This window comes from Haliotis cracherodii, unplaced genomic scaffold (genome assembly GCF_022045235.1).
Source record: "Haliotis cracherodii isolate W230 unplaced genomic scaffold, xgHalCrac1.p SCAF_5, whole genome shotgun sequence".
Classification (NCBI taxonomy): Eukaryota; Metazoa; Mollusca; class Gastropoda; order Lepetellida; family Haliotidae; genus Haliotis; species Haliotis cracherodii.
In genome coordinates, this window is record NW_027266308.1 from 63,772,127 (window position 1) to 63,844,215 (window position 72,089).

The 72,089-nt window shown below is 41.3% G+C and overlaps 3 protein-coding genes across 4 annotated transcripts; 1 reads left to right on the top strand and 2 right to left on the bottom strand.

The window, feature by feature from the left end:
* Window positions 1-4,730: 4,730 nt before the first annotated feature.
* LOC139442351 (RNA-binding protein lark-like) lies at window positions 4,731-13,672 on the bottom strand. Its single transcript, XM_071223150.1, has 6 exons — window positions 13,586-13,672; window positions 12,579-12,708; window positions 10,394-10,477; window positions 9,839-9,879; window positions 8,679-9,176; window positions 4,731-8,171 (listed from the first exon to the last, which is right to left on the bottom strand). Exons 2-6 carry the CDS (start codon window positions 12,699-12,701, stop codon window positions 7,931-7,933), a joined length of 987 nt encoding a protein of 328 aa, XP_071079251.1. The 5' UTR covers window positions 12,702-12,708; window positions 13,586-13,672; the 3' UTR covers window positions 4,731-7,930.
* Window positions 13,673-13,754: 82 nt separating this feature from the next.
* On the top strand, window positions 13,755-40,676 carry LOC139443092 (U3 small nucleolar RNA-associated protein 25 homolog). The gene is made up of 21 exons (XM_071224023.1): window positions 13,755-13,890; window positions 14,629-14,683; window positions 15,242-15,341; window positions 17,274-17,771; window positions 18,009-18,100; window positions 18,916-19,011; window positions 22,049-22,124; window positions 22,696-22,748; window positions 24,366-24,451; window positions 25,347-25,409; window positions 26,542-26,656; window positions 28,703-28,784; window positions 28,982-29,138; window positions 29,770-29,866; window positions 33,944-34,029; window positions 35,282-35,364; window positions 36,247-36,323; window positions 37,358-37,429; window positions 38,530-38,654; window positions 39,396-39,494; window positions 40,158-40,676. The coding sequence occupies exons 1-21, from the start codon at window positions 13,766-13,768 to the stop codon at window positions 40,405-40,407; spliced, it is 2,487 nt and encodes an 828-aa protein (XP_071080124.1). The 5' UTR covers window positions 13,755-13,765; the 3' UTR covers window positions 40,408-40,676.
* A 5,355-nt stretch (window positions 40,677-46,031) lies between these two features.
* On the bottom strand, window positions 46,032-68,632 carry LOC139443096 (A disintegrin and metalloproteinase with thrombospondin motifs like). 2 transcript variants are annotated; one of them, XM_071224028.1, is made up of 13 exons: window positions 68,081-68,632; window positions 66,931-67,148; window positions 61,219-61,297; window positions 60,305-60,477; window positions 57,143-57,220; window positions 53,169-53,326; window positions 52,563-52,600; window positions 51,670-51,784; window positions 50,986-51,141; window positions 49,984-50,122; window positions 48,558-48,680; window positions 47,847-48,093; window positions 46,032-47,162 (listed from the first exon to the last, which is right to left on the bottom strand). In XM_071224028.1, exons 1-13 carry the CDS (start codon window positions 68,157-68,159, stop codon window positions 47,032-47,034), a joined length of 1,734 nt encoding a protein of 577 aa, XP_071080129.1. In that variant the 5' UTR covers window positions 68,160-68,632; the 3' UTR covers window positions 46,032-47,031. The 2 variants fall into 2 exon arrangements, with proteins under 2 accessions (XP_071080129.1, XP_071080128.1); XM_071224027.1 differs by having other exon boundaries at window positions 47,838-48,093.
* Between the last annotated feature and the right edge of the window lie 3,457 nt (window positions 68,633-72,089).

Genomic DNA, 72,089 nt, shown 5'->3' on the forward strand with positions numbered 1-72,089 from the left:
AAAATGTAATGCAAAGTTATGTTTTTTACCAAATCTGAAACAATTTCGGTTTGCAACAGATAAAAGACTCCTGTAAGTGTTCAAATGGTTTAATTTGCCATACTGACTTCAGAAAATGCGTGATTTCATAGAAAAACATGAACATGCCAAAATGTCAATTTACAAATTAATAGCGTGTGTATCCACATCTGGTTGCGATGCAAGCAACACATCTTCGTCTCATGGAATGGACCAGGCGTCGCACAAAGTCCTGTGAGATATCTGTCCATATCTGCTGGAGCATGTTTCGAAGTTCCTGGAGTGTCTGTGGAACATGTGGTTGACGTCAAAGGCGCCGATCCATCTCATCCCACATGTGCTCGATTGGTGAGTGATCAGGGTAGAGAGCCGACCAGGGGATGATATTCACGTTGTTTTGGTGAAGAGAATCCTAAACAAGTCGAGCAATATGAGGCCGGGCGTTGTCATGTTGAAAGGTAATGCCTGGGCCATGACGACGCAAAGACGGTAGAACAACAGGGCCGATTATCTCGTCGCGGGAGCGCTGTCCATTGAGATTTCCCTCTACCACTATCAAAAGGGTCCTCTGTCTTGCTGTAATCCCACCCCATACCATAACCCTGCTGCCCCCGAACCGATCTTCTTCCATGACACAATGATTGACGCTACGTTCGCCTCGACGTCGGTACACTCGAATCCGTCCATCGCTGTGGCTGAAGTGAAAACGAGACCCGTCAGTGAATAGAACTTGTGCCCCAGTGAATGGCCGTCCGGCGTAGACGCTGTCCGCACCACTGTAGACGTGCTTGACGGTGGTTTCCTGTCAAAATGGGACGTCTGGCGGGTCTTCTGGCGACAATCCCTGCACATCTGAGGCGACGACGTACGGTTTGTGAAGATATTCGTTGAGCAGTCACTGTTGCTGGCTGGAATCGATTTCGTAGGTGTGTTGTGTCGATTATTCGTTACGCGTGGCCTGCCACTCCATGGATGGTCTCTGACTGGATTCGTCTGTTGCCAACGTTGCCATAAACACCAAATGATGTTTCTGTGGACGTTAAACTGTCTTGTAACATCACGTTGACTCGATCCTGCTTCAAGCTACTATTGATTCGCAGACGCTCATTTTCGGACGGGCGTGGCATTTCATAATGTTGAATAATTGCGTAATTTTGTTGTTTTTCTGAGTGGTTGTTGTCAGCACGACGCTAAACAATGCATATGGAATCCAGTGAACGAACATGTTTTTATACCCATTATTGGGTAGTGAAATGCTACAATATTGAAAACCAAACTTAACTTGCTTGAAAAATACACTAAATATTGGTGTCAGATACTTTTGTTGTTGAGAATATGTTGGGTTTGTTTTTAAGTATTACTTTGTATTCATGAATCACTTGTATATATATCAACTTGTTCTCGTCGCTATACGGCTGAAATAATGCCGATGCGACGTTAAATTTTAACTCACTCACTCCTTTGATATGCCTTCGTATTGGACACGTGTCCTATGTTCTGTTAGCAACTTGTCATCAATAATGGTCCACCAAATGCGTGCTAATGCATGTCTTTGAGGAGTACACATTTAACTGACCAAACAATTTCGCGCAATAGCTTTTTGAGCACCTTGTTTATTACTTTAAAATACTCAAACCATAAACATCTTAGATTTTCCCTCCTAATGCGTACCCAGAGCGTGAAATCAGCGTGGAATTCCTGACTCAATTCCCCCAAACTTATTTGACTACTGTTTTTGCACAAATACAGTGCCTCTGTTTTTGTTAGAATCACGATTACAATCTCAAAAACAGGATAAACGTTTTATGTTTTCTTATTGTCAAGGTGTCTTCTTGCAAACCACATTCATTTTTCCGAGTTTATGTTATAAAAGTTTCAATGCAAACGCGCGTACGACCAGTCATTGTAAAATATACAGTGTATTTACTAAGCAATGCATCAGGAACTGATTGAAGTGTGTACCTCAAGATGTTCTTGTTTTGTTCTTAACTAAATACTAGATTCTTTATCACCCATGTACAACCTGCACCATACCATATATTCATGAAGTTGGGCTTCTCATTGGACACATTGAGAGAGGTTTCATTAACTTATGGTTTATCACATTGAATAATCTCAGTAACAGTCTTAATAAGCCATCCCTTCCCAGCTGTGAAATGAAACGACATAGTTTCACTTCCGAATGAGTGAGTGAGTGAGTTGGGTCAAACGCCGCTTTTAACATTATTCCAGTTATATCACGGCGTGTCAGCTTAATGTGGGAGGAAAGCACGAAGTAATGCAGGTCTCGGACGTTTACCACTTCGGTGAAACTCACGAGAACGGGTATAATGCTCTGGTTTGTTGTGGTTTGTTGTTTAACGCGGCACTCAGCGATATTCCAGCTATATGACGGCGGTCTGTACATAATCGAGTCTGGACCAGACAATCCAGTGATTAAAATCATGAGCATCGATCCACGCAATTGGGATCGATGACATGCATCAGCCAAGTCAGCGAGCCTGACCACCCGATCCCGTTAGTCGCCTTTTACGACAAGCATAGTCGCCTTTTACAGCAAGCATGGGTTGCTGAAGACATATTCTACCCTCGAAACATAATCGGGGCGAAACGGGATTCGAACCCACAATCATAGGTTTCTGGCGTGCCCAAGGCACGCAACTATGCGCTGCGAATCTCTGCGACACTTGTGGCCCCCTTTTCACTTCCGAAATAGAATTAATTTATGATATATGCTACTCAAAGTTTGCTACATCTGCAGCTTGTTTCTATCGTGTTCGATAGGGTTGAGGTCTGGTGAGCGGGCTGGCCACTCCATGCGGACAATTGTCTCCTGCATCAACGACCCTGGCACGATGAGGTCGTGTTTTATCGTCAATGAGGATGAAGTCCGGTCCGATTGCACAAGCATACGGTCTCACGAACACATCTAGAATGCCATCCCTGTAGCGCACACCTGTCATCGTGACCCGCTAAAGGACATTGAGATCGGTTCTTACTGATCCCACCCCAGTCGTGGCAGTCATGTTCGGCTACTTTGGGCCCTGGTCCGACGATCTATGAAGTCTAGACAGTATCTCGATTCATCAGTGACAAGAACTTGAACCCAGAGTTGGTCTGTCCAATTTACATGATCTTCAGCCCGATCCAAATGTGCCTGCCTGTGATGTCGGGTCAGTGGGATACGAACGCATACTCTCTGTGACTGGAGACCAGTCTTATAGAGTAGAAACGTTAATGCCTTTGGCGTTACGCAGGTCATTTCTGAGTGTGGTGGCAGTCACGAAGTCTTGCTGCGATCAGTAGGAACCTGCCTTCCCACTGTGTGGTGGAACGCTGTCGACCACCTGCATGTCGATGATCCAAACGTCTGGTATCGACTCTTTGATCTACTTATCACACTTTTGCTGGCACCAAAGACGTTTGCAATGAGACGTTGTGTTGATCCTGTTTCAAGCATGCCTTTGGATCTGCCTAATTCTGGGGCCTTCAAACAGTGTCTTTGACGATGAGGGGGGATAAGTGCATTCGGTTGTTGCAATCCTCAGTAGCAAATGCCATAGTGCTCTCTGATAATGATGTGCAACGACTCTGTCACGATATATACCCAACAACAAAAGTTCCTGTGACACCCCTTTCCAAACGGTTGTAAACAAGAAAAACCTTTCTGGTGTTCAAATCGGATATGAAAACATGTAGCACAAACGCAAACTCAGCAGAAAATCAGTATCTGATGGCAAAAAGTGTCTTTCATGCAGCATGATAAAATTGAAATGGATAAATGCCATGTTTGAACACTACCCAATGTGGTGTTGATTCCGGGTTCCTAACATATCATAATCAGAGACATAATATTAATATTATCCCCGCACGAGGGCATACTCCAAGCATTATTATTGCCACAGTTATGGATCAGTGTGCACTCTAAGCTCCCTTGGGAGTAGTAGATTAATAGTCCCATTACCTTCTAATCCTACCATATACCCATCCACTGGTGGGTGAACAGAGGCATATTTCAGACAAAGGCACCAATGTGCTCCAGTGCAGGGTAGGGCCAAAGCCCAAGAAACTTTCTGGAGTCAAGCTGCCCAACATGGTTACCCATTTAAATATCATACGCGAACCATGCTGCTCAACTTCACCCGATTTGTGACCTGTGCGCTGTTCACAGTACCAGGTGCCAATACCATATATATTGTTGACATCCATTCAGGAAGCGTTTATGTTGTGGTGTGAAACTTAATGACAGTAACTGATATAAGCAGGTGTCAGTGGTCTGGAGGAATACAGCAATACCATATACAGTCAAACGCTGTTATCTCCAACCTTGCGGGACCAGGGTGTAACTTCGAGATACAAGGCATGAACAAATATAAAGTAAGGTGATCAGGACCGGAAAACAGGTTCAAGATATCTGTACATTCAAGATGAGGTTTGACTGTATCTATACCACCTGACCACCTAGGACCACCTGATTATTAGAGTTAATCTGTCATGGCAAGACAGATTAAAATGAATCGGGTGGTCCTTAACTTCTTTTGAGTAGTATATATTAATCAGTAAGCAGCTCCCAGGCATGATGTAGTGCCCTGTGAACCATGATGCCCACAACTGGTGGATCCAAGGATCAGCAGAGACATGAACATTGCATCCAACATGTGTCCCTTCACAAGAACGAAGCGAAATGTCATATCATATTTCTAGCCATTAAAAAAAACCATACTGACAGACAATTTGGTTTATTTGCTGTTGAATACATGAACTTAAAAACTGTACAACAGTATGAGATATCTTGGTACACAAGCTGTGGAGGCTTGGCGATGCCCATGTTCACCTCAATGAACACACACTGTGCAAAGATGGCATTGGTATGATCCTTCAGTGATAGTCAACAGTTTTCTAAAATTGATAATATTTACCAGCTATCATATTTGAAAAATGCCCCAAGACTTGAGTTGCCTTGTTTAAAGAATCTTCCTATGTCCTGCCGAGATGGGATAGGGCCTCTAATGTTCACATTCTGCTCTTTGTACACGATGTGGTATATAGTCTTATAGCAAGATCAACCTACAACACAAACACCTACCAAGCAAAGTGAAACACATCATTACAAACACATGGTATGATCATCTGACATTCAATGGACACGATTTAACGACCTATGTGAAATAACATGAGGTGCGAGAAGTACAAAATTGAGAACATGACTACCTGTATTTACTTCATGAATTACATACAATTTACTTCAAACTCAACACTGTGTGACCTAAGAACTTTTTCTAACAATCGCATTAAAAATCCACTGAAACTGAGATTCCTTACAACTGTACTAAACACAACTTTAAAAAGAAACGAATGCTCAAATAAATCGTTACATCTACAAATACAACAATACAGATTAGCAATTAAACCGAACAGTCTTTACTAAAGTCTTCGTTTTTTCATAATTGACAAAGTGATTGACCTGGTACAAATCCTGCTATGTTCACTGACAATTGAAAGGTAACCATGGTAACATGATTTAGAATAGCTGCCATGATTGTTGAGGCCAGCAGATATGACATCACCGGACAGTCAGTGTGCGCATGGGTTTAACCCTATCCCCACCATACACACCGGACAGTCAGTGTGCACATGGGTTTAACCCTATCCCCATCATACACACTGGAGAGTCAGTGTGTACATGGGTTTAACCCTATCCCCACCATACACACCGGACAGTCAGTGTGCACATGGGTTTAACCCTATCCCCACCATACACACCGGACAGTCAGTGTGCACATGGGTTTAACCCTATCCCCACCATACACACCGGACAGTCAGTGTGCACATGGGTTTAACCCTATCCCCATCATACACACCGGACAGTCAGTGTGCACATGGGTTTAACCCTATCCCCACCATACACACCGAACAGTCAGTGTGTACATGGGTTTAACCCTATCCCCACCATACACACCGGACAGTCAGTGTGCACATGGGTTTAACCCTATCCCCACCATACACACCGGACAGACAGTGTGCACATGGGTTTAACCCTATCCCCACCATACACACCGGACAGTCAGTGTGCACATGGGTTTAACCCTATCCCCACCATACACACCGGACAGCCAGTGTGCACATGGGTTTAACCCTATCCCCACCATACACACCGGACAGTCAGTGTGCACATGGGTTTAACCCTATCCCCACCATACACACCGGACAGTCAGTGTGCACATGGGTTTAACCCTATCCCCACCATACACACCGGACAGTCAGTGTGCACATGGGTTTAACCCTATCCCCACCATACACACCGGACAGTCAGTGTGCGCATGGGTTAAACCCTATCCCCACCATACACACTGCTATGGTAGACAAAGCGTCAAACATGAAGATGTGAACTGCTTACATTTCTAATCTAATCACAATCGTAATAGAAAAAAAGATTATGTACATTCAACCATAAGCCCTACTTGTCGGTAAAGGCACACATTTTGATAACTAGTTACGAGTATCTGAAGAAAAATGTGGTCAACAAGTGACAAGTTAATGCTTGTGAATGAATTTCATGTCTAACACCCACCACAAAAAAGGAAGCACTATGAACGCTAGTTGATTAAGTACATGTGTTGGGGGATGAATTTGTGTGCTGCATTTGAATACAAAAACAGTGGCAGTTGAACGATGTTCATGGAAATGGTCATGAAAAAATATTCTTGTTTAACATTTACGCACCTGGGAGTACCATTCATCTCTATCACACCATTCAACATGTGGATGCGATGGGTCAGATCAAGTGTAATCAGAGATAAACTGAGTATTCCAATAATGAAGAACGTGCCTAGGTCATGTTAGGATCACTAAATCACCTACAAGATCACCCCTGGGACAAGATGAACACTCAAATGAGGTAATAATTAAATGGCGGATGTTTACAAAGTTTCACATAAGCTAGAACACATTTTCTTTTAACAAGGTAAGATGCTAACAGAACATTTAAGCAAGAGAGACAATATTGTATGGTAGAATGCATATTTCAAACTGATAAGGTATATATATACACAGATGAAAAAGTAACAATTCATAAAGACTTCATGAGGTACCTAACAAACTCAATTCGAGAACACTTGTCAGAGAACATAGACAGGGAAACTACCACGAGCTGAAAACCGAACTTGACATTGCATAACCAATAGTTGGCGGGCCCATTAAAACTCGGATCACCTATACTTGTTCTTAACATTTGTTCATACAATGCCACAAGGATGGCGGCTAAGCAGTGCAACATTCAATCTTACAAAGTTAATCTTGTAAAAACTTTTGTCTGACATGTCATGAAAATAGTGGATGATATGAACAAAACAATGACAATGGGAACATGAAATCTCTCGACACAATGCATCCTCTCAGGTACAATGTATATTACTGATCAGGACAGGTGATACACGAGCTGCATAGTCCAGCCCTCATGGAGGAACTATGCAGCTAGTCCACTTACAAAATACTGAGAAAAAAGTCATTTCGAAGGAACTGAACACCAAATGGGTGAGTGAGGTTTCATGCCGCTTTAAGCAATATTCCAGCAATATCACGGGATGGGCACAAGAAATGGGCTTCACCTAGTGTACCCATTTGGGAATCGACCCGAGCCTTTGGCATGAAGAGTGAATGCTTAACCACTCGGCTACCCAACCGCCCCAGAAAACCCAATGGAGCTGAAGAATATTCTTATCAGTACAACTGATTTACGAGATATTTAATTACAAACACCATGTCATCATGATAATATTTCTAAGACTGGTTTAGAAACCATCACGGACGTCATGGTAATTACGACTGAATGAGGTGGGAGAATGTGTGTGTGTAACCATATCAACAGTCCTGATCATGTGCTACTCAAAAGTTTACTATATCATAACATATCTTAAAAGAATATTGGTCCTGTTTGTAACAGTGACTGGCTATCGTAAGGATTCTTCTGTGCAGAGGTGCTCCCTGCCCCTGACATCCTGGGCTGCTGGTACTGGGGAGCGGAGTGACTGCTCACGACCGGTCTCTCCAGGTCTCGATAGTCAGGTCGCTTGCTGTAATAGTCATAACCATTAGGGTACCCTTGGCCATTTTCCTGAGCTGGGCGTCGTGCAGGAGGGGGATAGTCTGCCAATCTGTAACACATTCCAAATGATCTAACAGTGGAACAGACACTGCCTTGTCTGACTCAATCACTAGCCCTAACGATAATTTATAATATACTACTCAAAAGAAGTTAAAGAACACTAGAGTTAATCTGTTATGGCTGGTGGATATTGCAACAGTCTTCCAATTGTGGGTATTCTTTAACTTGTTTTGAATAGTATATATGGAAACACCATTCTCCTCCTAGTCCTATGGATACCAAACAACCGACAATGTTCATTCTGACTAATTGACTAGTACCTGTGTCTTATGCTGCTATCAGTTCTTGACAAAGAATGTTAAAGCCATGATGTACTCATTACTCTGACATGACACAGTATCAGGTCCATTCACATGTTATGTGAAAAATAAAGTTACTTCAACTTACTGAAATATTTGTGGAAGGGAAACACTTTAATCCCAAACAATGAAACAAGTGCACACATAACTTAGTTGTTTTTCATCATGCTGTGCAAATTAAGAAAAGACTTACTTACGGTCGTTCATAGTATTCTGGGGGTGGTCTCGCCACTGGGCTACGTTCTCTATAATAGGGGTCTGAAGGTACATCCAGAGGCCGAGCTCTCTCATAGGGACTTCGTTCATATGGACTTCTTTCCTCTGGATACCCATATCTATCTCTAGGGGGTGGTAGCATTCGATCCCGAGGATCAGGATATGCTGCTCGTCTGTCTGGTGGAGGTAGTGGCCTTTCCCCTGCAGGCAATCTATCTCTTGGAGGATAACGATCACCTGGGGGTGGGGGTGGGGGCATCCTTGGGGGGTACCTGTCACTGGGAGGAGGGGGTCTGTAGTAAGGATCCCGCTCTGGGTAAGGATATCTGTAATAGGGATCATATCTATCGTACGGATGGGGTGGAGGATACCGGCTTCCGTAAGAATCTCTGATTCCTCCGCCACCTCCTCGGGGAGACCCCCTGCCGGAACCCCTGCCTATACCTCCTCTTCCCCTGCCCCTGCCACCACCTCGAGCTCTGGAGACAAAGAGAAATGCACTGTTACTACTTAGAGGAAACATCGTCATTCTGAAGTCGAGTATCATACAAAGTAATGACAAACATAATTCAAAAGGGTTATTATTTGTTTATTTTTTTGGGTGTTTAATGCCGCATTCAGCAATATTCAAGTATGTAAATAATCGAGCCTGGACCAGACAATCCAGTGATTGACATCATAAGCATTGATCCACACAACTTGGATAAGAGGCGATGCATCAATCAAGTCAGCGAGCATGACCACCCGATCCCGTTAGAGGCCTCTTACAACAAGCATAGTCGATTCTTACAACAAGCATAGTCGCCGGTTATTATTTGCTTAAGCCTGTTTGGCTGCTTTGCATAATTCATATTCAGAATCATACACAAGGGCTTAAACATGTTGAATTGTAAACACAGGACTAGCCTGGACTAGAAATCAAATAATAATGGCATCAGATGAATATTATGAAATTGTTTAAACAACAAATAACACAATGGTTCATTATTCACTTGGAAGACATATTTTCGGGCGATATACATGATATAAACCATGTATTATAACACATTGATAGACCTCACAGATTTGAATCAATATCATGTAAAGCCAATGAAACTGCAGGAAGTCTTTAACTTGAGTCATGACCAATATGTCAACATACCTGTCTTTTCCACCGCCTTCACCTCTCTTCCCTGTGGATCGCTAAAAAGGAGACAAAACAATGAGACCACAATTGATAAGACCACAATGTGTTTTAGACAAGCTCAGGATAATATTCAGTAGACTTTAATACAAAAATTAACCGAGCTAACTACATTCAGAAGACATGTACTAGACATGATCTGAACTTGTCGTTTCAGATGAATGTGATTAATAAAATTACTAAACTTCCATTTCAAGGTCCTATGCTATAAGAGCTAATATACAGCTCTTGATGTGAGTGAGTGAGTGAGTGAGTGAGTGAGTGAGTATGGATCCTTTGCAATACAGGCTTTAGTGTAACACACTTACAGTTTGTCTCCTGACAAGCAGATCAAACATTGTTCCAAACCATCAAAATATCAATTTTATTTCTCCCTGAATACTAACTATTTTCATTGATGAAAATTAAATCAGTGTATGAGTAGAAGAGAAGTAAGCCTTATCTATGTTATCAACCTGAAGTGTACCAGTACTGGCCCAACAGGATGTGGTAGAATTTGGTCAAATATAATACCTCAACTCTCATTCTGTGTCCATGGATGGAATATCCATCAAGTTCTGTTATAGCAACCTGTGCTTCATTGTCGTCACTCATGTGCTGAAAAACATAGCAGATACATCTGGTGTTACAGAGGAAAAGTAGCATGTACATGTATCATTAGGTTAGAAATATACTCTTGGTTCTGAAGCAATCAAACATGAGATTTTTTATCAACAATCCCACAAAACATCTTCAAATGGCCCAGGAAGCATGTCATGCATAAGCATGTGTGTTGTTAATGCCGCACTCTGATCCCGTTATCCGATCTACATAATTTAAGATTTAAATCACATTAAGTAGAAATAAAACAAGTTTGCAAATTTATGCTTTAGTTGAGCCACAAAGTTCATTACAGACATGGAGATAATTACATGCTTAAATTTTGTCCAGGTACTTTTGTACTGATCTTTAGATGTGCAAATGGAGATGTTGCTGATAAGTATGTCAATCCATAAATACAACTCACACTAATCAGAACTTACGGACAACACAAACTGAGATACTGATGAATATCTTGAGTAACCATGGCAATGGGGGTCTAAAATCAGCATATTTTCAAAATTAATTAGGAATCATGTACAGGGATGCCAAACCTTATTGAAGCTTTGGGGTCATCAGTAAGGTAAAAAAGCGTAATTTCATGTGAAAAAGAGTAACGTTAAGAGTACCATGCCATGATGCTGGTTTTCACTTTGACATTTGTATTAGGCCTTTATGTACGTGAAGCAAGGGTACACATGCATTGACGCTAGTAATGAAGTTGCACATTATTTTAAAAACAGGGTGATAAAGCTCAAAATAAGCAGAAAATGACTGCTTGCGCTTGTATGGTTAAATATGACCAAACCTCAAAATTGATTAGCAATCCATAAACATAAAAAAATGGACATCAACATTGAAAAGATCTCTCGAAAACAGAAGTTCCATAACCATGATAACGACATGTGACAACCTCATCAATGACATACATCGGGGGCACATTTCAAATAAACATGTCATATTTTGAATAACTTGGTAATTATAGATGATAAATCACTAACAAAAGCATTTTTTGTTTTGTTTGTTGTTTAACGCTGCACTCAGCAATATTCCAGCTATATGATGGCGGTCTGGACCAGACAATCCAGTGATTAATATCATGAGCATCGATCCACGCAATTGGGATCGATGACATGCATCAACCAAGTCAGCGAGCCTGACCACCTGATCCCGTTAGTCGCCTCTTATGACAAGCATAGTTACCTTTTGCAGCAAGCATGGGTTGCTGAAGACCTATTCTACCCCAGATTTTCAAGGGTCATAAAAGCATTTAATTCAAGCTGTTGTGCAGAATGTTCATGGATGAACTTAATGCTTTCATAAATGTTATTTTCGGACATGTTATTTTTACAAAACAAGACAGGATTTTCTGCAAGGCACAAATGTGAGTCCAGTATGCACACATGTTGAGATTGGACGCAGAAAAACAAATACTGCGTCCCCGGGGATACACAATAATATTCACTGTACCAACAGTGAATCAAGAGCAGTTATGGGTATTTGTCATTTCATCCATTAACCTTGACCACTGTCAACATGACAATTGATTCATTCCAGGCCCTACAGTAATTATGAAAACATACACCTTTTCATTACTTTACAGGACCCTCATATTGCCTGCAAGGACCCTTAAAATTAATTAATTATGTCCATTGCTTATTACCAATCAGTGCTTATTTAACTACTGGCTTACTTTTGTCCATTGCTAATTAACTGTTGGCTTCCCTTGTTAAGTTTCCACTTTTGATATTTTATCACTTTTGTTGTTTTAACATCTACATAGATATGCTCTCTGCATCCTTGCATTCATTTATCTGATGAATGAGTAGGCATAATGGCATATACTCTGAAACGTTGTGTTCCTCATAATAAGAAGTTGACATATACAGAAATGGTGGTCAGGTGCTCTAGTGTTATTTTGGGGACGAACAAAGCAATTTAAGACTTTTGAAATTAGCAAGAGGTCAAATCTAAACTCTTAAGCACCATTGTGCCTAGTAGAGATCCAAAGGGACCAGTAGATTTTGGACCACTAACAAATTTTGGTCAAGGGTCAAGCACTGACTGCACCAGTCACGGCTTCAAGCAAAATGAACTCACTCAAAATGAAAGCACTCACCACAAAGCCATAGTTCCTGAGTACATCACATTCTGAGACATGTCCATACTTTTCGAACAATGGACGCAAATCCTGTGCTTGTGTATCTGGTCCCAAATTTCCAATAAATATTTTTGTTGGCATATTGGCACTACAAGAGAAAAGATGATTGTTAAGAATTGACAAAACCAACATGTCAATGCATGGTATGCTAAGCCAGTATTAAGAGGCTACAAAAATCAAGTTACACAGAAATTAAATATGATGATTTTCGATTAAAATGGATGAAACTAGGGCATATACATGATATAGATCTACTTGAACTAAAATTAGAATTTTGGAATAATTCTATTTTTCACCTGCACATCATAACACCACTAAATGACAATTTTCACACAATATCAAATTACCGTGTTCTGATAAGGCTTCTATGATAATGATAATTAGCATTTGACACAAATGTTATTCCAAACTAGTCACTGATGAAACCCATGCTTCTTATCCCTCATGGTGATATCCTTTTGTTTAAGCAATTTGTGTTATGTTTGGTTAATTGAACTCTTTTCTAACAGCATTGATATTCCTTGATATTCATACGGGCAAGTCATTGGTTCTTTGACATGCACTGAAATAATTACCTATGCATTACGAGTTGAAATGAACAAAGTGAAAATTGGGGGCCGAAAATTGAGTTCATCATTCCGAACTTGACCACACGAAAATAGGGTACTTAATGGTGAATACACAGGACACCGCATCAATGTGGGGAACGCAGTATATATTTATATTTTTTGCGTATTGCAAAACATTCATTCGTGAGTGATAATGTTTCTAAAAATACACAATGTTTTGATTCTTACGATGGAGAGATGAGACCTTAAATTTGACACATTCCACAAAGAAAACCGGCATTTCGCATATCTCATTTTAACAAATAACATACTCGTAGCAGGTTCAATACTACCCGCATAAATCCACTTAAACATATAACAACATATTATTTAACTCATAGTAGACAGCATACTTACATTTGCCTTCAATTACTACTAAAATGCATTAAAACGACTAAAAGCCAACAAGCATGCTCCAGTGTAATGGCGGCAGGTCCAGGAGACTCAAACTCTAAGGTACGCGATCTTTCATTGGCTGTAGACGAACATTCGTCCAATCACTGAAGTTGTTACTTCGGAAACGCTTCAGCGAAAAGCATGGCTCACAAGCGGCATGGCCGAGGAGGCCATCGAAAGAAACGCAACAAATCGGCACCAAGGCTAACCGATGGTCAAAAACACTTTCTAAAAGAAACAGGAGAACTCCATCCTTCAGAGTTAAAGTAAATAGTTAGCTACTTTGTTTTTTTCCGTTAAGATCATATTATTATGTTTGTTGAGGAAAACACTCCTTCATTTTGTGATAGCAAAAGTAATCTCCCTTGAAGTGTTTACAAACACAACAGCATTAATGATATTGTTCAAGCAAGTATGGTGACAATATTATATATATATATGTTATTGATCAATTGGAACTGATTTGGATTTGATTGAAACAAGCTAGTGAGATTTATTTACGTTTCCAGTAAGTAAATTGCATTTTTTGCAACCAAATGTTGTTATTGCCAAAGCCAACATGTTATGACCTACATATAGATCTTCAGAGACCATATACCGGTATATGGTCTCTGATATCTTTAAGAATATATTATTGTTCCCCACTTTCAACCACCCTAGCTGTGAAGTCATGTCCTTTTCGTAAATCTGTTTGCATGTATGTAAATATTGCCAAAATTCTAAGATATGGCAAACATGTTAGATTGATTTAGTCTTATACTTAAATTGAAAATTTCATTTTAATGATGCACATTTGCAAGGTAGAATTTGAGAAGGTGTGTCTCATCCTTTCAATAGAGGTATACACCGGTTATCGGCTATTGTTTACAAGCAACGCTTCAGAACGGTGAATGTCCTGTCCCTTTGAGCTCCTGTAGATTTGATTACTGGTATTTACCTGGAAACTGGACTTGACATTTTCATATTTAGGTTTTGTTATATTCAACCTTTGTCTTTTCTGCTAGAGACAGTGTCAGGCAGTATACCAAAGTCAAAGATGAACCCATTAGTAAAAAGCAGGTGAGTATATGCACATAGTCTATTTATCATGCGGATATAAATTCCCTTCCGATAAACACCAACATAATTAGGGCAATACGCATTATTCTCTTTTATGTAAACCATGTTTCGTGTTTTAGCTCACCTGACAAGAAGCCAAGTGAGCGTATGTCGTCGCCTGCTAGTTTGGGAAATGTTCATTTTTATTGACATTTGCTGCAGATTTGTGGCCGAATATCGGCCTTTAAACAGGTCTATATAAATTCCTGCATGGCACTTTTTTCTAGCCTTTCTCTCTTTTTGAACACACCCTGTACGCTACTCTGCTTATTTTAACATTGTAACTTTAAGTAGAAAAAAATTCTCTTTTGTAGTAATTTTGTTATATTCATGAAACATGAGATATTCATAGAAATATAAAAGCTTTTTCCATAGAAAACTGTGTGAATTTCAAAATCTTTTTAAAACTTTAATACGACAGTAGACACATCAATCTGGTAATTTTCAGGTCTTGTATTATTGAACACTGTGTAACACCATGGTTACATGACGATAAAGAAGTATGTTGTTGTCCTCCAGGTACCAGTTGAGGAATCATCAGAGAGTGAGGAAGAGGAGAATGCATTTCAACAGCTGATGTCATCCATTGGCCAGGGTGCATCTGCTAATGCCTACAAGTGTGAGCATTTTAAGACTAAGTCCATCATGCAAGAAAGTCTTTTCATAGACCCAATGTTTGTTTGTTTATTTAACGCCCAACTCAGCAATATTCCAGCTATCCGGCAGTCTGTAAATAATCAAGTCTGGACCAAACAATCCAGTGATTGACATTATGAGCATCGATCTAGGAAATTGGGATACAATGACATGCATCAACCAAGTCAGCAAACCTGACCACCCGATCCTGTCAGTTGCCTTTTACGACAAGCACCGTCGCCATTTACTGCAAGCATGGGTTGCTGAGGACCTAATCTACCCCAGAACTGTCATGTTCATATTTGGCCTTAGTAGGGGTGCTTATTAAAATTTCAAGAGATTTATCTAGACCTGCTGAGAGGCCAAGAATGGACCATAAGTCTAAAAGGAGGGGCGGTGAAAAATACCCAGGTTCGATTCACCACATGGGTTCAATGTGTGAAGCCCATTTCTGGTGTCCCTCACCGTGATTATTGCTGGAACATTGCTAAATGCGGCCTCAAACCATACTCTCACTCACTCCCTATGTCTATAGCAAATTTCAGTAAAAATTCCCCATGTGAAATTACAAATTTTCCCATTTATGTAATATGGTAGTAACTAATGTCATGGCTTTGTAGAAGTGACCTATATTTCACTGACCAATCTTTCCCAAATTGGCTCCCAAGGGCACTGACCCGTGAAGATTCCGGGTTAGAATAGGTCTTCAGCAATCCATGCTTGTTGTAAGAGGCGACTAACTGGATTGGGTGGTCAGGCTCGCTGACTTAGTTGATGCATGTCATCAACCCCAATTGCGTGGATCGATGCACATGATATCAATCACTGGATTGTCTGGTCCAGACTCGATTATTTACAGCTGGAATATTGCTGAGTGCTGCGTTAAACAACAAACAAACCAACCAACCCAAGGGCAATTAGCTTGGAACTCTGGGTGGAACTCTGGATAAATCTGGAAGTTGGTAATATGTTCTGACATAATAGTGGATGAACGCCGTGATATAACTGGAATACTGTTAAAAGCGGCGTTAAACCCAACTCACTAATAGTGGATGATGATACCCAAGTTGATATCTTTACATCAACTCTGTTGGCTATGGAACACATTTCAGTAAAGAAGATGAAACATCATCGCAACTCCTAATTATGAAGGTGGTCTAGTGGTAGAGCGTCCGCCCGGAGAGCGGAAGATCCAGGGTTTGATCCCTGGCCGCTTCATACCAAAAGACGTTAAAAGATGGTACTTGTTACTCTGCCTGGCTTTAGGGGCTACAAAGACTGGTCGGCTCAGAGACAGTATACTGTGTCTAATACAAGCAGCATACACACACACACACACATGCATGCACATTGCTATATAAGTGCACTAATCTTGGACGCGTCATTTAAACCCTATGTCACCTCACCTAATCTGATTATGAAGTGTGTGTAGTAAAGTGTCGAAACATGCTATATGAGACACCCACCAAACCTTTATGTATAGTCTGCATGAGGAATATGTCCTGCCTAGTAAGATACTAAGGAGAACATGAGTGGGACAGTGGTATAATGTGCTGCAATTAGTTGTGCAGAGCTTGTCATGTCATCATCTGTGTTTGGGTGTACAAGTGCGAATATTAGCCTGATGTGGTTGTTTGTCACCACAAAACCAACGGTTCCGCCTTTCACCGGTGTGGTAAATGTCACTCCTACATGCCAGTGTGACAAATTGGGACTCCACTCAGAACTTCTATGTCATAGTTAGTCAGTACTTCATTTAGTTTTTTTTATTAAACGCTCCACCCCAGCTTAATAATGGTGGAAAAATCTACATAGAAACAACCTTATATGCAATAAACCAGACGTTAACCATAAAGTTGTATGTTTTTCTTACGTCATTTAACATGATTACATGCCATCAATGTCCAACTTGCAGCCTCTGAGGATGAGGATGAGGATGAGGAAGATAGTGATGACGCTGAGGATGATGAGGGAAGCAAAATGAATGACAAAGCTTCCGATGATGATGATGATGATGATGATGATGATGATGAAACTGAAGAGGATGGTAAAGATGAGAACGACAGTGATGACATTGAGGATGATGAGGAGAGCAAGATAGGTGATGACAGTTCTGTTGTTGATGAGGATGATGATGATGATGATGATGATGATATCAATAGCCACTGTGACATAGACATACTCAAAGATGATGCAGCTGGCACTGATGATGATGATGATGATGAGTCTTCTGACTCACAAGATATGGTTCAACAAAAGAATCATAAAAATCTCTGTGCGAAAGATAAAGAGAAGAAAGGTGTTTCTGTAGATAAACAACAGAAAGGAAAGAAACGAAAGCTTGAGACAGCACTTCCTGAAGATGAAGTAGAGCTGATTGAAGATGAAGAAGAAGACGTGAGCAGAGATTCGGGTATGTTTCAATCTGATAATGTTCCTTTCATTATTTCACCTGGTGTTTTATAACATGAACCTACTGGACTTATTAAAGAATGAGCTCATAATGATAAACTGAATGCAATGTTGTACCCCATTTCACCCCACCTCCAATTTTTGATGTAATGCCTCGAATCTGTAACTTTATTTTGCAATTTTAGAATCTGTATTGTGATGGCTACGTTTCATTGTTCTATGGTTTTGTTTCCCATAGATCCATTTGCTATCCATTTTGAGAGAGATCTGAGTGACACGGATGCAGAGACTTTGAGTCCAGACTGTGCCTGGGATAAGCGAGAACTGAAGGTGGGGTATTTCTGAATGTGGCAAAGACCCTGATATTACTAAATGTATATAAATAATAACATAGGCTTTCTACTGTGGCTTGGAGGAGATAAGCCTGACTATGTATACTGCATTCTGGAGGCAGTATAAAGTGGTACTATTTCTACCATTGTTTGGAGACAGTGTGATGGGGTTGGGAAAGTCTAAGAGTCTCAAACATGTACCATACAAAATGTCATTGAATGTTATTTGTTATATGTTTCGTCCATATAACATCAATGGAGATAAGTTTTGTTCTTATGCCACTATAGATGCAGAGATGACATTCTGCATGCATCATTAAGGGGCAAATTGTGGAGGGAGGGGGGCAGATGTTTTGATACTGCTCAGGGATAAATATTCGCAATATAAATAGACTATTGTTATTTCCACTCGGGCATCCTCAAAGCACTAGTATTATCCCAGTCATTCTCAGCTCCCCAGGGAGTATACAACACAGGTTTGAAATCCAGCATGGAGATGTAATATTTAACAGAGTTATGGCCCTTGTTTCTGTTTAAACTCTATATAATTTGATTATAATCATGCCAGGATGGTGTGGATAGGGATCACTGTGTCTTCTTGTTTTAGTTCACATTAATTCATTCACCGAAGTGGTAAATGTGGAAGACCTGCATCACTTCAGGCTTTCCTCCCACATTAATCTGGCATGCCGTGATATAACTGGAATACTGTTAAAAGCGGCATTAGACACAACACACTCACTCACTCAGATTAATTCAAATGTCTTTCTTGTCTCTTGCAGTATTAAAACAAGCAACACTTTTCTGATTCAGGTTGCAAATGTGGGTAAGGCAATCCTTCTCTCAAAGAACTGGAACCTACTTTCAAAGATGGAAACAACAAATCTCAAAGATCTTAGAAAACATAAGGTGAGAGCTTTTGTAAAAATTTGAGATATTACTGAAAAGTCAAGGATAAAGGGTACATGGTATAGATAATGTGATATAACATGGTGTAGATGATATGATATAACCTGGTATAGATAATGTTATATAACCTGGTATAGATGATGTGATATAACCTGGTATAGATGATGTGATATAACCTGGTATAGATGATGTGATATAATATGGCATAGTTAATATGATATAACATGGTATGGATGATGTGATATATAGAGAATACTACACTCATTCTCAATAGATACCATTTTTATGAAACGAGTGGACTTTCTATGGTATCCGACCGAGCGAAAGTTCACGAGTTTGATAAAAATGGTATCTAACGAAAATGTGTGTGGCCTTTTATTTATTACCCATGTTAAATATATATTTAGGTGTAAATACATAACAACAACAAACTGAAACCGGTTGCAAAATCTGGTTGCGCAGATATTGATGTATGCCCAAATATGGGCATTGATGACATTTCTGTGCATACGCATTAACAACATGTTCCTGCTGTTGTGTTTGCAAACATAACAGCACCGACGCTCAAAATACTTTTGGAAGAAAGTCTTCAACCAATGGTAATTCAAGCACCATGTTGTTAGTACGCAGAACACCCATAAGAAAATTTGAAAAGTCACATTTGTGCTGTGCTTTCAATATCGGACCAACAGTCGGTCACTCGCACTGCCATCTCCTGGCTGTGCAATCAAAATGGTTCGGTTTCCTTGATCTATCAGCTGAATTAATATCATGTCCGTACCATTTTGGAAGAGGGATATTAGAGTGTTCGCCAAAGACATCACGTTAACTGTACCACCCTATACTGAAGACGTGAAAATCAACAAACCCAAGTCTACTTGCATGTCAGTGACAGCTTCCAACGAAGGGCAAGGTCACCACCGGAATAAGAAAAGACAACCGTGATCTACTCACAGCGTTTTACGCTAGAGATGGGGAATGTTAATATTCACATTTGGGATATTTGGGGCCACATAATCAGAAGTCAGGCACACTTCTACAGAGTTTTCAAATGATTTGTATCGGAAATGTTCACTTTGAGTGATCTGGTAGTACAGTTGTGGCACAACCGGATAATCCAAAGTAAGTCTAGATATCTGTCCAGATAGTTTAAACTGACTTCATTTCACCACGCTTATTCATTTACTTTAAATCAAATTGAAAGCTGTGAAACTGGTCGGGTGCGTCACGCTCATAGGGACCCTCAAGCTATGGATCGGTAGTCGTACTTTGTAAATGGCAATAGCTCGATTATATAATGTCTGTAGAAGCTCTATGCATAACCTATATAGAGTGCAAACCGAATTTGATGCGTGTGACTTAATTGGTTTAATAAAGTGTTTGTAAATACCTCGCTCTCATGAGATTGCTTCAGTTCTGCCTTGTAGTTGCAAAATGAATGACGTCTCGCGATTTTTCATGAATGAAAAAAGTAGTCCCAGTGTGACAGAGGTCATGGTTATCCAATCAAAACAAATAAAACAAGGTCAACCTTGTACGACACACGTGTGACATATGGATTTTGTATCTTACCACCTGTATCTTCACCACGTGGGTAATAAAACATGGTATAGATGATGTAATATAACATGGTAAAGATGATGTGATATTATGATATGGTATAGATGATGTATTTTAACATGGTATAAATGATAATATAACATAGTATAGATGATGTGATATAACATGGTATAGATGATGTGATATAACATGGTATAGATGATGTGATATCACATGGTATTGATGTGATATAACATGGTATGGATGATGTGATATTACATGGTATAGATGATGTGATATGACATGGTATGAATGATGATATAACCTGGTATAGATGATGTGATATAACATGGTATAGATGATGTGATATAACACGATATAGATGTGATATTACATGGTATTTATGTGATATAACATGGTATAGATGATGTGATATAACATGGTATGGATGATGTGATATAACCTGGTATAGATGATGTGATATAACATGGTATGGATGATGTGACATTACATGGTATAGATAATGTGATATAACATGGTATTGATGATGTGATATAACACGATAGAGATGTGATATTACATGGTATTTATGTGATATAACATGGTATAGATGATGTTATATAACCTGGTATAGATGATGTGATATAACCTGGTATAGATGATGTGATATTACATGGTATGGATGATGTGACATTACATGGTATAGATGATGTGATATAACATGGTGTAGATGATGTGATATAACATGGTATAGATGATGTGATATACTTTCATCAGAACAGTTATGGTTTGGAATATTTGCAGACCCTTGAAGATCCAGGGTAGAATAGGCCTTCAGCAACCAATGCTTGCCGTAAAAGGCGACTATGCTTGTCATAAGAGGCAAAATTATGTGGATTGATGCTCATGATATCAATCATTGGAGTGTCTGGTCCAGTCTCGATTATTTTCAGAACGCCGTCTTATAGCTGAAATATTGCTGAATGCAGCGTTAAACAACAAACAAACAAAATACAAAATGGAACATCTGCATGTAAATCATTAAGGCCACAATGAAATAATTATTAACTTAATTCAATTATAGTCCAAATCTTTCAAAAGCATGAGACGGGAGGGATTTTATGTTTCATATTTCATTTTTGTTTAAATGAAACAAATCAAAGTTTCTGTGTGCAGAACCTGTTGATGGATGTGGTTAGCATGAAGCAGCATGAATATTTGGTAGGACTGTGTATATGGGAACAGATGGGAATACATATAGAGATTGTCTTTGTCTGTAGGTTCTTGGGGACAACACCTTGATGTGTAGCAGAGTTTGTGGCCGTGAGCCGCATCACGATACTTCATAGTTCATACTTTGGATGCATAGATCAGGAATTCCTGTATCATTTTTCACTGGTCAGGTTTACAGTTTCACTGTTTAAATATTAAAATTCTACAAATTTGATGAATGGTAACTTTGACATATTTTACAAAGCAAAAACCTGTTTGCTTATAGGTGAAGCAGACCCTCTGTAACCAGGTAGGGGAGACAAACCGCACCATGGTCCAGCCACCCACCCTCAAGGCTGCAGGTACACATGCTGGAGAACCAACCCTACTGTGGGAAGCAGACATAAAATCACTGTTGATGCTGTCAACACATATGACCTTCCTTTTTCATTATGTTTTAAGAGGCGATTAACAAGATTGGGTGGTCAGACTTTCTGACTTGGTTGATGCATGTCATCGTATCCCAATTGCGTTGATCGATGTTCATGATGTCAATCACTAGACTGTCTGGTCCAGATTCAATTATTTACAGACCGCCGTCATCTGGCTGGAATATTACTGAGTGAGACGTTAAGCAAAAATGCCCCAAACCTTAGGGTCTTTTTCTATTATTTTCCACTACCAGGAAGTAGGACAAGGATGTAGGTTAGGGCTCCAGCCTTCAGTCTGTCCGATTTCAGTTGGAAACTGTTATGGATACATGAATGAAACTTTGCATACTTCACCAAGGGATAATATGTACAGGGGGGCCTTACAGGCAGGGTCATTTTATAGACGGCGATATCCGGTAGATCAAGTTCGTAACCCCGCATCAAGAATTAATATTTTACAGAGTTATAGCTCTTGCCTTATATTTTTGGTTTCTGTTCTCAGAAGATCTGTCACCCCTCCAACAAGGGCTGTTCTCCCTGCTAAATGCTTACCAGGTATGTATCCATTATTGGCGTTCTAAGACCTGCGTCACATTTAGGCTTTCCTCCCACAAGATGACACGCTATGATATTGATATAACTGAAATACTGTTCAAAGTGGCAAACTGACCAACACACTCACTCAATGAGTTATTTCAGTTGACTCAAAGGTTCTGTTTTGCTTTTGCCTGTATTCCTTCCCCTCATGTTTTGAAGGGGCGGTCGGGTAGCCTAGTGGTTAAAGTGTTCGCTCTTCATGCCGGACCCGGGTTCGATTCCCGACATTTCTGGTGTCCCTTGCCATTATATTGCTGGAATATTGCTAAAAGCGGCGTAAAACCATACTCACTCACTCACTCACTCACTCACTCACTCACTCACTCACTCACTCTCACTCACTCACTCACTCACTCACTCACTCACTCACTCACTCACTCACTCACACACACACACACACACACACACACACACACACACACACACACACACACACTCACTCACTCACTCACTCACACGCTCACACTCACACTCACACTCTCACTCACTCACACACTCACTCACTCACTCACTCACTCACTCACTCACTCACTCTCACTCACTCACTCACTCACTCACTCACTCACTCACTCACTTGTCCTCTGAAGCCCTGGTCCACACTAGGTCCTTGGCTGCGTGGAGCAGGTGGTCAGACTTGGTGACTTTGTCAATGCTCAAAGCACTAGCAGTAGTATCCCGGGCTGTGGATCAGTGTGCATTCAGTTTTCATTCTCATCTCCCTGGGGAGTATACAACCCAGGTTGTCTTGAGAGGTGGTAGAAGGTCAACAGTCATTACCATCTCATCCTACTGGGAACCCATTTCTACTGCTGGGTGAACAGGCATATTTCGAGTGAAGTCACTTTGCTCCTGTTTTCAGTCACTGGTTTGTCTGTCCCAGACTTGCTGTATTACAGGCCTCATTGCCATAGCTGGAACATTGGCTACTGCTGCATGAAACAAACATTCACAAACTGATGGGGGCGGTCTGGTAGCCTAGTGGCTAAAGCTTTCCCTCGTCATGCCGAAGACCCCTGTTCGAATCCAAATATGTGAAGCCCATTTCTGGTCTGGTTGTGATCTTGCGGGAATATTGCTAAAAGCGGTGTAAAACCATATTCACTCACTCACTCACTCACTCACTCACTCACTCACTCACTCACTCACTCACTCACTCACTCACTCACTCACTCCCACTCACTCACTCACTCACTCACTGACAGACTGATGGTGTAAAATGCCTCAAGTGATGCATGTCATTGTATCCCAATTGCTAGATAGATGCTCATGATGTCAATCATTGGATTACCTGGTCCAGATTTGATTTGACTGCCGCCATATAGCTGGAATATTGCTGAGTCCAGTGTTAAACAATAAACAAATAATAATATCCAAACTGGCATTAGTTGCTGGAACTAAATCATTTTTTTTTTTAAATCAAAAACTTTTCTTGACTGATTTCCAGACTGCATAATAGACCTGGAAACCCATAGTGTTGACACAATGTAGCACCATGACAGTGGCATGTTAATCAGTGTCGTATGTAAAAAGAATTATACAAGGAAGTTAATTTAGATATGAATATTTATTCTTTAGGATGTCTCCTTCTCTGAGCGGACACACAGTAACGGAGAGGAGGTTCGTCTTGTGTACTGCCTCCATGCCCTCAACCATGCCTTGAAGTGAGTTCCATTCTGCTCATCAGGTCATCTTTGGTTAGTGGCTGTTATTAAGATGCGGTCCTTAATGTGACACTTAATGGCACCACATTGTATACAATGTTGTACTCTTTCATTGCAGACCCATAAAGATCCGGGGTAGAATAGGTCTTTAGCAACCCATGCTTGCCGTAAAAGGCAACTTTGCTTGTTGTAAGAGGCGACTAACGTGATTGGGTGGTCAGGCTTGCTGACTTGGTTGATGCATGTCATCATATCCCAATTGCGTAGATCGATGCTCATGATATCAATCACTGGATTGTCTGGTCCAGACTTGATTATTTACAGACCGCCGTCATATAGCTGGAATATTGCTGAATGCAGCGTTTAACAGCAAACAAAATCTTTCATTTCAAGCCTCAGCGAATCCTGAATACACTGGTTTCAAATTAGGATCTGTTCCAAATATACTCGTTCATCTGTGGTGCTTGTGGGTCATACCAAAGCTGTAAATATCTACGACGTGTCCTCTTGGAGGTCTCTCTAATTAAGCTGACATTCTTTGATATTACAGAAATACTGTTCAGAGTGATGCTGAAGCCAATTTACTCACTCTTATCAAATTGTTTTTGAAAAAACAAAAACAAAGTCGACAGACAGCTTTGTATGTCAGGTCCCTATTCTAAAAGACCGGATGACTAACGGATGTTTCCCCTGATGAAGAGGAGGTAAACTGGTGGTTGTGCTGAGGTTGCTGTTCAGAGAGAGTAGCATTCTTTCGTGTAACCGAAACCCAGAGAGCCATCAATGTAATGAATTTTTGTATTTTTCTTCAGTTTAATCATTTCTGTCATGACTTGTGCTATTAACCTTTAGTGTTCTCCTGAGATCATGTACAAGCAAGCGTTTTCTTTTCCAGGACTCGAACACGAGTGGTCAGTCATAATACCAAGATGAAGTCGAAACAGAAAATTGATACTGAGTAAGTACAATATTGACAGGGTGATAAATGTAAATTAGCAGATAACAAATAATAATATGGAATTCAGGGTATCTTTATATTCGACTGGTATTTTTTGTGTTTGGTTTAAACACTCTTGTGTAAAGCAATTTGAAGAAATAGAATTTTTCTGTATAACATGAACAACAACAATCACTCACACTTCACTCAAGATAGTGAACTAATGAGCCAACAATGTAATTTGAGTAGTGGTAAGATAGCCCAGTGGTTTCAGCGTTAGAAATTAGCACTAGCCCTATAGTCCTTGCCAAACTGCCAAATAGTTAGGGTATCATAAGGACTAGTAGAAATTTGCCATGTTTAAGGGTTTTGATATATGTTTTCATTATAATGACTCATGGACTAATACTGTAAGTTTCTAACGCTGTTGTTTATGCTTTCAATATTACTGTGAAGACACAGGCTCTATTCCCCAAATGGTGCATTATGGAATGTGTGTCCCCTGTTGTGATATAGCAGGAATATTGTAAGAAGATGTCTAAAACCATCCCCTTGAATAAAGAAGTCTGTGATTCATAAGAGGTGTGGTGAAATTTGGTTTAACATGGCGTTCAAGATTATTGCACTTAATAATGGTTCATGGTGTGTATGAGTGGCTGCTTGTCCTAGTCCGGACTAATGCCGGTTTATAGTGCTAGCCCACTGAGATAACATGCCGCTGTTTTAACATGAATACCCCACTCAGGCACAGTATGCTGACCAGTCCTTGTTTTATTCCCTTAATGCCGAACACCAGGCAGGGTAACAATAAGTACTATCATTTATTATCTTTTGGTATGATGTGGCCGGGTATTGAACCACCAACCTTTCAGTCACTGGGCAGCCACTCTGTCCGCTAGACTATGGGGGTGGTTGATTCATAAAAACCCTGACACTAGCATCTAAATATTGTAACTTTCTCAAAACTGCTTACATTAAACAGTACTACATTCCTGACAACTAATCACTGTCCAAATACAATGTCGTGAGCTTCTACCGAATTCAACAGAAACAATGTAATATAGTTACTATCATTGTTTAACAATAAACTACACTGTCATGTAACAATTGCTACTCCTCATTGAAACGTTCACTGCTGCTGCTCCATCTCCAGCGACTACCGCGACCAGGGTCTGACCAGGCCCAAGGTGCTGATGGTGCTCCCGTTCCGCGAGTCGGCCCTCCGAGTGGTCAACATCATGTCCAGCTTGTTGGCTCCCGCAGAACAGGTAATGTGCTGCCCGGTGGACTGGAACCATTTTACCCAGCAAAATGTAGTGTTTCAGATTTTATGGATGTTGATAATTACAGACGATTAAGAGTACTAATGTTATCTTATTGTCTTGTGTAGTAGGACAGTATTATTTTAATGGCACTGTTCCTTTTCATTTTTGAAAAATTATAGGTTGACTTATGGCTGTAATTATTAGATAAGATCTTCACTTTTACAATGAGTATCTGTTGGTGAAAAATGTTCTTCAGTCAGAGATTGGTTACAATTAGTATTCTTATTTCATACAGTTAAACTATGTCTATATCGCACTTGCTTATATCAAACTTACGGATATGACAAACTTATTTTTTTTGGCCCGTCCATTTGTGTATATATGCTGTATATATGCTTATAGCAAATTACGGTTTTAACAAACTAAAATTAGTGGTCCCTTTGAGTCTGTGATAACCATAATTTACTGTATTTCTGTCTCGTTCTTCAAATAATGGGCAGAGTTCATATCCAAAAATAACTCGTACCTTTATATATATCTTACATGACTGAATATCCCTAACAAAAGTTAAGTGGTATATTTATTTCTGCAGTTATTGAGGTGTTCGAGTTTGCGTTAGAGTGTGCATCTTGATGTCCCAGCTGGAAGCATCTCCGATATAACAGTAGTGATTGATAACTGGAATGTCTCAATAGCAGTGGGGTAGCTCAGTGGTGTTGTGTTGTTGTGTTGTGATGTGTGAGGCCAGTGTTAGCTCAGTGGGGTTGTGTTGTGATGTGTGAGGCCAGTGTTAGCTCAGTGGGGTTGTGTTGTGTTGTGTGAGGCCAGTGCTAGCTCAGTGGTGTTGTGTTGTGTTGTTGGAAGCCAGTGTTAGCTCAGTGGTGTTGTGTTGTGTGAGGCCAGTGCTAGCTCAGTGTTGTGTTGTGTTGTTGTGTTGTGTTGTGTTCTGTGAGGCCAGTGCTAGCTCAGTGGGGTTGTGTTGTGTTGTGTGAGGCCAGTGCTAGCTCAGTGGTGTTGTGTTGTGTTGTTGTGTTGTGTGAGGCCAGTGTTAGCTCAGTGGGGTTGTGTTGTGTTGTGTGAGGCCAGTGCTAGCTCAGTGGTGTTGTGTTGTTGTGTTGTGTTGTGTGAGGCCAGTGTTAGCTCAGTGGGGTTGGGTTGTGTTGTGTTAGGCCAGTGCTAGCTCAGTGGTGTTGTGTTGTGTTGTTGTGTTGTGTGAGGCCAGTGTTAGCTCAGTGGGGTTGTGTTGTTGTGTTGTGTTGTGTGAGGCCAGTGTTAGCTCAGTGGTGTTGTGTTGTGTTGTTGGAAGCCAGTGTTAGCTCAGTGGTGTTGTGTTGTGTTGTGTGAGGCCAGTGTTAGCTCAGTGGTGTTGTGTTGTGTTGTTGGAAGCCAGTGTTAGCTCAGTGGTGTTGTGTTGTGTTGTGTTATGTGAGGTCATAGTTAGCCCTGTGGTGTTGTTTTGTGTGGGGTTAATATTGGTCCAGTGGTGTTGTGTTGTGTAGGGTTGATATTGGTCCAGTGGTGTTGTGTTGAGTAGGGTTAATATTGGTCCCGTGGTGTTGTGTTGTGTAGGGTTAATATTGGTCCAGTGGTGTTGTGTTGAGTAGGGTTAATATTGGTCCAGTGGTGTTGTGTTGTGTAGGGTTGATATCAGCCCTGTGGTGTTGTGTTGTGTAGGGTTGATATCAGCCCTGTGGTTTTGTGTTATGTAGGGTTAATATTGGTCCAGTGGTGTTGTGTTGTGTAGGGTTGATATCAGCCCTGTGGTGTTGTGTTGTGTAGGGTTGATATCAGCCCTGTGGTGTTGTGTTTTGTAGGGTTAATATTAGCCCTGTGGCATTGTGTTGAGTAGGGTTAATATTGGTCCAGTGGTGTTGTGTTGTGTAGGGTTGATATCAGCCTTGTGGTGTTGTGTTGTGTAGGGTTGATATCAGCCCTGTGGTGTTGTGTTGTGTAGGGTTAATATTAGCCCTGTGGCGTTGTGTTGAGTAGGGTTAATATTGGTCCAGTGGTGTTGTGTTGTGTATCAGCCCTGTGGTGTTGTGTTGTCAGGTGATGGTGAGCAGCAAGAAGAGGTTCAAGTCTGAGTATGGGGCAGAAGATGAAGACAACTACAGAAAAGGCCTTAAACCAGGTAGGATTCCCTTCACAGGAGATAGAGACAAAGTGGTCATTGGGTCCTGGTCATGCATGAACACTCCTAGAATTACTACTCTATAAAGTGTATTGTGTGCTTTGTGAAGGCAGTAATGTAAGTGTTTTATGTTTGTCAGATAATTATTGACTTTTTCTCTGGAACAAAGTACTGTAGGTTTGTTATATTGTTTGCAGAGGACTTTGAGTCATTGTTCACTGGAAACAATGATGACCATTTTCGCCTGGGAATATCAGTGTCCAAGCGGTCCCTCAAGCTCTACGTGCCATTCTACCAGTCTGACATCATCCTGGCGTCACCCCTTGGTCTTCGGACCATCATCGGAGCAGAGGGGTAGGTATTGGTCTGACTGAAATCATCCTTGCTGCTCTCTCGGGCTACCACCCCTGCCTCAACCCTGTCCTTCCCCTGGGGCTGAGGGTGCCACCACCACTCCACCTCCCCTTGACCCCCACACATCTCATGAGCTACCCTCACCCTGTCCCGCCCCTTGACCCCCACACATCTCATGAGCTACCCTCACCCTGTCCCTCCCCTTGACCCCCACACATCTCATGAGCTACCCTCACCCTGTCCCTCCTCTTGACCCCCACACATCTCATGATCCGCCCTCACCCTGTCCCTCCCCTTGTCCCCCACAATTCTCATGAGCCGCCCTCACCCTGTCCCTCCCCTGGGGCTGAGGGGTGACACCACCATTTCCCCTGCCCTTGGCCACCACACATCTCATGAGCCGCCCTCACCCTTCCTCTCCTCTGGGGCTGAGGGGTGACTTCAACCTTGCCTCTGCATTTTGTCTTGGTGGGGATACGTACTTTACCTCATTGTCTCACCTTACCTCATTGTCTCACCGATGCCTGTTTGCTTGACCTTCGTGAGAACTGAAAGTAAAAGGATGCTCACAGTAGTTGTCAGTGTTACTCTCACTGTTCATGATAATACATGAAGGTTTTCCATCTTTCAGAGAGAAAGACCGTGACTATGACTTCTTGTCCTCCATTGAGCTACTCATCCTGGACCAGGCAGATGTCTTCCTCATGCAGAACTGGGACCATATCTTGGTAGGCTATATACAGGCTATAGAATGTCTTCCTCATGCAGAACTGGGACCATATCTTGGTAGGCTATATACAGGCTATAGAATGTCTTCCTCATGCAGAACTGGGACCATATCTTTTTTTTTATTTTAAACATTTTATTTCACCTTTTCCCCGTTACATGAGGAGGATGGCCATCCAGGGCAATGGTCACCTCACGTTCTAAAAACAATGTATGTATACATTTGGGGAAATTAAATACAAGTGTTGGAAATGGTGCCAAGGTGATTTTTAAGAAATATAACAAAACATACACACAGTCAAGCATTCAAAATATTATTCAAACACTGATCCTGGCAAGAAACAAATGTGAAAAAGAGAAACATATGTTATTGCTGCTCTGCTTCTTCAAACAATATGTGATAAAAGATCCATGATTTATAAAATGTAGCTACATTACCATTTGTAAAGGCTATATTCTTCTCAATTTTGTATCTCAGACTAACATCTTTTTGAAATATTGCGAAGCAAAGATTTGTTTTTTTGAATCTGCAAAAATATATAAAAGATTTAGCTATTAAAATAAGAAGATCAAAAACTTTGTCAGTAACAATTTTTTCTTTAACACCAAATAAAACAAGTTCAGCACTTAATTTCCTATGATGTATATGGCTACATTTATTTATCCAATCTGAGAAGGTTTTCCAAAATACTTGTACAAGTTCACATTCCCAAAAGATGTGTACAATAGTTTCATCATAACATTTGCAAAAAGAACAAAGAGTGGTATCAGAAATATTCATTTTAAACAACAAAGAATTAGTTGCAAGTATTCTATGTATGATTCGATACTGAAACCAACGCAATTTCACCTCTTGCGTTGCTTTAGAAGGCTTAATACAAATAATATTCCAATTCAATTTTCCAAACTGTAACTCCCACTTTTCCTGGCCTCTTGTTTTCATATCAACAAATACAAGAATATTATAAATATATTTAGAACCTGTCCTTTGAGAGAAGATCTTTTTAATAGCACAGCGATGTTCTTCTACAGAGTCAGTAGGGAGTTTAGTCAAATTCAAACTGGTCAAATATCTCTTAATACCACAAACAATACCATAAAAAGCCAAGAAATTTGATTTTATCTTGTACATATCCTTGAATTCTTCAAAAGATATGAATTCATGATTATGATTTACAATGTCTGCTATTTGTGTGATACCTTTATCAACCCAATCTTTCAAGAATATTGGTAATTTATTAACTTTGATGTTGCGATTGAAAAAAAAAGGTTCAGCTAAAAAACTGCTGAAAGTATCTGGTACAATCTTCTTATCAAAATCTATAAAAGCTTCATAACAGTTTTTCCAAAATAAATTATAAAACAAACACAGTTTCTTTTCTATAAAACGAGATCCAAACTCTTCGATTTCATTAACAAAAGGAAATGCAGCCTTGTGGATGTCTTTCCACTTTTTGGTATCTCCACATAATAACCGCCTTATCCAAGTAATCTTAATAGATTTTGTGTACAAAAATATATTAATCATACCTAACCCTCCCTGTTCAACAGGTTGACAGACTTTTAGTCTTTTAACTTTATCAGTCTTTCCGTTCCACAAAAACTTAAAGAGCATGTCATTTAATGTCTTAAGAAATTCTTGGGAGGGATCTGGCAATGATAACAACAAATAGGTAAGCTTCGATACAAGTAGAGATTTTATAACTACAATTCTGCCAATTGGTGTAATAACTCTTTTCATCCATTTCTGAATTATTACTTTCAATTCATACAACTTATCTTTAAAATTTAAGTCTGACATTTTTTTCAAATCAACTGAAAATTTAATACCTAAAATTCTAAATACCTCTGGGTTCCAGCTTATTGGACAATTCTCCATGTACTTATCTTTACAACCTCTTTTGGAACCAAACCAAATTGCCTGAGATTTATCATAATTAATTTTCAGACCAGAAATATTTGCAAAATAATTAAGTGTTTCAATAGTAGCTTCAAAAGAGGACTGACTACCATCTAAAAGTAATTCAGTATCATCAGCATATTGACACATCAAAAATTCTTTGTCTTCAATAAAAATACCTTTGATATTAGCATTAGAGCGAATCAAATTCGACAATATTTCTGCACATAAATTAAATATATAAGGAGACAATGGGTCACCCTGTCTGCAACCTCTCTGAATATCAAACCAAGAGGACATGTTACCATTTATAGACATAGCACTCTTAATATTAACATAAAAAGAAGAAATATATTTTCTTAAATTATCTCCAAAACCCCAAAATTTTAAACATTTGTCAATGAAAGACCAAGCAATAGAATCAAAGGCTTTTTCAAAGTCAATCAAAAGAAGTAAGCCAGGTATTTTTTTCTTTTCAGTATACGATAACATATCATATATCAAACGAATGTTATCCCCAATATAACGGCCAGACATAAAGCCAGTTTGGTCTTCATTAATAATAAATGGAAGTTTTGCTTTAATTCTATTTGCAATACATGATGAGGCTAATTTATAAGAAACATTAAGTAATGAAATACGTCTCCAATTTGTCAAAAAACGTTTTGGCTTGTCACCCTTTGGGATACAAACAACGACCCCCTGTTTTTGAGTAACTGACAATTCTCCTGTCTTTAAGCCATAATTTAGAGATCTCAATAAAAATTGTCCTATATCTTTCCAAAAGAACTTGTAGAATTCTGAAGGAAATCCATCTGAACCTGGGCTTTTTTTATTTGGCATGTTTTTTAATGCTATAGCTAATTCTTCTAAAGTAATCATATTCTCCAGATCTTTATTAGCCGATTTGTCTAAAATTGGTAAAGTATTTTTGTCAAGAATAGAGTCTAGATCAACATCATGTATGCAATCTTCTCTGCTACTATATAAATTTTCATAAAAGTTTGCAGCTTCCGTAATTATTTCAGTACTATCCGTAATAGTAGAGCCATTTTTTAGTTCCAGATTAGTCATTGATTTGCTTACAAAATTCCTTTTTTCCAAATTACAAAAATAACTACTTATTTTTTCACCTTCCATTATCCATTTAGTTCTAGATCTAATCGCTATACCCACCATTTTATGTTTCCTTATATTTTCTAACTCATTTCTTTTTTCCTCTAACAATTCATAGGTAATAGTGGGCGAGTTCTCAATAGATTCAATTTCATCTAATAAATTCTTTTCTTTTTCAATTCTTTCCTTTTTCTTGAAAGTTGAATAGGAAATTGTTTTACCTCTCAATTCCAACTGGGACCATATCTTGGTAGGCTATATACAGGCTATAGAATGTCTTCCTCATGCAGAACTGGGACCATATCTTGGTAGGCTATATACAGGCTATAGAATGTCTTCCTCATGTAGAACTGGGACCATATCTTGGTAGGCTATATACAGGATATAGAATGTCTTCCTCATGCAGAACTGGGACCATATCTTGGTAGGCTATATACAGGATATATAATGTCTTCCTCATGCAGAACTGGGACCATATCTTGGTAGGCTATATACAGGATATAGAATGTCTTCCTCATGCAGAACTGGGACCATATCTTGGTAGGTTATATACAGGATATAGAATGTCTTCCTCATGCAGAACTGGGACCATATCTTGGTAGGCTATATTCAGGATATAGAATGTCTTCCTCATGCAGAACTGGGACCATATCTTGGTAGGCTATATACAGGATATAGAATGTCTTCCTCATTCAGAACTGGGACCATATCTTGGTAGGCATATATAGGTTATACCATGCCATTCTCATTCAGAACTGGAACCCTATCGTGGTAGGTCTATATGTAGGTTATACCATGCCATTCTCATTCAGAACTGGAACCATATCTTGGTAGGCAGATATAGGTTTTACCTTGCCATTCTCATGCTTAGTTATCCTAATGACTGTTGGAAGTTTTTAATCCCAGCAAACAAATATACGATTATTTGTTCATATATTTTGGGGGAGAATTATTCTATGGAATATTATCATGTAATTCATATTGGGTACAATAAAGAATTCTTGTACGAACTAGACAGTTTTCCTGTTCTGGTCCTGATGATGTGTACATTGTTTGGTCACAGCACCTGTTCAAGCACCTGCACCTGCAGCCCAAGGAGAGCCATGACGTGGACTTCTCCCGAGTTCGGATGTGGACTCTCAGTGGATGGTATGTAGCCCATGTATAGAAATGACAATCATCATCCTCGTGTCATAACCCAGTGTTATGGAGTCCAAATCCAGCCCAGGTTCTAAGTGCCTCGGCTTGTCGGAAAACCAGGTGGTCACCTTTTTGATCTAGCTTCTTTTCTGGCAAATTGTTGTGATTACTGCCTATCACTGGTTTACCTGGCCTGAACTATATTCAGCCTACCAAACTTTGCACCAGTCTGCTAACCAAAGACTCCCGCTTTGTGCCGAGGACAAGTGAAAATACAATGATGGTAGTCTTCATTGACTAGTAGCATTTGAGAGCTATAATTCTTAACCAGCTCTCAAGTCTTCAATTTTGCTAATAAATATGAAATTGGAAATGAATAGAACTGACAGAAAATGTAAAGATTGTAAACATTTTTTTCTTGTTCAAGCAGGACTAGCTACAAACTCTGAGGACTAAGGAAATACGGTGTCCACTAGCTCTCTGGACTAGTCTTAAAGATAGAAGGTTTTATAAATATTTCCATGCTGAATAGAGCCATAGAAGTTTACCTTGTCTCATGGCTAATATTGGAATCAGACTGTGGCAATAGCTCTTGGAGCATCTTCCTGAGGCAAGGGTATTAACTGACTACTAAAGTCCAGTTTCCACTTTTGCCGAAACTATGCTGGACTTTCGTGGCTTGATCATAGCGCCACCAGTGGCCATTACGAGTTATGTCCCTTTTATTGACCTATCAGATTCCACCTCTCACATCACATGCATTTGCTTCAAACAAAATACGGCCCCCAGTCAAGACAATCTGATCAATAATCAAGATCAGTATTGTTGGTAACAGGCCTTACCTGGGGAAGTGCATCAAATCATATGAGCACCTTGATTAAAAACATGGAAAGATTTGGAAAATATCTGTTGATGCCCAATTGAGGGTACACATGCTTTGCAAATCCGGCAGTCGATCAAAATCTGTATTTTGAAATCCATGTTGTTTACGAACTGAATGTCTAGTTCCTTGCACGATTTTTATTGGACAATGCATAGACTCGTCAAGCCAAAATGAAACTCCGGAATTCCAGCCTAGTTCGGCAAGGGTGGAAACTGGACTTTTACAGTTAGTTAACTCCCTTGCCTCAGGAAGATGCTGCTGGGAGTGGATAGTGCCAATCATGCCTGCTGCCATGATGAAATCATAGTGACTGATGCTGAAGGGAGCCTTGGTCTCTGCTAGTCTCGGCCATGTCAAAACTGTTTTATTGTATTCCAGGTCTCACCTGTACCGACAGTCTCTCATCTTCAGTGCAGCGCCCACTCCAGAGATCAACGCCGTCTTCAACAAATATTGCCATAGTATCCTTGTTTCAAATGCACACATGATTTGCATGATGGAAGGACCTGGATCTTAAAGTGCCATATCCTTAGAGCCGTAGATAAATATTTTTCAAGGGAATGGCCAGTTTGTATTTAAATTTTTCATTGTTATTGATTTTAAGAACCTGTATCATGTTTATGAGGGCACCCAAACCAGGATTAAGTGGCTCAAATTACCTACCTTTTCATCAGCTTGTATTTTACACTGTCTTCCATGTTTTGTGATGGGGACTATTTTCTAATATTTAATGTTTTTTTAAATATTTTGAATGATCATTTTGATATCATGGGAATCCTTGTTTGGAAAAATATATATGTTCCTAGTACTCACAATGTTGAATATGTGTGACAAAGTGTGTCACTTCTAGAGCAAAACAGGATAAGCATTTTTAAGGCTTTTTCAAGGGCTACAAATCTAATATGTATAATTCGAGTTTGGTCATTGAGAATATAAGTGCTACAGCTGTCATTAATCGGGTAACAAGTAATTGTAGTTATTGGGTAACTGTCATGTCCCCCACTTACGATGAACAATGGTGTTAGTGGTAGTCCTTTTACATGGGTCACCTAAGGTGCAATGGTTGACAGAAGAATCAATGCATTGCCATTGTCCATGGTCTGATTGCCATACATTATCAACAAGTCATTATGTTGATATCGATTATAGATTAGGCTGTCAATTGTGTAAATTGATGTGTGAAATGAATAAGTACACATTGTATTTATTTCTTAGATACTTATTTCACGTTTACTTCATGAGAATGCATTCACAACTTTATCATGAGAACATGCTCACCATTAAGCCCTGGCTATGGGGCTCTTGTCCATGTGGCGTCACTGTTTTCCTTCATGCTGTGTTAGACTACGCAGGGAAGGTACAGCTTCAGCGGGAGCCAGGAGATGGAGTCATCTGCCAGATCATAACTCAGACTCCACAGGTCAGTCCTAGCCTCAGTAGCACAGGACATTGAAAGACAAAGACAGATAGACACCCACACTATATAAACACATAAGCACACTCATGTCATTATATAAGTTACAATCGTGCCTCACCTTGTTTGAGCCTACAGTGTCATGGAGAAGTAGCAAGCTGTGACATCACCAAGTACCGGGAAAGCTTGCACATAATATGTTCCCAAACATTTAATATATTGCTTGAGGGCACATTGCCCCCAGTGAGTGAGTGAGTGAGTGAAAGAGAGAGAGAGAGAGCGAGTGGGTAATACCGGGAATGCTTGCACATAACATGCACCCCATCTTTTTAATATATTACTTCAGGACACATTAGGTGGTCAGGTAGCCTAGTGGTTAAAGCGTTAGCTCGTCACGCCGAAGACCCGGGTTTGATTCCCGACATGGGTACAATGGGTGAAGCCCATTTCTGGTGTCCCCCGCCGTGATATTGCTGGAATATTGCTAAAAGCGGCGTAAAACCATACTCACTCACTCACTCACTCAGGACACATTAAGCCCAGTTTAAGGGTGAGTGAGTAAGTGTTGTTTAATGCTGAGTCCTCAGTGTTACAGCTCTATCACAGCAGTGTGTGAATATTAAGCCTGGGCCACACTACAAGTGTAAGTAATGGTCACAACTGTCATGGCACAGTGACACACCATCAGCCAAAAGCTTACCTCCCAATCTTGTTCAGCTTGGAATACCGGAGACCTATACTTCCCTTGAATACCCACAGGGTCCAATGTTAAGAAATTGGAAAGGAAGATTGTCAGCAGAAAAAAAGATTAATAACTTATTTTCAATTTTTTCTTCAAAATTATGTCAACACAGGAGCTGTACTTTTTGGACTTAGTTTTTTTTTTTATTGATTTGGCAAAGGCCTATTTCAATTGGCAAAGATAGGACATTTTTCATTGTGTAAGTCACCATGGATGTGGAAGTCAGGAACTGTATATGGGCTCCAGCAGTGTGACAATCAGCCAGTGCTTGAACTGTTTCTGTGCATTGTGTTCCCAGACATTCCAGAAGATCAGCTGCACGTCCTTCACCCAGCTGGCTGACTCAAGGTTTGACTTCTTCATAAAGAAGGTGAGTGCTGACACCTGTCATACATGTATTTGGTTGTCATAAGTGGCAAATTCGAAGAAGTCATGTTTGGGCATTTATCGCTGTTTAAAGCCAACTTTGAAAACCAAATCCCCATGAGAATTCTGGGCAGAACTGAACCACTGTTATTCTTGGTAGAACTCAGCCTCTGTTTGGATGCTCTGTTGAACTAAACCCCTGTTATTCTTGGTAGAACTCAGCTTCCGTTTGGATGCTCTGTTGAACTAAACCGCTGTTATTCTTGGTAGAACTCAGCTTCCGTTTGGATGCTCTGTTGAACTAAACCGCTGTTATTCTTGGTAGAACTCAGCCTCTGTTTGGATGCTCTGTTGAACTAAACCCCTGTTATTCTTGGTAGAACTCAGCTTCCGTTTGGATGCTCTGTTGAACTAAACCGCTGTTATTCTTGGTAGAACTCAGCCTCTGTTTGGATGCTCTGTTGAACTAAACCGCTGTTATTCTTGGTAGAACTCAGCCTCTGTTTGGATGCTCTGTTGAACTAAACCCCTGTTATTCTTGGTAGAACTCAGCTTCCGTTTGGATGCTCTGTTGAACTAAACCGCTGTTATTCTTGGTAGAACTCAGCTTCCGTTTGGATTCTCTGTTGAACTAAACCCCTGTTATTCTTGGTAGAACTCAGCTTCCGTTTGGATGCTCTGTTGAACTAAACCCCTGTTATTCTTGGTAGAACTCAGCCTCTGTTTGGATACTCTGTTGAACTAAACCCCTGTTATTCTTGGTAGAACTCAGCTTCCGTTTGGATGCTCTGTTGAACTAAACCCCTGTGGAAATTTCTGTTGGTACTGTGTTGATTCTGGGACAATCTAGTAACGAGCAGCTTCACTTAACTCCACTATCATTAGTCTCTGACCTAGCTTCGTCACAGGGGCGGTGGGAAAGCCTTGTGGTTAAAGCATTTGATTGTCATGCTGAAGATCCGAGTTTGATTCCTTACATGGGTACAATGTGTAAAGCCAATTGATGACTAGGATCGATGCTGAGATTCCTGGTATTTGGTTTGTCTGCACCAAAGCCATTATAGCGTGACTCTCTGGCTGAAGTATTTCGATGTTGTGTTTCAGCTTGTGCCCCACCATCGGGATCCTGTGATGAATCGAACGCTGGTCTACATCCCATCCTACTTTGACTTCGTTCGCATAAGGAACCACTTCAGGAAAGAGGGCATCAACTTCGTGCACATGAGCGAGTAAGATCCCTTCAAGTCATTCCCTCCTGCTTCAGACAATTATGAAGAATTCCCACCTTATGTTTTTATAGATATAAACAAGAATTTAATTTGGAAGTTTTTGATATCCAGAAAGTCTTGACATGCTATGATCTGCATTTTTTAGCCCATTTTTTTGGTAAAAAATACAAATCTGCAGTGTCATATCAGTTGCCTTTCACTTTTTGAATTGTAACGTCATCATAGCGGGATTACTCTAACTATTGTCAGTGTCCTAGTAAGATTAGACCCAGGTGTCAAATTGGTGGGGTTGTGATTCATTTTGTTAATGGCATAGTATTGGGGTTTGACATTTTTCATGCGTACTTGTACACATGTAACTCAAAATTAATTTGATAATGGCGATATATCTTGCATATTTGACACGAGTAGACTGCTTATCTGGAGTTCCGATTGCAATTGATTGTGTAGGCATGTTAATCTCCCCAACCCAGGTATGACCTTACATACATAGTCCAGTACATCTATGATTCCCCCCCCCCAGGTGTGACCTTACATACATAGTCCAGTACATCTATGATTCCCCCCCCCCAGGTGTGACCTTACATACATAGTCCAGTACATCTATGTTTCCCCCCCCCCCCCCCCGGGTGTTACCTTACATACATAGTCCAGTAGATCTATGATCCCCTCGCCTCCCCTCCCCAGGTGAGACTTTACATACATAGTCCAGTACATCTACAACCCCCCTCCTCTCCACAGGTATGCGACAGACAAGGGCATATCGAGAGTGAGGTGTGACTTCTTCCATGGCAAGGCCCAGTTTCTGCTGTACACTGAACGGCTGCATTTCTACAGAAGGCAAGTCCTGCAGCATGACCATTCACATACCCCAAGTACAAACAGATATAGGCTTTGTTTTGGCAGCCCCTGAAACGCTGGCACATGTTTCTGACAGGGTTTATGTTATCATTTTTGTAGCTGTCTAAATACTGATCCTAAATACAATATTTTAATTTTCTGAAACCGAACATTATTATGGACAAGGCTGATCAACCACAGGTTTAGCTGGAACAATTATTTCCAGCTGGCTGTGATATAACTTGATGAAACAGCATTCCTCCCTCTCATTGTGGAGGCATGGGTTTCAATTGCTGTGCAGAATATTGTCCCTTGGGCACTCCAGAAACCTATGTGTTCCTGAGTTCGAATCCCGGTTCACCCCATTGATGCTTCTAGGTCAGACAGCACCAAACCTGTGCTTGTGGGGTTCACCAAAGTTGTAAAAGTCTGGGACCTGCATCACTTCAAGCTCTCCTTCCACATTAAGACTCACTCACTCACTCACTCACTCACTCACTCACTCACCCGTACTAAGGGGATGACCCAATGGTATGTTTGAAGTTAATTGAGCGGAGTTGTGTCCCTTGTCATGTCATCATCTCGCTCATTCTCTCAACCAACCCTTTCATTGTGCTTCACATGACAATTGCTTTATTGAGCCCCATTATGTTTCTTCTTCAGGTTCAGAGTACGAGGGATCAAACACATAATATTTTATGAGCTGCCTACTTACCCCCACTTCTACACGGAAATGTGCAATATGATCAAAGACCCCAAACGGGGGATAGAGAACAAGGCAGCAACGTGTACAACCATCTACTCCAAGTATGACGCTCAGAAGCTGGCAGAGGTCGTGGGTGCAGAGAGAACTGCCATCATGCTCAACTCAGAGAAGTCTGTCCACATGTTTATCACTGGAGAAACTAGCTGATCTTCAGCGATAGTTCTGGAGAAACTTGCTGATCTTCAGTGTACGAACTGTAGTGGTGGGACAATACACCGATGCATAGGTGGATTGTGATATTTTACTTCCCCATGCAAATATCGATCACAGTCGAGTAAAAAAAACTAAAAAATTTCGATTCATACCATAAATGTTTACTTCATGGCTGTTACACTAAACAATAATTAGTAGGGAAAATTAGTAGCGAAAAAGTAAATATTTTCATCAATTGAGCAATACTTGACACTGCCAACTGTAAAACAAATACAAGTATCGTGAAATGTATCGAATCGTTAGCAAGGTATCATGATACGTATCCGATCACACAGTTTCTATGTTGTCCCAGCCCTAGTACGAAGCATAACTCTTGGACAATTGTCAATATGGCTGTGAAAAATGGGGCTCTAGTCAGCGACACTGGAGGAGCTTTGGAAAAAGGTTGATATGAAGGGACATAACTCTAGTAAGACCAAGTGTCAATGACCACAGGAAGGAGGCCTACAAACTTCCCTGCCCAGAGCTACAGAGTAACAAGTCCAGGGCAGGTGAGGTGCTTCTAGTACTGTAACTACAGTATGAATACTACCGAGGTGGTGGCTGTGGGTTCTCTGCTGTCAAGGGGTCGGAGAGTATCCATGAGGTTAAAGCACTGACTCGTCCATCTTCCTGAGGCAAGGGAGATAACTGACTGTAAAAGTCAAGTTTCCACCCTTGCCGAGCTAGGCGCTAATTATGGAGTTTTGGCTGGGCTAATCCCGTTAGTCGCCTCGCCTCTAACCTGGATCTTTACGGGTATTGATGTGGTAAATGTCGGCCATAGGAAATGTCCTTTAATTGAGTTCACCTTGTGTGTGAAGAATGGTATCATATGTATATGTAGAGGACTTTAATGTAAATATGTACATGTATAAAGTTCAACACTTTCTACAGGTGCTTGTGTTGTTTTTCTTGACTGTAGAGTATAAACTTCAGTTTCAAGGCTTGTTTCAGTTTGTCAGAGGGGTCAGATGGTATATATTGTTTATGGATTAAAGTTGAAAGTGAAATGGCGATGAATGGTGGTTTGTCAGTAACAGAAAGAAAGTATGTGCATTAGCACTACAAAGAGTGAGTGAGTGAGTGAGTTGGGTTAAACGCCGCTTTTAACAGTATTCAGTTATATCACGGCCTGTCAGCTTAATGTGGGAGGAAAGCCCGAAGTGATGCAGGTCTCGACGTTTACCACTTCGGTGAAACCCACAAGCACGGATAGGGTGCTGACAAACCTAGAAACGTAATCGGGGCGAACTGGGATTCTAGCAACAATCATATGTTTCTGGCATGCCTAAGGTGTGAACTCTGCTCAGCGAATCGCAGCGCCTTAGACGACTGGGCCACTCGTGCCCCAGCACTACAAAGAAGCGATTGAGTATAGCACTGATGCACTATAGTCTTCCAGCAGTCTTCCAGCAGCATTCATTGAGCTGAATCAGTGTTCCCCAGGGAGGGCCCCATTCCTTGCTGTGACCAGCCCAGGTGTTATCTATGCTTCCAGTCTGAGTGCCCATGACAGGCAAATTGGGAAATCATTGTTATTTTATTCACATTTGGGATATTGCTTCAAAATCTTATTTTCCTTAATTCTGACTTTTCTGAGGTATGTTAACTTTGCATGCAACATTGTAGAACAAGCATTATATCATCTTCCTCTTTATTGGTTCATAATACAAGTCGGGGCGGTCGGGCAGGCTAGTGGTTAAAGCGTTTGTTTGTCACGCCAAAGACTCGGGTTCGATTCCTGACATGGGTACAATGTGTGAAGCCCATTTCTCGTTTCCCCCGCCATGATATTGCTGGAATATTGCTAAAAGCGGCGTAAAATCAAACTCACTCACGCACTCTCTCACTAAATACAAGTCACCTTGACCACAACACATACATTAATTACTAAATAACTTTGATCCAGAGGTTCAACACCTACCTATTGATGCAAGTACCTATAAGTATTATTTATTGTTTATTAACCTGTTTACATGAGAGTAGCAATGCTGTGGTGCATATCAAGAATTAAATGAAAGATGAACCCATTAAAGTCCTAATTCAGTACTCCAAGTGTACTCTTTGGTTTTGCCAGTACTCCTATATTGAAATAATAAGGAGTACATACTTCTAATGCTGAAGATTTATCTGAAGCCCTGCCTTGACTGTCAGAAAGTGCACATATGTAACCCAGAAGATAAAGCAAATTGTAATCTGCATGTGATTCCTTCAGAATCAGGACGAGAACATGGCACATTTTACTTTAAATGAAAGTAGAAAACAAATGTGGCCAAGTCATGTTTTAAGTATTTGTACATATAAGTTAGATATTTTAGATGTTTCATTTTAGCTTTAAACTTTACATACAGTACCCTACAAACAAACCTTTAGAGTTATACAAGCCCTCAATACAATAAGCCTATCCCTGCACCCTGCATTTAACAATAGCCACCTTACTGGGTCAGGCCAGGTTCTGACCTATGCGTATGCACACTGCACAAGTTTCTTTTGTATGTCTGCTTTAGTTTCTCTGGTCAGCTTACTATCTTTTGTGTATGTAGTTTTAAAGGTTTCTGTCCGGCATATCCTGTTGGCAGTTGTACACACTTATTCGAGGATGTCACTTGGAATTATATTTGATCGTTTTCCTTAATATCAGCCCCTTGCTGATTGTGGATGTGGAACATTGTGCATTCATGGAACCCGATATTTGTGTATTGAGGATTGCATTATCCAGGTTAGTTTATGTGTAGTATTTCATATACTGTATATATGGTCTTGTACATATTGTATTTCTTAAGAGGTGTTAGATTAATGCATCAGTGTATAATTAAACTTAGCTGGTAGCTAAAGTAAAGTAGGTATTTCAACTATCATTACAGTTGGTTGTATGTAGAATTTATTTAATTTCAATCTAAAATGTATCATATTGCATCTTTACAGTATGTTATCTTCTTAAATACTGCATTACTAGTATACACTTTACTAAACTAAATTATTATTTAAACATGTTCTTAAACCTATAACTGTCTGAACGTGGTATGAAATAAGAACGTATGTATGGGAGATCGGTTGTTTTTATATGTTATTTTATATGGCCATTATTAGTATTGTCAAGGTTGTATTTCAACTTGTTATAGAATGATGTGACCGTAAACAACCTTGAACGTTGCCGCGAACCACTGAGATAAGCTCATTGCCACACAGTGGTAAGTAGGGAACATAATTATATATATGGTTCAAACTAATAACTAGTATATGGTTATTCTTCTAAATTAATGTTTTTGTGTGAATGTAATGTATTCACAAAGTATTTACAAATGGCAATTTTATATAGTTATTCAGAAATAGTTTACAACCTGCTATTTATATTTAAGGATTTATTCATGCTAGTGCTAATGTGCTAGCTGATAAGATGAAGTCATGTAATTGTGTTTAATCTCCATGAAGGCAATATTATTATGTTCTTCTACAAAAATACTTATGATGTTTGCTTTATATTTTCAGGGTTTACTATGATTATTATCTACTCTCTGAATAAAGATGGTTGTCATGTGAACTGACAAGTAGCGTGGTGTTGTGTGTGCCCCACCAACATCCACCCCATAACCGCTACTACACAAACATATAATGAAAACAAAACTAGTAATACGTTTTCACAACATTGACTTCCTGAAAGTTTGTTATTGTTTTCAAGGAACATGGGGTATTAAGTTGTCACAATCCTGGTGGTATACATGGTACTGTTGACAATGATATATCTACAAGGGTAAAGATATTACTATTTTTTTCCTAGTAATAGATACATTAATGTAATGTTATCTTCTGATGAAGTAGATATTTTGAGAAATGCAGATATTGTTAGAATTGAAACTGACAAGGTTGTGAGAGGGTTTGTTATTATTCACCATAAACCATACTTCTTTATGAGCGTTATCTCCGTAATGGTAATATGTTTATTTCCGTAGCCTAGCACGTCAATTATTCACACTTGTCCACAAGTGCTAATATCTCGCTACACGGAAACTGGGTCAGTGTTTCTCCCATAATGATATGCTATAGGCCTGTCCCAGAGTCTGGACAGACAGATCCGCTTCATGGAAATGGGTCAAAGTGAAATACTGCATGGTGAAATAGGTCGGATGAGCTAGACTGGTACCCTGCCCTAAGCCTCCTAGCGGCTGTAGGCGAGGAGCGCAAGCGCTCTAGGGCAGGTAAACCAGTCTAGGACAGGGCGTGCCTCCCTCATATGATTGTTGCTAAATGACATAAACATGTTTAGTGTTAATATCTACAGTTTGAAATATTTTCTAAAAAATATTTTCATAATTATTTATGTATTTCGTATGTACCCATATCATTATACATATGTGAGACGAAGATAAAGTTTCCTTTAAAAGTTGAGTTATATCTTTCCAACTCTTACTCATCTCCGTATAACTTTCCTAATGTAACTTTCTCAAACCAAAAACAAATAAGGCACACTGCCTAGCGCCCTGCAATAACTTAACAGCAGGAAGTGGGGAATTTGTAATTTTAATTTGTGAATGTTTATCGACATTTTCTACAGACCGGGGGCTGACTTTCGACCTCTGAGCATGTACAGACAATTCTCTGCAGGCTGTTTGTCAGTGCTACCCCAAGCCATGGAACACTTACAGACAGCAGGGACATCGTCTCGCCCCTCATGCTTGCGACACACACACGCAATACATTTCAAGCTATTTCCGTTCAGTTATAGTGCACATGAATGGTATTTAATGATTGTCATTCTCAAATACCTGGTTACCCAACTTAGAAGGTGATTTACACCTCCAGAATGCAGCAAGTGTACAGATTTGTCTTATGGAACAACAGCTGTAAAAAATGCATTTGTTTCAAGGGAGATGTAAAATACTTTAAGGATACCGTATATGCGGTTGCTGAAAACTGAAACTGTTATTCCACCATAGATCAACTGGAATGGATTCTACGTCAATTAACCTCTTGGTATAAGAGGTAGAAGCGTCACGCAGAAACACCGACATTGTACCAAGCCCATTCTTGGCCTTTCTGACGTGATTTGTTCGAGTATTGCTATAAATAGGCGTAAAACCACTTTCCTCCCTCGTGGACACGGGTAGATCATTTGCCAAAGTCGCCGCAATTCGCTGTTTAGAGTTGCGTCCCTTGGGTCCACCAGAAGCCTATGATCGTGGGTTCGAATCCGATTTATCTTTGTTTATTTGTATATTCTTTAACGCCGCACTCTGCAATATTCCAGCTATATGACGGCGGTCTAAATAATCGAGTCTAGACCAGACAATCCAGTGATTGACATCATGAGCATCGATCAACACAATTGGGATATGACATGCATCAACCAAGTCAGCGAGCCTGACCACCCGTTCCCGTTAGTCGCCTCTTACGACAAGCAAAGTCGCCTGGGTTATCTTTTTAGGTATGTCAGCACCATACCCGGGGTCGTGGGTTTCGTGGGACTTTCCACAATAAGCTGACACGCCGTGATATAACGGGAATATTGTTCAAAGCGGCATTAAACACAACTCACTCACTCTTCCCAATAGCATCACACGCACACAACAGTTCTGACAATGAATTTATTGACATGGTATGGTATGTATGACACTATTATGAAAACAAGATAAAAAGTATTGCACATATTCAGAGTATTTCAGCACATATGAAAATATAAAAAAGTATTAAAGACAAAATAAACAGTCTGAAATAAATACGTACAAAATGGACGGAAGGAAAATTTACACCTGCTTTCACCCAGTCTCCCAGACACACACATAATTTACAAATATAATATCTATGATAATTCACATCATAAACAAGGCAGTATGGAATGTATTGACAAGACTGACCAATCACCGATAAGAGCAGCAGCAGCAGCAGCAGCAGCAACAACAGTATATTGATAGAGATTCGTACATTCCGTCAAATGTTCGCAATATCAACAACATTCTTCTAGATGTCATTAAAAAGCATGAACAAAAGTTCTTGTACACGGTAACGGCAGTGCAAAGCAGTTTGAATTAATTTTAGGACGTTTAGGATATTGTTGGATTTTCAGTCGGAAACTAAAGCCAAACAATGCTTCCTGTGCTCTTTGTACACTTGAGGAAAGCCTTCAATGATACAGAATGGTCCAGAACCTTGATTTGAGTATGGTATTACCCAAGGGAACGTTTGAAACTGGGACCTCAATTTGGTGTCATGAACTTTGGTCAAAGGATCAAAGCTCTAACGGCCTTGTGCACAAATCAGTCTGTTTAGTGTTGGCGGAAGTTGGCTGTTCTGCGCACTGTTGTTAGAGAATGCCTAGCAACTGGAAACCTGTCTTGTTCTGTTGTTGGACTTCCGGTCCACGAGCCATACCCTCGAAACGAATGAAAGCAAGACTCATTTTGTTCCTTATCGCGTATCCTAGCAGATTTCCTAATGACATTTTTACGTTATACGAGCTAGCAGACATGTTCAGATATCATTAATAGCACTATTGTGCATTGATTGGTTGTTATGCGCAATGGCGTTTCGAGAATTTGGTCTGTATGGAAAGCACTCATCATAACACCCTGCTTCTCGCCTCTAAAGCCTCCGTCGCCTGAAAACGCATGTGAGGCAACAGTACTTCCTCACGGCTCTGCGACGACACACACGGGGGTTTACTTTTATTAACCCCTCGCAGTATTTTTCGTTTTGGTCGGCAAGGCATTGTCCTGCAAGGAAACGTATATACCATTAAACAGGAGAACATGAATTTCTGCAGCATCCTACTCAGCATCTTACTTAGTCAGCATTCCACATAGTTGATATATTTAACGCAATTAACACGTCATTACTCATGAATAAATATTAAAGGTTCATATCCTTTTTGGTCGTATTTTTATTGTTATCGTATTTTGCTGGAATTGTTATTGTATTTTGGTCCAATTCTTTTTTTTCTTATTTTGGTAGCATTTTTATCTTATTTTGGTCATATTTCTTTTTATCTCAACTCGGCAGTGCTTTATCCTTAAATCATCATTCCAAAAACACATTCTGAAACACAGGAACACGGAAGCAGTATTTCCGCCGGGCACACTCGTGTTTGTTTGAATACAGAATTGATAACAAGTGCCGACAACTATCAGATTCGAGTGTCACAAGGTGTGAACTGGTTAACTGTGTGTCTCCGTACCCCGGGGTAATATCATACTATCGGCTAGTGGTCACCCTGTCCTGTCGTGGTTTTGCGCTCTATAGTTGACTGTGGTGTTGAGCAACTCTGACACTAACAAACATTGAAAGAAGTGGTACATACACCACTGCGGCAATTATTCTGCTCCAGATTATGATGTTTTATTCTGCAAGATTAAATTGATCTTTTGGATATAAATGAATCCTTCACGTACCCGCCTTACCCCTCTGTCTTGACGACCGTCCCTTGTTGCGACTCCTCCTTCCGCCGGAAGTCCTACTGACTTGTCGTCTGCTGCTGTTCTGACGTCTGCGACCCTGACGTCTGCCATTTGGCCTCGTTCTCAATCTTGATGTTCGCCGGCCGGTGCTCTGACGACGGTTCGTCTGTGACGGTGTTCTAGATATCTGCATTCTGCCAGTGGGACGTAGTCCGTACGGATTTGTTTGGCAAACACCTAGATGACATACCTGCAAACAGGCAAGAAACACCGATTACCATCACTGTTGGTTCGCTGTGATCATCGTCGATCTAGGCGCAATTAGGATTGTCTGCTATATATCCTCGTCTACCCTCCCTGGGGACGACCCAGTATAACTGTCCACATTACCCTCCCCATCTTTACATTTGACCCCTCTGGACACTCTTATCTCTACTCCTGACACATACGGTCACTCCGCTAGCTATCCACTACATGTCTACCCATAACCCCTTGTTGCATTCAGATAGCTACCCTGACCTCCCCATTTCCACCTCTGTACCCTGGGGTCACTCTGCTAGCTACCCACCTCATCTCTACCCCTAACCCCTTGTTACACTCGGACAGCTACCCACCCTGACCTCCCTATCTCCACCTCTGAACCCTGGGGTTACTCCGGTAGCTGCCCACCCATCTCTACCCCTATCCCCTTGATACACTCCGATAACTACTCACTTTGCCCTCCCGACACGTGGTCCCGGGCAGCGCCGTTAGGTAGGAGTGTGTGCGGCAGGTGAGTCCATTCTCTGGGTCCTTGCACCACAGTTGACCGCACATGACCATCTTCAAGTTCTTGGTCTGTGGAGGACAAAGGTAATCTATGACCACGTGATTTCATCAAGTGTATGTCAGTACATGTTTCAACACAGGAAGACTTTAACTTAATTATTTCTTCGTAGATTCTGTAGGTGAGATCCAAAGAAGAGAGATGGGGACGATGTTATGACAGCACATTCCTTATGGAGGGTCCGACCGTCAGCTATCCACCGAGTTGATATATTTAATGTAATTAACAAATTATTATTCATGAATAAACATTATTGGTTCAAAGTTTACCTTTCTTCACATTTTTTTTATATTTTTGTCGTATTTTGGTGGAATGTTTATTATATTTTGGTCTAAAAGATTGATCGTATTTTGGTAGAATTTGTATCTTATTTTGGTCATATTTTTATTTTTATGTTATTTTGGTAGTATTTTTATTTTTATCTTTTTTTCAGCAGTGCTTTATACTAAAATCACAATCCCAAAAGTATATTCTGAAACATAGAAACACGGAAGCAGTGATTCCGCCGAACACACTCGTCAATTTGTTGTATACTAAATAGAGATGAACGTTCGGGGCTGCCATGGGTATTGAAGGAAACAACTTATTGACAGGGTCGAGCTATAATATTTCTTGAGTCGGACATAGATCTGTTTTGAACATTTTAAGTCCCCGGACCTATGCCTTGAAACATAATATCGGAGTATACACCCACGTTGAGGCTGAGACCTTTCCTTATTGAACGTACATGCTTGTTGGTATAACAGGCAGGCTACCAACACACGTGCGTAATCTATACAAGATACACGATCTTTGTGGAGGGCGCTGATATACTGAACCAGATAAACGGTGCAATATTTTGACAAGATTTAAAACACCTAGCCAGAGAACCCAAATCTGCAATCATGTAAATTTCAAGTTTTTGCGGAGTTAGCTAACAGCCTTTTCAGGGCTACTAGCATAACATATGTTTTTGTGCCGAGACGAGTTTGGCTCTTGACACAAGTGTTTGCTTGCTTGATACAGATTGAGCAAAGATTTGCACATTTTATCCCGACGCGTGTTCTGTATAAACAAACTGGTTTGTCAAGCTGTACATTGCTGTGCTTGAATAAATAAATCATACCAATTTGCAGCTATAGAGTTTCGATTCATACAGTTATTTCTCCCGCAACCAGTCCAACTAAGACGGTCATCTCGTCCCATGGAAATAGACAGGTTATCGTTATAGAAAGCTATTCCGGTTCGACATCACATCAAACGGCCATGACATTCCACGTGTTCCTTGTGCCAATAATCGAGCAAAATAATTCAGGTTTATCAAGCATAACTTACCCCGCAGAATTCTGATTTCTTGCCAAATATAAGTTTACACTGTTGGTTAGCTGTGTACTTTTGTCCGGGGGGCAGTCGCTGTATGTTGTACTCATAGTAGACGCTGGGGGTGTCCCGCACACAAGACGCCTGGTCGGATCTGCAACAGAGTCATGACGGTCAACTCAGGGAAGACCTCATCATGGAGTATCTACACCAAGCGCGGATTCATCATTTTCAAAAGGGAGGGATCAAAAATATCAAAATCCTCTCTCAGTCAGTTTTACTGTCTACAACATACTACATTGGGTTTTTACAACAACAAAAAAAAGAGGTGGGGGAGAGGAGTCTGTACACCCTGGACCCACCCACCACTGGATCCGCCTCTATGTACACCATGTATAAACATGAGATATATGCATACACAGGCCAGTAGTATATATAATCGTTACGTCATTATGGTACGTTTTCACGCTTGTTTAAAGGTAGACATCGAACGCTTATTCCGAGCACTGCTTTATTAAACGAGGAATAAGTGATAGTACAATTTTACGTTTTTAACAGAGATTTCTTGTGAGAGGGGTTTTGTTTACGTTAAAAAGTATGAGTTAGCAAAAAGTGTGATGAGTGGATGTATACTTTCTTTTGCCCGTTAGTGTACTCAATATTTGCTAGGAATGGCAAGTGGCCCGATGCGTCTTTAACTAGCGGGTGCAAGCTTGTTGGTTTAAGCTTTGGTTCGTCTCGCCAAGATCCAAGTTCGATTCCCTACTTGAGTACAATGAAAAACAGGTTTATAGGAGCCATGGCTGGGGTGTAACTAAAGCGGGGTATTATACTATAAACTGCCACTATTACAACTTTTACCCCTTAGATACCGTTTCACGAAAGTTGGAAATGTTCCACTTCCGGTTTACCTCCCACATCAAGCTGACACTTTGTGGAACTGGAATACTCATCAAAGCAATAAACCTAATTCGCTCAATCTACCGCCATGGACATTCATCAATGAGCACTATTTACCTCAGCAGTTTCTTCATCTGTCGGACGGAACATGGGGAGAAGTAGAATGCATTCTTGAGCTTATCGTGTTCACTGGTAGTCTGGGGCGCCATGATGAAGTTGTCGTCGGGGGGACAGTCCTTGTTCTCCTTGTCGCCGTCGTGGCTCGCTCCCAGACTGGAGGACACAGGAAAGAGTAAGATGAGGACATGTAAACATTCTTCTATGGTGTCTAGGGTTCAATAATTGGATGTTCGAGGTATCATTAGCTTATGTAAATAATAGGAGTAACTACAGTCACGGCATCACGAACGCTTTTCTTGAACATGACTCGGGCAAGTATACACTTGATAATTAGATTTGACCAAAACATTACAGTCGTCGACAAAAATGACCCCCCCCCCCCCCCCATCCCTCCCAAACACAACTATGTTACCCGTATCAAATTCATCACCATCGAATAACAATTTCTTGTTCGTTTTAGCCATCATCAAAATTGGATGTATACTGTCCTTTGCCCGTCAGTGTATATACTGCTGTGTACATGTCCCATAAGGTGTTTTTGCCTGGGACCATTTGAACAAAGCGGACCCAGACTATGCCAAGAAAAGATTCATGAGTGATCCATTATTCCAATGATCATATGCATCTAAAGGCCATACATTAACAGTGTCATGTGACTGACACGACAATGACGTCACTGACCTATGTGCCAGCTCGTGGGCGGCGACCTTGACGACTTGGAAGTCCCCTGGGTCTGCGACCATGGATGCGGAGTTCCCGCCGCGGGTGTTGCAGACTGAGCTGACGTAGGCCATACCTGAAAGAGGGCGGCATCGTCATCAGTACATATATCCCCATCACACACACACACACGTATTCTTGATGGCGACCCACTGTAAGTACTTCTATTGAATTACATGTTTACAGATACACGCTATTGTAGTCTATCCCTCAGTCCCTGAACCACCGCCTCCGTGGTCTAGTGGTGGAGCGTCCGCCCGGAGAGCGGAAGGTCCGGGGTTCGATCCCCGGCCGCGTCATACCAAAAGACGTTAAAAGATGGTACTTGTTGTTATCCTGTCTGGCGCTCGGCATTAAAGGGCTAAAACAAGGACTGGTCGGCTCGGAGTCAGTATACTGTGTCTGAGTGGGGTATTCATGTTAAACTGCGGCATGGTATCTCAGCGTGCTAGCACTATAAATCGGCATCAGTCCGGACTAGTACAAGCAGCCCCACACACGTGCATGCATGTCGCTATATAAGTGCAATAATCTTGGACGCGACGTTAAACCCCATTTCACCTCACCACCTCACAGTCCCTGAACCCAATGGTTTTCTTTTCGCCCAGCCCTTACTGTTATGCTGCGTCTCTAAATGAAGAACGCCTAGACTTGCCACAGAATCTCCCATCTCACTCAATTTAAATGGAGTTGTTTGTTTTTAAAAAAAAATCTATTTTTTTTGCAGAGACTATGCGTAAGTTTAACATTACTGCTGCTGAGGCCATCGTGTTTACCTCCATTAATGACAGTAGTATAATTAATTGCTAATTGATATCTGCTTCAGTGAACGGGCTACATGCTATCAGTCTCACCTCCGAGGTCGATGCTGGCTTTGTTAACCAGGTGATACCTAGAAAGACAACAAAGTCATTGGTAGATGTGCGTAGATGGTGCGTAGAGACACATATAGTACGTATAGATATAGTGCTACACTGCACGTACATTTAAAAAGAAACAGGGCGTCGAGATCGACATAACGCTACAAACTCATAAAGGTAAAATGCTTTCTGTTTGTTTGTTTGTTGTTTAACGCCGCACTCAGCAATATTCCAGCTATATGACGGCAGTCTGTAATCGAGTCTGGACCAGACAATCTAGTGATTGACATCATGAGCTTCGATCTTGGGATACGATGACATGCATCAACCAAGTCAGCGAGCCTGACCACCCGATCCCGTTAGTCGCCTCTTAAGACAAGCATGGGTTGCCTAATATCAATTCTAACCCGGATCTTCACGGTAAAAAATGCTTTCTAAATTTGTAGCCTCAATGGGGTTTGAATTTCATTTTTTTCTTTCATGAAGTGGGTGCGTTCACTTGTCATTATACACCATTATTTCACTAGGGTATTGTCTTGTCGATGGGGTCCTTAATATATATCACCCGGCTCCGCACTGCAGTAAGCGGCAAAGTCTCACCCTGTGAAGGCCATGGCATGGTCATACTTGGGCAGATTCTTCTGGTCCTTCAGCCATTTGATGAAATATTTTAGGCCTTTGTTGGCATCGACTCTTCCCTCATCCCGGCGTCTGGACCACTGGACCAGATACTCAAGCCATGCGGAGTCCTGCCTCGACTGAAACACATCCTCCTAATCATCATCCTCATCAATCATCATCATTATCTTCATCACCAATCATCATCATAATCATCATTGTCAATAATCATGTCGTACTTCTCATTAAAAAAAAATCTATCATTGATAATATGATGAAGACTTCGCTGTGCAAGGGTTTTGCCCCCGTATTTGTAAACTATGTCAGCACTTTCAGAACAGACATTGGCCACCTGCCACGATAATAAATACATGGTCTCTGTAAGAAGATTACTTTTACAACATACGGCACTTTGCTACAATATTCGAATGCCGACTCCAGCCGTCATACTATGTGAAATGAGCGATCGAAAAGGTGAAATTAATATCCATAAATTGTTTTATTATATTTAATCTGGCCGGCGGCGATTTATCGATTATCAATTTGTTAGGTCTTTAAGCGCGGACATTTTTGTCGGGTGGCGTATCGCATGTTGTACAACTCGGAACTACATCAAAGTGAAGGTCATCGTTAACTTGCTGGAGGCGGCTGTAGTCGCCATTGTTGACAGTATTGATGATGTAATTGATGAGTTTGTCATTTATAGTACCGATATTAGCAGTAAAAGCTACACATAATTCGTTATGCGTGTCACTAGCGCACTTAGTGAAATGTCCCTTTTGAACAATCTGGCTTATTATTTCAATTTGGGCAATTCCAAAGTAAGAGATCTAAGATAAGTTTAATGCGCAATCTTAATTTAGCGTTTCTAACGAAGTTCTTCAAGGAACATATTCACGTACATGTGAACCCTTAGTTTGAAGTTTGTTTAACGCCTCGCTCAGCAATATTCCAGCTATACGACGGCGGTCAGTACACAACCAAGTCCGGACAAGACAATCCAGTGATTGGCATCATGAGCACCGATCTACGCAATTGGGATACGATGGCATGAACCAACCAAGTCAGCGAGCCTGACCACTCAATCACGTTAGTCGCCTCTTACACGCACTGGTTGCTGAAGACCAATTCTGACCGGATCTACGTTGGCGACGGAACTACTTAGTCATAAAATAGATATGCTCCTATAATAGATTAACATTTAGTCCAACAAATAAAGTTATCTTATTTATATCAGTGAAAATAAGAAAATAGAATCCATTTGGATCCAAGAACAATACTCAATCTTCTGGATTAGAGATGGATTCGTATTTACTATATTTTCTAGGATCTAGAAGACAAACTTCTATTCCTAAGGCCAGAGACCATAAAATAGATCTATTGTATGGTCTCTGCTATGGCGGAGTCATGAACTTGCAATGAAACCACCTAGATTTGTAATTGTCAGCTGAACTGTACACTCCGAGAAATATCAGTCACCAGGCCAAGGTTAGAAAACTACTATAAATTTACTGCGATGCCACAGTCCAACATTCCGTAGTAGATAGTACGGACGGCAGTAGCCCATTGCATCTTATAACGATGTTCATAATAGAAACTATGTAGCAGCCGTCACAACAAACAGCCGCGTAATGACCTCGTAGAGGTTTGTAGGTCGAGAGATAAGAGAGCGATAGTATAGGATGCCTTGGGTGAGAGGCAGACCATCACAGCAGGTGCGCGCTCCTAGACTTGGGTACATGCTCCTGGCAATGTGCATCCCTCAACCTGCCACACGTGATTGCTCGCAATGGTCATTATCCGACTGGAGGAATGCGCCGAGAAGTGGGTAAATTGAAACCATCTTGCCTTCGATGAAAACTGATGACGAACAAAGAAGATCCACTCGCACTTGAAGATAACCTGACACCCTTCCCCCTTGGGGGTAAGTTAATGACCGGATCTGCCCTCATTGCGGAGCAGCACAAGACAAGCCCGCCATGTTGCTTCCCAAGACGTCATGGCGCGCCATCTAGGGCCGCTCATTGTTTATGGCCGTACAGACGTGGTACCGATTTTTTAGAACTTGGTATACATGTGTTGATGAGTCTTTAATGTCAGAAACCGTTGATAAAATATAATGCATTCATTATTATTATCATAAAGGTGAACAGGTTCGTACAAATGGCAGTGGCACGGGAAGCCCATTCGTATAAGGCGCCGCGATTCGCTGTGTAGAGTTGCGTCCCTTGGGTACGCCAGAAACCAATGATTGTGGGTTCGAATCCCGGTTCGCCCCGATTATGATACTAGGTTTGTCAGCACCATACCCGTGCTCGTGGGTTTCACCGAAGTGCTAAACGTCTGAGACCTGCATAACTTCGGGCTTTCCTCTCAATTTAAGCTGACACGCCGTGATATAACTGGAATATTTTAAAAGCGGCGTTAAACTCAACCCAGAAGACACAGCGCCATCTGTGTCCACCATCATAATCAGGTACCACGAAGACTGTCTTGCGTTTATATAAAGCTATAGACAATGGGTCACACTTTGAGGTCAAAGTCACAGGCGTGTTAAATTTAAAGATATGTAATGTGTTGCGTTGTAAGGACATGTAATGTGTTGCCTTGTTAGGACATGTAATGTGTTGCTTTGTAAAGATATCAAATGTGCTGCGTTGTAAAGATATGTAATGTGTTGCGTTGTAAGGACATGTAATGTGTTGCCTTGTAAGGATATGTAATGTGCTACGTTGTAAGGACATGTAATCTGCTGCGTTGTAAGGACATGTAATCTGCTGCGTTGTAAGGATATGTCATGTGCTACGTTGTAAGGACATGTAATGTGTTGCCTTGTAAGGACATGTAATGTGCTGCGTTGTAAGGACATGTAATCTGATTCGTTGTAAGGACATGTAATCTGCTGCGTTGTAAGGATATGTCATGTCCTACGTTGTAAGGACATGTAATGTGTTGCCTTGTAAGGACATGTAATGTGCTGCGTTGTAAGGACATGTAATCTGCTGCGTTGTAAGGACATGTAATCTGCTGCGTTGTAAGGATATGTCATGTGCTATGTTGTAAGGACATGTAATGTGTTGCCTTGTAAGGACATGTAATGTGCTGCGTTGTAAAGACATGTAATGTGCTGCGTTGTAAAGACATGTAATGTGCTGCGTTGTAAGGACATGTAATCTGCTGCGTTGTAAGGATATGTCATGTGCTACGTTGTATGGACATGTAATGTGTTGCCTTGTAAGGACATGTAATGTGCTGCGTTGTGAGGACATGTAATGTGTTGCCTTGTAAGGACATGTAATGTGTTGCGTTGTAAGGACATGTAATGTGCTACGTTGGAAGGACATGTAATCTGCTGCGTTGTAAAGATATGTCATGTGCTGCGTTGTAAGGACAATAATCTGCTGCGTTGTAAAGACATGTAATGTGCTACGTTGGAATGACATGTAATGTGTTGCGTTGTAAGGTCATTAATGTGCTGCGTTGTAAGGACATGTAATCTGCTGCTTTGTAAGGATATGTAATGTGCTGCGTTGGAAGGACATGTAATCTGCGGCGATGAAAGGACATGTAATGTGCTGCGGTGATAGGGTAGGACATGTATCGAGTCTAGTTAATAGCAGGTAGTAGTCGTTTAGTGTGATTTGTCAAAGCATGTTACTCGATAGTCTTTAGGGGCAAAACAGAACCTGTTATGTCGCTGCATGACGTCAGACAAATTTGGAAGAACAGTGAGTGGTGTGTCCTGATGTGACCTCCTTCCTCCCGCTAAGGTGTAAACATTTGTAGCTAGTTACATCTCATGAGTCAGCTCAGTATATAGTCAGGAGGGTGAACGTCCCGTGACCTATAGCAACCGCCATTAACCATTACGTTGACCATAAACTAAGCCGTCAGGTACGCCGGCCTGTGTTGAATTATGCTCGGATTTATTCTCAACGACTGGAACTCGTACCTACCTCTGACACGAGAATTCCTGAGATCTTGACTGTAATGGACAACTCGGGGTCCCCGATGGTTTTAAATCTTTGATCAACCTGTAAAACAGAGCAAGTGTTAAACAAGATGATACATCACTTTGTTCCTATTTCTCAACTTCAAAACAGGGTGAAATACATTCCTTAGTGATACACTTCAGGGTGGTATAATGTAGTACGTAACGGTACACTACTCTAAAGGTTGGTATAATGTAGTACATAACATTACTATACACTAAAGGGTGTTGTACAATGTAGTACATTACGGTACACTACACTCATGGGTGTGGTATAATGTAGTACATAACATTACACTACACTAAAGGGTGTGGTACAATGTAGTACATTACGGTACACTACACTAATCGGTGTGGTATAATGTAGTACATAACATTACACTACACTAAAGGGTGTGGTACAATGTAGTACATTACGGTACACTACACTCATGGGTGTGGTATAATGTAGTACATAACATTACACTACACTAAAGGGTGTGGTACAATGTAGTACATTACGGTACACTACACTCAGGGATGTGGTATAATGTAGTACATAACGGTACACTACTCTAAAGGGTGGTATAATGTAGTACATAACAGTACACTACACTCATTGGTGTGATATACTGTAGTACGTAACGGTACACTACACTAAAGGTTGGTATAATGAAGTACATAACGGTACACTACACTAAAGGGTGTGGTACAATGTAGTACATAATGGTTCACTGCACTAAAGGGTGTTGTATAATGTTGTACATAACGGTACACTACACTAAAAGGGTTTGGTACAATGTAGTACATAATGGTACACTACACTAATGGGTGTGATATAATGTAGTACATAACGGTACACTACACTAAAGGGTGTGGTACAATGCAGTACATAACGGTACACTACACTTAAGGGTGTGGTACAATGTAGTACATAATGGTTCACTGCACTAAAGGGTCTGGTATAATGTTGTACATAACGGTACACTACACTAAAGGGTGTGGTATAATGTACAAAACGGCACACTAAAGGGTGTGGTATAATGTAGTACATAACGGTACACTACACTAAAGGGTGTGGTATAATGTTGTACATAACGGTAAACTACACTTAAGGGTGGTATAATGTAGTACATAACGGTACACTAAACTAAAGGATGTGGTATAATGTTGTACATAACGGTACACTAAAGGGTGGTATAATGTAGTCCATAACGGCACACTACACTAAAGGGTGTGGTATAATGTTGTACATAACGGTAAACTACACTTGAGGGTGGTATTATGTAGTACATAGCGGTACACGACACTAAGGATGGAATGTACTACATAATGATACACTTCAGGTTGGTGTAATGTAGTATATAATGACACACTACACTAAAGGGTGGTATTATGCAGTACATAACGGTACACTTCAGGGTGGTATAATGTACATAACGGTACACAACAGGGTGACACAATGTACATAACGGTACACTTCAGGGTGGTACTATGATCTGTATGTATATAATCCTATTTCCTCGTTGTTCTGACTCTGTAATCTGTCGGTGCGATACATTTACGCCGGGAGAGGGCGTGGCACAGTTTGTAATCATCAGCCCCTCTATCCAGGGAGGTGGAGGAGAAGGTGATGAGAGATCGGTTCATCAACTGATGAGGTATTTGGCTACCTGGAGTTAGTAAGACCAAGGTTACGTGTCGACTGGCGACGGATGGAATAACCTGATGGACAGTAATTGCCAACAACACAACCAAATGTCAGGAAAAATCGCCCTTACTAAGCCCAGCTGGGGCCGATGATAAACCCCCCTCTATGTTTGATAACTTGTCAGAACCCAGATCTCGCCCTGCAATTCATCAACAACCCGCCTACATCTGCGGAACAGGGGGTAATGAAAAACTGATTTATAACTTTTTTTATTTATAATGTATCAAACACGCACATTTCATATTCAAAACCAGCAGACTGAGAAAGAACAGGTGGTGCTATTAACAAGAAACTTTTTAGAAACATAAATAGTCTGATATAAGGTGATGGCCATTTCACAGAATCAGGATTTGTCATTCATTTTGATTATGTTTGATTTATTTTTCCAAAATAAACGCTGAACTTCTAAAAATGATATGCTATCTTTCATGAGATCAACACTTCCGTGCGGATTTGCCAGTTTTGATTACACATTACATCATTCTTCAAACCCTACGTTCATCTAAACGACTTTCGGGACTTGTCATGGCGTTGAGAATTTATATTCCCGGGGCTTTACACAATGCCTTATATAGCAAAGGGTAGACGTCGATGCTTATAATGGCGATATATTGTCATGTGAAGGAGAATATGGTCGCAGAAAGTTTCGTTGAAAGAAATACATAATATGACTTTACAACTGACTTACTAATGGAAATTTATAATCAGAATAACCAAATGCACATAAAAACTAGCTGAACCCTCCCGAAAGATTTATATTCACAACAGTTCACCAATCAAACAAAACTGTTGCAGTACCACTTATCAAGTAGATGACGCCAGGTTGCCTAGCAATCGTTAGTTCCACATTCTCAAAAAGAAGGAAACGCTTTGACAAAAACATCAACAAAAACGTTTTAGTGAAGGTACCGGAAGCACGATTTAACGGCACACTGTGAAGTCGTCTCACAAAGACTATGAGTAAGTCTTAGGCCAATGTCCTGAAATGATCGTTTCTCTCGGATCTCAACTATACTGAACAAAAAAAGTTAGGGATCATGAACTATTTTCATATGTGAAATATGAAATTGTGTGCTCAGTCTTCTCTGCCAAAAACATTCATGATACTCAACTTTCTTTGTTCAGTATGTGTCTACAATCCCTTCCACTTCGAGACAGCCGTCAACAGTAAAAGGGACGTACTGATCCTGGGTAGAATAGGTCTTCAGCAACCGTAAAAGGCGACTATGCTTGTCGTAAGAGGCGACTAACGGTATCGGATGGTCAGGCTCACTGACTTGGTTCATGCTTGTCAACGTATCCCAATTGCGTGGATCGACGCTCATGATATCAATTACTGGATTGGCTGGTCCAGACCGCCGTCATATAGCTGGAATATTGCTGAGTGCGGCGTTAAACAACAAACAAACAAAACAAACAAACAAACAAGGGACGTACCATGGCGAACACCATCCCATAGTAGCGCCTCAGCATGGCCAGGGCTTCTCGCTGGGTACGGGTCTTCTCCACATAATGCTGATAGATGGCGTTGTCAACCACGACCAACACTTCCACTTTGGCATCCACTTGGTCAGCAACAGAGCGTTTCCCACGACGATGTATCGCCGTCACTGCACAGAATAGAGTACGATACAGTAAACGTGTTCGTAGTGGCATCGGGAAACCCTTCTTGCTACTTGATCATTGAAAATTCTTTCGACAGCTGCACATGTTTAACGACAAAACTTTAAAATACAATAATAATTCTTCATAAACTTGTTTCACTGCACAAACAGCGGGTGAGATTAAGATTAGACGCCATCATTAACTCTTCTTATCAACTGGGAACGGCACTGTACCCTTGTGGAGTGAGTGAGTGAGTGAGTCTAATTTAACGTCGCTTTGAACATTATTTCAGTTATATCACGGTTTCTCAGCTAAATGTACGAGGAAACCCTGAATTGTTGCAGGGGCGAACTGTGATTCGAACCCACAATCACAGGCTCCTGTCATGTCGAGGGCACGCAACTCTTCACAGTGAATTGGGGCGCTTTAACAACAAGACCACCAACGCTCTAACACGTGAGCTGATGGTGCCAAGAACAATTTGATGAATTTGAGTCGCCAGGTCTAAGTGTATGTTTGTTATCCAGAAGTATGACCGAGTATTTTCTGACAGTCTCAGTCCCTAAACCATACTATTTCCCTTCCGTCCTACCCTTACTGTAAAGCTAAAGCCCCAAATGAACAAGTCTAGGCAGGTTCACTTTCCCACCTCACTTTGCCTCCTTTTCAATTTCATATGGAGTTATTTGTTTCTTTCAAATATTATATCCTTTAGAGACTAACGCTGTCACTGAAGCGGGACTTACGTGCAGGGGCAACGTTGGCATCGTCGACGTTGTCGTAACCAGCAAAACTGTCTGAAAACGCCGGTGCATACTCCGGGGGCTGAAAAGGAACGGGCTACTGTAGCACATATTATATGGGTCACGTAGAACACTACTACATCAGTTATAGAAAATAGTCTGGTGGGAAGGAACTTGGAGCGGTTTCAGTTTTAATTAAAATGATGCTTTTTTTAATTATCCTCGACTAAATTGTGTCGAGTCTGCCACCCCTAATATGACTGACCAGACCTTTAGTCTTATGTGTTGTTTTACGCCGCAGTCAACAATATTCAAGTTTTATCAAGACGTCCCGTAAACAATCGTGTCTGGGACAGTCAAACTAGTGACTAATCCTTCTAATTCATATAGTGTTTGTCCATCTGCAGCTGGAGTACAGAGCGATTATTTCAGGAATATTTTGCTGAAATGTCATTGAATATGATAAAAACTCTATAATATAATAATAAACCTCTTATTCTGCTTTCTGGTCTGGTCTACTATTTGTCTGAAGGGGCCAGCTTATAACCCTTTTATTTACTGGTGCATAAATTTGTTTTCATAATACTGTGGACGAAACATTTTGTTAGTTTGTTGTTTAACGCTGCACTCAGCAATATTACAGCTTTATGACGGCGGTCTGTAAATAATCGAGTCTGGACCAGACAATCCAGTGATTGATATCATGAGCATCGATCCACGCAATTGGGATACGATGACATGCATCAACCAAGTCAGCGAGCCTGACCACCCGATCCTCGCCTAGTCGCCTCGTACGACAAGCATAGTCGCCTTTTACGACAGGCATGGATTGCTTAAGACCTACTCTACCCCGGATCTTCACGGGTCGTAGACGAAACGAACTGTAGACGAAAGTGGGCGCCTCCCACTGTCCAACGCGCTCGGGGTACGATGACACGAAAAACAGCCAAGTCACAGACCCTTCCCATCCAATATATTCACTCACTCACTCAATATATTCGCTTTTACAACAAAGAGGGTCCTGGTGGCATATTCTAACCATGGACCCTTAAGGGGTCCGTAGACACAAATAAACGACAAAACAACTGTCCAAACAACCATCACTGCAATCAATATGATAAAACAACCAATATGATAAACAATCAATATCATCAAATCAAGACAATCATCTCGAGACTATTGAAAATATATGTACACTATTTGATTACCATCTCATTTTTCTCTTGTTACTATGACAACAGTGGTTGCAGGTTTCAAACGAGCATTCCAACTTGGTACGTCTTTTCATCACTGCATCAGATGTGCAAGGTGAAACCAGCGTATAAAAACACGTGTGATAAGGGTTTCCGCCCCCGGCGTATAAATCAAATCAATGTTACCTCATCAGAGAGCATGGGACCCCTACTGACACCCCACAGCGAGGCTATATCTTCATCAACCGTATCAAACTCTGTCTGGTCCTGTAGAGCCCATACTCTGTCTCAACGCGTTCGCGTATTAAAGTATTATGCACCATCAAGCTATTCATTCCATTGTAGTAAAAAGTAGATCAAAGGAGAAAAACGAGCAGTTTTTCTGTTCATCATTTTACTATGTATATATCAAACTATATATTTATCACGTCATTAGAAGCCTGCTTTTCATCCATGTATATTGTAATCATTAAAATGGCGGTAGCCTAAACAACGAAAGTTCACTACTCGCTAACCGAGTTCCTTGTCACGTGTGTCTGCATGCCTGTGTGAACCTCAAACGGAAACTGTCGCCGTGTATATTAAACATGCGCAAACATCACATGCCTTTAATGAAAGACAGTCGTTGTTGTGTCTACGTTTCCGCTGCAACTATATCGGACAGACGATACTCTATGACGTCCATCAGACGTTTACGGGAGACGATTTCCTTTTACTTCTGTCTGACGTTTGTAGCAGACGATTTCTTTCTGACTTCTGTTAGACGTTTGTGGCAGACGATACTCACTGACGCCCGTCAGACGTCTACGAGGGACGATTCCCTTTTACTTTTGTCTGACGTTTGTGGCAGACGATACTCTCTGACGTCTGTGAGACTTCCACCCCCGGGGAACTCCCCAACTTCCTCGTAGAACAAAGGGTTATGACGGAAGGTTTGGAATATGTAACATTGACAATGGTTGTTAAGGTTTTCTGGAATGTGTGTGTGTGTGCGCGCGTGCGCGCGTGCGTGCTTTAACACGGAACAGATTGCATGGTGTGTGCAAAAGTTGTTTATACTACGGAAACCACTACATGGTTGCCAAATATCTCGTGACAGACTAGTCTGCAGTAAGACATACAGTTCTAGGTTGTTCAGTCCCGACAATATACAAACCCAAAACATTGAGAGTTCGAAAACCTTTCACACTTAACCAAGCGTCTAATTCTTGGTACTGGAACGAAAGTCATTCTACATTTGTTCAACAATTAATATAATAAGCAACCGACAATAAAACACACACTTCTTGCCAAAAACGTTAATTCCCTTCCTAAAGGCGACAAATCTTTGTTTATTCGTAGACTGCATGAGATATTTTCGTTCATGGACATCAACTTCAATTTTCCACAAGTGGTCGTTATTGGCTTCAACTGTTGACCAAGTAGTCTTTAAGTGAGGATGATATCGAAATGGAACTATATAACAGTCTAGCTACTCCAACTCCGCAGGCCTCAACATCCACATCAAGCCGACGGTACAACAACTTCCTTAGAGTCAAATGCAGACGTTCTCCAGCCGGCTTGAACAAAGTGGCCTCGGCAGCTTCAGAAAGCGAGACTCCAACAAATTATTTAAACTGATTGCCCTGTTAATGTATAGGAGATGTACAAGGTAATCACCTCCAGAAAGTATAATTGTTCAGCGCCATCTGATGCCACTTGACCTCGCGAGTTGCGCACGCCTCTACATCACCTCGCGCGTGCCTCATAGGCGCTCGCTAATTGTTCGGCTGTCGACGCCATAGAAGCTTCTCCAGAAGGGAGGTTACATCTACTTTGGTGGCCATTTTCAGAGTGACGTCATAATTCGAAACATTCCTTGCTGGGTCTGACTCAGCATGTTCAATCTGCACGATCATTTTCGAGTCTGCGCATGTTTCCATTGAGCCTGATGGACGGTCGTCTGCTTCCGGTACGTTGTTAAACGGGAATTACCATGACCTAGCGTGACTAAACTGACCTTTCCGCGTCACGTATATTGTATTATAAAGCTGATTTGGGCCGGATGTCTGGTCAGAGTGTGAGCATACGTTCAACGTGGTTCTCAAATGAAAACACACTTATTGATACACCCAGCCCTATAACCCACTTTTGTGAAGCATTTCACTCACCGGTTACAGCTGGCGTATTTACAGACATTCATGTTGATAGTCACGTGACCGGAAGTTATACACTTACAATGACGACATGTTATGGAACATTTTGACTAGTTACCGATGGTTCCGACACAACTCCGCGCACACTACACAATGAACATGATTCGATCTACTCTATGGTATTTGAATTGCTTCCAATAAGTAATAAAGCATGATTTGGAGAACGGCGCCATGTTTGTTTGGTGTTTAACGCCGCACTCAGCAATATTCCAGCTATATGACAGCGGTCGGTAAATAATCTAATCTAGACCATACAATCCAGTGATATACATCATGCGCATCGATCTGCGTAATTGGGATACGATGACATGCATCAACCAAGTCAGCGAGTCTGACAACCCGATCCCGTTAGTCGCCTCTTACGGGCGCCATGTAATCGGACAACCTCATAATCCGTGTTCCCTCAACTAAACCAGGTGTGGTCATTAGCGTGTGTGTCTGTTGACACGTAGTGTCTCCCACCATTACGTCAGGTCATATCCAGTTCAGTAAGACTAGTCATGGTATGCTAAAACTGTCCAGATAAGGGATATTTTATCAAATACGATTAGAGTTTTATCAAACCACGTCTACCTATTTCTTTGAAGATGCCAGAACTGCTTCCTGACAATATTCAATGACGAAGGAAGCAGGCTTTTGTACATTCAATATCACAGGCCAAGAACGGAATGCTGGATCACAAACGTGGTGGCACTGCTCTATATCACGCCTCCTTCTCGAGATGAGGTGCGAGATCTCGTGTGGCACGTGATTCAAGCTCACTATGACGTAACAGGAACCTTTGAGATGCTATGTCACCGAACACTTATATCAAGATAGTTGTGACTGCTATCACTCCCTCGCTGAGGTGAACAGGATGGGAAGGTTGGATGTGGGATTGGCACACGCACTTCCTAGTAGAACTAAAAACTCACCGGACAGAACGTGTTTGTTATCCTTGATTTTTAGCGTAACACTTTACAAAAAACGTGAAGCGTGTTGTAAAGTACGATTGACATTTCGAAAGGTCGATTTGGTGCACATAAAGTCAGTAAAAAGTGTTTAACGTCATTGTTATGTCAAAATATTTATCATTTGCACACTCGGAACCAGAGTAAGTAAGTTAAACACCGCTTTGAACACTATTTGAGTTATGTTACATCATGTTTAGGTCCAGTAATGTGTTAGGAATCCTGGCATGCAAAGGGCGGGTAGGATACAATAACGCACGCAGAGCACATCTAAATTTGGTTTTCCAATGTGGCTGTCCACAGACTGCCATTTGGATCGTGTGGTCATGTTATCGTGAGTATGTGTGCCACCAATTTAACCTCATCCAATATCTGCCACAGTTATCGTGAGTGTGTGTGCCACCAATCTAACCTCATCCAATATCTGCCACAGTTATCGTGAGTGTGTGTGCCACCAATCTAACGTCATCTAATATCTGCTACAGTTGTCGTCAGTGTTTGTGCCACCAATCTAACCTCATCCAATATCTGCTACAGTTATCGTGAGTATGTGTGCCACCAATTTAACCTCATCCAATATCTGCCACAGTTGTCGTGAGTGTTTGTGCCACCAATTTAACCTCATCCAATATCTGCCACAAGAGCCTCATTCTCCCCTCATTACTGGTACATTTGTATCGCCAACCTATTGAAGTCAATAACACCTTGTTTAACTAACGAAACTCATGGTCGTCTGCTGCGAGTAACCCAACCATTATTGCCTGTGATATTTATTGGGTGTGAGATTGTTGACGTTATCGTTGGGATTGCGCCTCGCGATGAGGCTCATGTATGTGTGCTTTGCCGGCCATATAGCAAAGGGTAGTGTGATTTCGCCTCTTGTGCCACGTATAACCATTGGTTTGCTGTTAACATCTGGTGTCTGAGAAGTTGGTGAGGCTCGGTGCAGCCGATACGGCATCGGGACGGGTCACTGTGATCTATCTTACTGCCAGCTCTCGTACTGGCGGCCCACTTGAGCGTCGCGTCGCGGCGATAACTGGAGGAACGTTGCTGAGGGCAAGGGAATAACGCGATGCATCAAAGTCTTCTTTGTGGACTTGAACAAGCAACAGGACATAAAACACGCATTCTCTCTGTGCAGAACTTGTGATAATGGTTAACAGATAGGCTGAGTAGGGGGTGCAAATACATGTCTGTGAATGGGGTATCAAAAAGGTGTGTGTCTATGTCTGTCTGTTGTGGGGTTAGTGGGGTGTTGGTGGGGGCTGGAGGGGTATCAGTCTCGGTCATGATCGCGCTCAGAGACCCCTCCCTTATTTAACACATTCCGAACCCCTACATCCGACAAATGAAACTATAGTATAGTTTTCTTACCGTTATCATCACGTCGCCGTCTTCATAGATGTCGAACTCTTCTTTGTCGTTGTCGTCATAGTAATCGTCATCACTGACATCGTCCTCAGGTTCAAAGGGTCGGATCTGTTGGCGATGTCTGCTTGCTGATAGATCAGCTTTACTCATGTCAATCAGTGTGTCAAACAGTTCCGAATCGGGGAAGTCTTCATATTCCAGCAAATCATCCTCATTTGGATCTGAAAATATTGATTTTATAAAAGTCAAGTATATATTAGATGAAGTTAAACTATTTATTCAAATTCCACAGTAAAAACGCATTACTGGACGGAGGTATGCCCCTTTATTCCATATAATGATGCATTGTGTAAGAAACCCATAAACTGACGCCTTCAAACCAAGATACCCTGTTAATCACTGTATATCAAATATTAAGCCGTCAACGTGGGAATGTCCACAGAAGCCCCCGACGAACGCTTCATCAGAATTGAACAATACAGTCTAGCGACTGCCTCAGCCAAGTGTATCTACCCCACATATAATCACATTACCTCCACTCCACAGGGAGGATGAAACGTGCAAGTAATAGACACCATCAGTATTTGTATGCATTATTTAACCCCCTGTACCATCGTTGGTGGTTTATGGAGAATACAGATTTATCTGTAATAGCAGTTTTAATGTCCATCATGTCTATATTTCATCTTTTAAGCCTTGTCTCATCCTTTTTATCATTATATCGTCACCCGTCTCCCTGTTAGTATGATGCTAATGAGCCGTACCCCCGGGGTCAGTGCGCCCTCATTCAATTGCGGGCGTCTTTAAATGTGTCTGCATTCACACTTTTTTTTCTGGTGAATAGATACATTTACAGTTTATCAAAACGTTTGAATAGAACGTTGCTGAATCAGCCTTCTATACACCACACAGCCAGACAGTGTGGTGAAGTACTTGATGATCCCACGTCCCCTTTAGACTGAGTCCTCGTCCCCCCGATAGTATAGATCTCGATACACTACCTTGATCCCGCATTCAAAACACATAGGAAATGTACGATATGCATTGCAAATACATTACAGGGATATGGAACACATAAAACAACGTCCTTTTATAAATATCCACAGTTTTTAGTTTTTCAAATTAAATAAAAATGTACGATGTAAAATCTTACCTGGTTTAAGCAGAATAAGTCCAGTCACACACTGGGATATCATTATAGACACAATAATCAGAGCTGGAGTGGATCCCATTGTGGTCAGCAATGTCCGAGCGCAGACAGAACGTGCCTTGAGCGTGTATATGGTCAAGAAAAGCGGGATTCGAGGCAGAGATATAGCTGGGTTCTCTATACTGTCTGTGACAAACTACTGAGGCTAGGGGGAAGCCCTCATATTTATACTGGTTTAATTGGCAGTTTGATACGTTTCGCTTGATAACGAAAATTCGATAAGTAATCGATTATGTGGGATACACTACTTGTTGACACGCTAGGACTGGTATTGGTTGCACGAGGACACGCCCCCATTGCGGAAAACTCGTCGCGGGGGGCCGGGCTTCATGACGTCACGAACTTTGGGGGCGCAGCCTGTTTACAACTCCACTAGCGGGCTCAGTCTATAAACCTTGATAGAAACAAAAGTGATGTTCCACTTCTTCAGAAAGTGACCTAGTTTCTTTGATCTGCTATAAGAGCTCATCTTGCTGCTAAATGAACTTCCTCATTAATAGCCGCGCCGGCGTGTCCGTTGCTCTCTGCTAAGGCGAGGTGGTTGGTTGTGAGTTATACGCTGCCCCTCCTCCCCCCCCCCCCCCCTCTCAATCCTATAGCTTTTCGTTGTACTCCAGCAAGCACTCGAGGCTGAGCGGTGCGCGACTGGGGGTTGTGTCAGTGCGTCTAGGGTCTACCGGGGCTGAGAGGGAGTTAGACGTTTACGTCTTTCGCCGGTAGGTTTATTATTACACCTCCATGATCTCACAGTAAAAATATAGCTGGAATGGCTGTCGTTGTTGGCGAGATAATGGTACTTGTTTGACCGCTTGCATCTTCCCAAAGTTGTACCCAACCCATATCCAAAGGTGAACGCGATGATCATATCGATAAAGACACAGATTTAGACACCATTCAGCACCAATGGTGATCTGCCACCGGTTTGATAACCTTTGCATACCTTACAGTTAGTGGGGACAGGTGGATATATACGCTAAGGTGCACCGAACTAATGTGTCTTGGTACGCCGACAGAGGGCTCACCTGCCGAATCTGCGTGGTGCTTGTCACCGAGACAATGAGATGCACCCATTAACATCTCAATCAAGTACATCATTAACCTCAAAGAATCACAGCTGTCTTCTAATTCAAGGAATCTCATATATATACAGCTAGGTACAAAGACTCACCAACTCAATTACACCCGATCCATCTGTGCCCAACTACCGTATATAGTCTGTGCATAGTGTACCTTGGTACCGTAAATGGTCTGTAATAGCTGTACCCAACTACCGTATAAGGTCTGTATTGATTGACAACCCCAGCCACCTGTAGTCAGGTAGATGTCATATATTCGAGTAACTGGACAGAACAGAATGACACCTGTAGTCAGGTAGATGTCATATATTCGAGTAACTGGACAGAACAGAATGACACCTGTAGCCAGGTAGATGTCATACGCTGTAGTACCTTGACAGAACAGAATGACACCTGTAGCCAGGTGGATGTCATACGCTGTAGTACCTTGACAGAACAGAATGACACCTGTAGCCATGTAGATGTCATACGCTGTAGTACCTTGACAGAACAGAATGACACCTGTAGCCAGGTAGATGTCATACGCTGTAATACCTTGACAGAACAGAATGACACCTGTAGCCAGGTGGATGTCATACGCTGTAATACCTTGACAGAACAGAATGACATCTGTAGCCATGTAGATGTCATACGCTGTAGTACCTTGACAGAACAGAATGACACCTGTAGCCAGGTGGATGTCATACGCTGTAGTACCTTGACAGAACAGAATGACACCTGTAGCCAGGTGGATGTCATACGCTGTAGTACCTTGCCAGAACAGAATGACACCTGTAGCGAGGTGGATGTCATACGTTTTAGTACCTTGCCAGAACAGAATGACACCTGTAGCGAGGTGGATGTCATCATTGTAGTACCTTGACAGAACAGAATGACACCTGTAGCCAGGTAGATGACAGAACAGGCACACACGTAGCCAGGCAGATACCGTTTTTCACTTATGTGACACGATTCCTACCTAAGTTTAAGACAGTACACATTGTGATTACAACGACTTGGAAAAATTAAATGTGAAAATATTATGACATGATGGTTCTGACAACCGTATCGACATGTTTATGTATAATGGCTATCGGCCGCACATCCGGTGGCTGGGTATAGGGAGATTCTTGTTGCTGTGGGTATCACAGCGTCAGGCAGAACACAGGAAAGGGAAATTGTAACTGTAGTCATTCGAGCAATCACCCAGAGATCTACCGTAGTAGCATTTCCTCCACCTACCCACATCGCAGCCTCTTCCTGCCACATCCCAGAACAATCCTAAACAACCCGTCGTTCCACAACCCACACCCTACATCCTCAACCACACAGCTTGTAGACTCCACGGCCTACATTACAGACACCATGTCACCTCCACACCCAATGCAAAACACCCACCCTAAACACCCTGTCACCTCCAATACATGACACCCACCCTAACCACCCTGTCACCTCCACACCCAATACAAAACACCCACCCTAAACACCCTGTCACTTCCAATACAAGACACCCACCCTAACCACCCTGTCACCTCCACACCCAATACAAAACACCCACCCTAAACACCCTGTCACTTCCAATACAAGACACCCACCCTAACCACCCTGTCATCTCCAATACAAAACACTAACTCTAAACACCCTGTCACCTCCAATACAAGACACCCACCCTAACCACCCTGTCATCTCCAATACAAAACACTAACTCTAAACACCCTGTCACTTCTAATACAAGACACCCACCCTAACCACCCTGTCACCTCCACACCCAATACAAAACACCCACCCTAACCACCCTGTCACCTCCAATACAAGAAACCCACCCTAAACACCCTGTCACCTCCATACACAATACAAGACACCCACCCTCAACACCCTGTCACCTCCACACTCAATACAAGACACCCACCCCAAAAACCCTGTCACCCCTACACCCAATACAAAACACCCACCCTAAACACCCTGTCACCCCTACACCCAATACAAGACACCCACCCTAAACACCCTGTCACCTCCACACTCAATACAAGACACCCACCCCAAACACCCTGTCACCCCTACATCCAATATAAGACACCCACCCTAAACACCCTGTCACCTCCACACTCAATACAAGACACCCACCCTGAACACCCTGTCACCCCTACACCCAATACAAGACACCCACCTTAATCACCCTGTCACCTCAATACCCAATACAAGACACCCACCCTAAACACTCTGTCACCTCAATACCCAATACAAGACACCCACCCTAAACACCCTGTCACCTCCACAGCCAATACAAGACACCCACCCTAAACACCCTGTCACCTTCACACTCAATACAAGTGACCCACCCTAAACACCCTGTCACCTCAATACCCAATACAAGACACCCACCCTAAACACCCTGTCACCCCTACACCCAATACAAAACACCCACCCTAATCACCCTGTCACCTCAATACCCAATACAAGACGCCCACCCTAAACACCCTGTCACCTCCACACTCAATACAAGACACCCACCCCAAAAACCCTGTCACCCCTACACCCAATACAAGACACCCACCCTAAACACCCTGTCACCTCCACACTCAATACAAGACACCCACCCTAAACACCCTGTCACCCCTACACCCAATACAAAACACCCACCTTAATCACCCTGTCACCTCAATACCCAATACAAGACACCCACCCTAAACACCCTGTCACATCCACACCCAATACAAGACACCCACCCTAAACACCCTGTCACCTTCACACTCAATACAAGTGACCCACCCTAAACACCCTGTCACCTCAATACCCAATACAAGACACCCACCCTAAACACCCTGTCACCTCCACACTCAATACAAGACACCCACCCTAAACACCCTGTCACCTCCATACCCAATACAAGACGCCCA

Excerpts from the sequence above, each read along its gene's own strand:
- LOC139443096 (XM_071224027.1), bottom strand. The coding sequence starts at position 68,159 with ATGGGATCCACTCCAGCTCTGATTATTGTGTCTATAATGATATCCCAG. Across the intron at positions 51,785-52,562 it reads AGCCAGCATCGACCTCGGAG|GTATGGCCTACGTCAGCTCA; the intron begins GTGAGACTGATA and ends GCCCTCTTTCAG. Across the intron at positions 51,142-51,669 it reads GCCCACGAGCTGGCACATAG|TCTGGGAGCGAGCCACGACG; the intron begins GTCAGTGACGTC and ends TGTGTCCTCCAG.
- LOC139443092 (XM_071224023.1), top strand. The coding sequence starts at position 13,766 with ATGGCTCACAAGCGGCATGGCCGAGGAGGCCATCGAAAGAAACGCAAC. Across the intron at positions 25,410-26,541 it reads AAACAGAAAATTGATACTGA|CGACTACCGCGACCAGGGTC; the intron begins GTAAGTACAATA and ends CTCCATCTCCAG. Across the intron at positions 38,655-39,395 it reads AACTTCGTGCACATGAGCGA|GTATGCGACAGACAAGGGCA; the intron begins GTAAGATCCCTT and ends TCCTCTCCACAG.
- LOC139442351 (XM_071223150.1), bottom strand. The coding sequence starts at position 12,701 with ATGCCAACAAAAATATTTATTGGAAATTTGGGACCAGATACACAAGCA. Across the intron at positions 9,880-10,393 it reads GACACAGAATGAGAGTTGAG|CGATCCACAGGGAAGAGAGG; the intron begins GTATTATATTTG and ends TCTCCTTTTTAG. Across the intron at positions 9,177-9,838 it reads GAAGGCGGTGGAAAAGACAG|AGCTCGAGGTGGTGGCAGGG; the intron begins GTATGTTGACAT and ends CTTTGTCTCCAG.